General features: G+C 42.6%; 1 protein-coding gene and 1 non-coding gene across 2 annotated transcripts; both read left to right on the top strand.

Moving 5' to 3' along the window:
* The first annotated feature begins 28,999 nt into the window (after positions 1–28,999).
* LOC145395603 (uncharacterized) lies at positions 29,000–30,946 on the top strand. The gene is made up of 2 exons (XM_080269173.1): positions 29,000–30,331; positions 30,743–30,946. The coding sequence occupies exons 1-2, from the start codon at positions 29,000–29,002 to the stop codon at positions 30,944–30,946; spliced, it is 1,536 nt and encodes a 511-aa protein (XP_080125299.1).
* A 12,127-nt stretch (positions 30,947–43,073) lies between these two features.
* On the top strand, positions 43,074–43,192 carry LOC145395695 (5S ribosomal RNA). Its single transcript, XR_013896660.1, has one exon. It is a non-coding gene; the product is annotated as a 5S ribosomal RNA (ribosomal RNA).
* The last annotated feature ends 28,897 nt before the right edge of the window (positions 43,193–72,089 follow it).

The following is a 72,089-nucleotide window of genomic DNA, read 5'->3' as shown; positions in this document are numbered from 1 at the left end:
GCTTGGAGAGCTTGCGGCCAGGTACATGCTTCTCCGTCTCCTCAGCTAGAGTGTTCGTGGACAAAGAGCGATAGAATAAACCAGTTTCGTCAGCGTTGTAGACTTGACCGAGAGTGAGGCCCTCCCTGTCGATCGAGCCCTTCACTTTGTGCCGAAACTCCTCTACTCCACCCTCGTTAGCGTCCAAAGCTTCGCCATGAGACTTACGGTCGGTAAGGCCATGTCGTAACTTGAACGCGAAGAGCCAACCCTTGGATGCCTTGAAGTCTAGGGCGTTGTGAAGCCTTGCGAACTTCTCAGCAGCAGCCTTCAACTCCATACCACGCACCATCACACCAGCAGCACGTTGCCGTCAGTACCAAATCAACGTGGAGCGGTTGACTTCAACATACTTGGGAGTAAACATCATCTTCCTCTCCACGTTGCGTTTGCTTTTCGAAGAGAAGTCAGCCGTGTACTGCATGAGTTTGTCTCGGGATCTCTCGATATCAAACAAAGTAGATTGGGCCAGGTTGAACTCACGAGGGATGCGTGACGAAGACCGTCCCGCATCCACTTTCTCCAATATCTCCCTCTTCTTCTCCAGAGTCAAAACCACTCTCTTCCTCTTCTCAGGCAGTGGGGCCATCATCACACACACTAATAAGAGGAAGGAGAGCCTGCAGGAGGTAAGGCACCACCACAAAAGCGAGCACATGGGCAGCCATGACAACGAGCGTGCACTCACGACGAGAGACTGGCGGTAAGTGGGGAGGATGCAGGGGCACTCTAGCGGACGTCGGAGGAATGATGCACCAAAACAAAGCTGTTCCGTGCTGCGCGTGCCAAGTTCAAATTACTGGCGGGAAAAAGTCGGATTTTTTTCGAATTTTTTGTGGTTTTTGGACCATTTTGGGAATATTGGATCCCGGGACGAAAATATCCGGTAAGTGGGGATGTCCGGAAAGTGGGCGTCTGGAAAGTACAGGGATTACTGTATTTCGCTCTCTTAGGCTTGAGATCAGAGGCACTAGAGTTTGCAGGCCACTTGGAAGACATCACAGAACTTGTACTTGAGGTTAGGTGAGAAATAATAGTGAAAATCACGTCGCTAATGCACTGGAATACAAAGCTAGTGAATCAAACGAGCGCGGGAAAGACTAGTCTGAGCCAGGGTTGCCAGATTTTTGTGACCAAGAGTAGCGGTAACAGGCCTCAAAAGTAGTGAATTTCGGTACTGTATAAAGTAGCCCAACATAATTATGTACAGTATATATACATATTTATCAATATATCTATCTACAGTATACAGCTCTATCAATATATCTATCTACAGTATCTCTCTCTCTCTCTCTCCACGAGTATATACATACAGACACAAATAATTTAACTGTGCACAACTTACCAGTTGAATGTTGCTCCGTTAATGCTCCTGTAAGGTTGTTCGAAGTGATGTAAGCCAAAAGTTAATTAACACAGAACTCCTTACTTACTGCATTAACTAAATTTACTTCTGTTTTCTTTAAGTTATGTCATTTCCTTTACATTCACGGAACTAAGCTGTGTTCTTCTTCACAAAACATAACTCTTACTGTTGGACTTAGTCATTTTTTCAACTTAACGAAAGTATTTTAGGAAATAAAGGAAAGTGTTTCCTTGCACCTCATTATAAGTACATACCAGTATTTAAATAATTATTCAGTAAGTCTCCACGACCATGTCATCGCAGCTGAAGATTATCAAGGTCTGCTTCTGCATCCGCGAGTCATGGATGAAGAAAACACGACTGACTGGGGTGGTAATCTCACACGTTCAGTTCGAATTAAATAGCCAATCCGGGATTAATGCAAGAGTGCGAGAAATTTAAAGAGGGATGATATGATAAATTATAACACACTATCTTTTTGTGTCTTCAAAAGGTAATTATATTAGGCTATATTTTAAATGATACGTAATCAATAATCAACTTTTGACTTTCGTCTCATTAGTAGCCCAGGTTAGCCCAACTTACTTTTAAAGTAGCCCAGAAAGTCGCAAGTATCTAAATCCAATATTTAGAAGTGCAAGGCTTCCAGAAGTAGCCCAATTCGCTACTTGCAGCCCAAACTGGCTTTGATGGGTGACCGCACCATCATCTTTGGTGCGGCGATCGCAATTCCAAACAAATGCCTATTGACTTGCGCTGGACCAACCGCGCGCGTGCGATGGTAAGTGTGAGCCACAGAAATCGTATATAGAGTCAAGAGTACTAAAGAAGATCGATCGTATACGCGAAATATTGTATACAGAGTGCATCAGATACCGAGGGATTACTGTACTTGTTAAGCAACGTTGCGTCTGGTTAGTACTTGGATGGGTGACCGCATGGGAACACCAGATGCTGTTGGCATCCCTACGTGTCAAGTGGGGTTGGTGGAGGATTAGTGCCCCTCCCTGTAAAACAATTAACTCTAAGCCGTTGGCCACCCCGTTTGGGATACATGGCGTCTGGCAATGAATGAATGAATGAATGTGTTTTGTTTCTGCCAGATTAATCGCGATTTCAGACTATTCAGGCACCTCTTCACACCATATAGTCTGGATAATTGGGCTGTCTCTGTATTTCCTTTCGTATCGATTTTCGTATAATTGAGACGGATATTTTCATATTGTGGAATTTGTCCTATATTCTACGCTTTTGTACCATCGAAAATTTGTACTTCGGGTTTTCATATTTCGAAGGCTCACTGTATTATGTTCTGTGAGTAGCTGTAGTTCGATATGTTGGTGAGTGCTTGTATGCCTTGTGGTTCAAGGTGTTTAAGGTGTATGTTGCTTATGTTGTCTGGTCCACAGGCAGACGAGTGCTTAAGGTTGCTAATGATGTTCTTCGTCTGGTTGTAAGTGAAAGGTGCGAAGTCTGAGTCTGTGGGAAACTGTCTCTTGCGTCAGATGACATGTCAGTCGTCGCGATGGGGGTTTAGATGACTGACTTGTGAAAAGTGATTGATGAGAGTGTGTGCTTGTTGCCTATTTGAAGGTATGGTGTCTGTTGTTGTGATGGCAGCGTGTGATTGTGTAGTGTTGCTGTTGGAGAGTGTGATGCTGTTTAGTGTTTTGTAGAGTTTGCTGGTGTTTGTTTTGTGATCAAGTGTTTGGAGATGATTATTCCAGTTTAGTGTTTGCTGCTCTGATATTTTATTGTTTGTCTGAGTGTAAGAGAGAAGTGGAGGAATGATTGGGCAAATATGAATTGGTGCAGATGGGGGACGTGGAAGGTGTGTGCAGGAAATTCACAGAAGAAATATGTGCAGCATGTGATGTGGTGTGTGGGATGAAGAGAAGACAGAGGGGGGTGCAAGGAACAGCGTGGTGGAATGAAGAGGTGAGACAGGCTGTGGCACAAAAGAAGAAAGCATACAATGAATGGATGAGAAATACGAGCATGGAAGAAGTTGAGAGGCGGAAGAGAGAGTTATATGTAGAAAGAAAGAGAGAAGTGAAAAGATTAGTAAGAGAGAGTGAGAAGAGAGTGGATGAGGAATTTGGAAGGAATTTGAGTGTAAAGTGGAGGGACTGTAAGAAAATGTTCTGGAAAGAGGTGAAAAGAGTAAGACAGGGTGGAAGTGAAGTTAACAGGGGAGTGAAAGATAAAAATGGTAGATTACTAGTGGAGAAGGGAGAAAAAGTGAGCAGATGGAGAGAACACTTTAACCCCTTAACCGCGGGGCGTCACTTTCATGACGCTTGGGAGCAAGGGATCATACTGCGGGGCGTCACTTTTGTAATTCTGTGTTATTTTGAATTCGCCCGGACTTTCAAGTGGTGGCATGTATCATCTATCAGTACTGCCAATGTCCGACACTAGTCAGCACTCCTAATCTCATCTGTACTCCCATCCATTGTTGACAATTTAGCCATTTCTCCCCATTCTTGACTCCCCTCCCTACCTCTCCTCCATTACCCTATCCTCTCGCCTGCCCGGCCGTGCTATGCTAAGTAAATCTTCCCTGGAATTTTTCACTGATTTCATCCATTGAAATAAGCCCTATGCCCTATTCTTATACCAAGTAATATATACCAGAAAGAAATAAGGTAAGTGAGAGTGCCATACACCTAGAATTGGCTAATTATCACCTGACAACACCTCACGTGCACTCGTTCACTAATTTTTGCTGTTTATTTCCCCTTGAAATATGCCTTATAATCTATTTTGTCATAAAAATATATATAAGAAAGGAAGGGAGAAGCCTAAGTGATATTTACATTCACCTGGAACTACCTAATTTAGTATGTATTGTTTTGGTTTCCTGCCAATCATTTCATTGCTATATATTAGCAGGTCTCACAAGGCTGAAGTTGGCAGTATTGCACTCACCCTAGCCAGGTGGCAGGAGGCCACCACTATCAGTTCACTGTCGTCTTTCAAGGTGAAAGTACGTCGGATTCGCTCCTGCTAACTTCCGTCGCTTTTTAGCCCCGTGCAAAGGGCCCTGTGAACTTTACCCCCTACTAAACATCGTGTGGATAGAGGTAAAGGCCTGACAATTGAAAGAGAGTGACTACGATCTTTCTGTTGAGTAAAACAGTGCAAGTGGAATTGTAAATAATGTGTAAATAATGTGTAAACAGCAAGTGAAAGCAGTGAATGTAAATATACGTGAACAATGGAAAATAGTTTTATAAGTTACTTCAAGTGACAGTGCATAACACAGTGTAAATAAAATAGAAATGGAAGTAACGTAAATAAAATAGAGAACGTAAATAGAAATGTAAATGAGTAGTATTATAAGAATACAAGTATATACCCTAGGAGTAATGAAAGTAAAAGTTTCACTCTAGCATGTATGAATACTATGAGTTATGAGAGTGAAGGTGAAAGTTACATTCACTCTCAATTCTAGTATACAGGACGAGAAAGTGAATGCTACGTATTTTACTGAAAGAAATTGAATCCCTACAGTGACAATAAACTACTATTACTGAAGGAAACTTATGGATAAAGACTGTAGATATATATAAGTGTTATATATTAATAGAAATATAAACTGTGAGTGTTTTTATGAATACTGTAATAAATGACACCACCAGCGGCAAACGATCAGAAGTGGGATGGTCATATGCCCTCGTAATTTTCATTGCTTTCACAGTGTTTTTTTTTTTTTTTTTGGAGTATGGATTCCAAACTATTTGAGAATCATAGAATAGTGTTTCTAGTGATAATATCAGCCTGTGGTAATCATATTACGGGTTGTCGGGAAGTGTAAAGTGAAGACTTCATTACCCAACTTCAGAGGTCTCCACAAGTCCTACGGTACTCGACGAAGGCTCAACAAACACCCCGGGAGAAAGCTGAAGGTATGTGCCATAAGCATATGTGATTTTAATATTCTAGGACTAGTAACTGATTTTTGGCAAATATTTTTAGAGAGTCTGTCGGAGCACGAATATGCCCGCGGGAGCCGCAAGTCAAAGCAAAACAAACCTGCGGTTTAAGGGTTAAGGAATTGTTGAACATAGAGGACGGAAGTAATGCGAGTATAAGTGGCTGGGGAATGGCTAGGAGAAGGAGGGAGGTGAGAAGACAGGAAGAAATCAGTAGGATAGAAGTTGTGGAAGCAATGAAGAAAGTTAAATTGGGGAAAGCCCCAGGAATTGATGGAGTGTGTGGTGAAATGCTGAAGCGTGGGGGAGAGATAGTAGTAGAATGGATGTGGAAAATGTGCAGATTGGCCTGGGAGGAAGGTAGAGTCCCGGAGGATTGGAAGTCAGATATAATTATTCCCTTGTACAGAGGAAAAAGGGAAAAAGAAATGTGTGGTAATCATAGGGGCATTTGTCTTCTTAGTGTAATAGGAAAAGTGTATGGTAGGATACTTATTGACAGAGTTACAGAAAGAACAGAGGAATTAGTTGAAGAAGAACAGGGAGGCTTTAGGAAGGGAAGAGGTTGTATAGATCAGATATTCATTCTTAGATCTTTAGTGGAAAAGTTTCTAGAGAAGGGAAAGAAGTTGTATGCGGCTTTCATGGATTTGGGGAAAGCGTATGACAGGATGGATAGACAAGGATTGTGGAAAGTATTAAGAATATATGGAGTAGATGGGAAGTTGTTGAATGCTGTGAAGAGTATGTATGATGGTGCTAAGGCTGCAGTGCATGTGGAAGGTGAACTGAGTGAATTTTTCTCTTTGAAGGTTGGGTTGAAATAGGGATGTGTCATGTCTCCGTGGTTGTTCAATCTGTACATGGATTGGGTAATAAAAGAGGTACAAGGTAGGGTAGTGGATGTTGGAGTGGCCCTGGTGAGAGAGGGTAGTGTTTGGAAACTCCCTGTACTGTTGTTTGCAGATGATACTGTGTTGTTGAGTGAAGACGAAGGGGATCTGCAAGGCTTGGTGGATGAGTTTGGGAGAGTGTGTAAGAAACGGAATCTAAAGGTGAATGTAGGGAAGAGTAAAGTGATGGTCTTTGAGAGAGGTGAAGTCAGTGAATGTACAGCGAGGTTGGATGGTGAGGAATTGGAAAATGTGAGTACGTTTAAGTACTTGAGTAGTGTGATGAGTAAGGATGGAGGTTTGGAGGATGAAGTGCTTGAAAGGGTGCATTGGGAAGAAAGGTTTTGGTTCTTTGAAAGCAGTGATAAGAAGCAGGGAAGTGAGCATGGAAGTGAAAAAGTTACTACATGACAGTATTGTGATACCAACTCTAACATATGGAAGTGAAGCTTGGACGTTGCTGGAAGGACACAAGTCAAGAGTGAGAGCAGTGGAAATGAGTTATTTAAGAGGAGCCTGAGGAGTCACATGGAGAGACAGGCTGACAAATGAGGATATAAAGGAGCGTTGTGATGTGGATGTGGATGTGATTGGAAGCGTTTGGAGGAATATACTGAGGTGGTTTGGCCATGTGGAGAGGATGGAGGGTGAAAGACTGACGAAGAGAGTGTATGTGAGTGAGGTGGAGGGGGGAAGAGGGATGGGGAGGCCGAGGATGAGATGGAGGGATGGGGTGGAGAGGTATATGAGAGAGGGGTGTGTGAGTTGGGAGCAGGGCAATGAAATGGCGAGAGACAGGGCGACATGGAGGCGATTTGTTTGTGGCCACCCCAAACGGGATCGAGGCATCTGTCAATAGATAGATAGATAGCTCTGAGTGTTGAGTTCTTGTATTTGTTGTATGGTATCTTGTGTATGGGGTGTTGGGGAGTGTTGTAGTAGAGTCCCGTTGACTGATAAGGCCTTGAATTTCTGGTGTGAAGTTGGGGTTGTGTCTAATTCTGTTACTTCTAGGGATGTGTCTTTTGTCAGCATTTTGAATAATTGTATTGAAAGTGTGCACAGCAGTGTTGATATTTGTGATGTGTGTTGTTGGAAATGTACACTATTAGAATCCAGTCCACCGAGAATCCCTCACCTTCAGTACGTAGGGCATGAAGAATTTTCTGAATAATATCAAACATTAATATCCTTGTGAGAATATAATTTCTAAAACCGAATAGACAGTTACTTGTTTAGTAGATTTAGATTTTGGTAATATTATTGACATCGATATTATAGGATTGGACTGTTCCTGGTTGCTGCATTTGGCGAATCACGGACTAATCCCATTTCTGTAATTTAAATAAAGCTTTGTATGATATATGTAAATTCACAATATAATGTTAATACTGTATGTGAATATATCATTATATATTATAGATCAACCCGCCCCGTACCGACCACATTATAACCCAACCCACCCCCAAACCTGACAACTTTTCAATTTTTTTGGGGGGGTTGGGCTCAAACCTCCGCTTTTGGTGAGAAACAATGGAACATCACCAAGAAAGTGGTTTCCTAGGCATTTAAATGGTCAGGACAGGTAAGCCTCTGTGCACCTGGGGCTCGTACTCTATGGAGGCGTGGTGCAGCTGCCACGTTTTCTGTGGTGGGGTAACTATTCCAAACCACCCATGGTACAAAGTAATACATTTATTTAGTCAAAATTTACAGGTACTACAAGAATATTTTGGTTTTCAAAGAAAAATATAGGCGATATAAGCATAGGTTCATTATTGTAACACCTGAGAATTGTCGTTTTTTGGCACAGTTGACTCCCTGTGGAGTCACATGGAGAGACAGGCTGACGAATGAGGATATAAAGGAGCGTTGTGGTGTGGATGTGGATGTGATAGGAAGCGTTATGAGGAACACACTGAGGTGGTTTGGCCATGTGGAGAGGATGGAGGGTGAAAGACTGACGAAGAGAGTGTATGTGAGTGAGGTGGAGGGGGGAAGAGGGAGGGGGAGGCCGAGTATGAGATGGAGGGATGGGGTGGAGAGGTATATGAGAGAGGGGGGTGTGAGTTGGGAGCAGGGCAGTGAAATGGTGGGGGACAGGGCGACTTGGAGGCAATTTGTTTGTGGCCACCCCAAACGGGATTGAGGCGTCTGGCAATAGATAGATAGACTCCCTGAGACTATTGTTTCAACTCACATTCTATTTCCCAACTTACATTATACTTTTCAACAATCATTATACCATGTTTAACTTACTGTAACACTTTATGAAATACTGACAGGCCGTACTATTATATTGAGCGTAATATTATCACATATTGACATGCCTTACTATTATATTGACCATGATATTGTCGCAAGCACACAATATCACATGTTTATTTTCAACTTCAAGTATAGTTTTCCACAGAAATTATACCAATTTTCAACTTCTAAAACTGTTTTCACATATATACCTGACTTAGTAGTATACTGTGCGTGATAGTCTCACAAACACACGGTATTGCATTATGTTTTCCAACTTTCATTATACTTTTCCACCAAGAGTATTATAATTTTCCAACCTTCTGTATTTGTTTTCACTTATGTACATGACTTAGTATCATAGTGAGCATGATAGTCTCGCAAGCACACAGTATCACATATATAATGCCTTACCTAGAGTATATACACACAATATCAGTAATGTAGTAGTGTGTGGAACTCCTTGAAACACGGCTCAAGGCACAAGCCGACATTGCTATCGACACACTCGTATCTTGTGTCTCGTCTGCCTATGCTTGCTCTGATTTTGGACCTGCTGCACACATGACAGCGGCACTGTGGTCTGGGGCGGTTTTGTGAAGGGGGGATGGTGCTGAGGAAGTGGCGTCCTATGAGGCATAGGGGCGTCTGGGTGGCAGTGGCGATGCGGGTGTGGGGATGGGGCCTTTCCTCCGCGTATTTCCCGATGATCTCTCGGGACAGCTCCCTCACAAACCCCTTGAAGGTCTCGGAGGTTCCTATAGTCAAGGCGTGGAGGTAGTGGCAGTTGAGGACCGTGATGTCGAGCAGGTGGAAGAAGAGTTTCTTGTACCACTTCATCGTGGTCCAGGCATACTCCACACTGGAATCATGGAATCAGACTGGTCCACCTGCCTTCTTCATGTTGTACTCCACTACTGACTCCGGTTTCCAGACGTGAGCCCTCCTCTGGCCGGTGTACTCCATGGAGGCTGTGCGGTGCATCAGGGGGCGGTGTACCGTCAACAGGAGGGAAACTTCTCTCTTGTGGTTCCATACAGTGGCGAGGATGTGGTTTGTCTTGAAGAAAACCACCTCATTCCTGTCGAGTTTCCTCCCGATTCTAACCATATGACGGCAGTTTCTTTTCATAGTGCCACAGACTCCGGTGTCATGTTGGTGGAGGTACCGAGTGAGAAGAGGACTTGTGTACCAGTTGTCCAGGTACAAGACGTGACCACGATGAAGGTACCGTACTCCTCTATCATGGTCTTCACCATGACCCCAGAGAGTCTTATACTCTGATCTTCTGTTATGTCTGTCTGTGCAGCTGTGTACAAGACTATGTCTTGCACGTAACCAGTTTTACAGTCACACATAACAAAGATCTTGAATCCAGAACGGTGTCTTTTGCTGGGTATGTACTGGCGAAAGGAAATATTGCCTCTCCACAACACAAGACTCTCGTCTATGATGAGGGCTCTGTAAGGATAAAATGACGAGTGTAACGTTTCCCGTAGGCGATCGAAAACAGTTCTAATTCTCCTCATTTTATCTATGTTATTTGCATTTGCAGGGTCATCTGCATCATAAAAGTGGAGGTGGCTCAGAATGTATTGAAACCTATTCCAACTCATAACTTTGCCAAAGAAAGGTGTGTAAGTAATCTGGTCAGTAGACCAGTAAGCCGGAATTTGTCCTTTCCATACAATACCCATCAACAGAACCAAGGCCAAAAATAGGAATATCTCACCTACTGTTACTGGGTAATCATAGCGCTGTGAGTGCCTGCTTGTCGTCCCTTCACGCTCACTTTCACTGCGCATCCTCCTGGCGAAGGTGTTTGTCTGCTCCACTATACGCTTCACAAACGGCACAGAGAAGTAAAGGTGGAAGAAATCCACCCTGGTGGAGCCTTGATGGATGTGTGGAGCAGTGCAGCCCTTCACTCCTCTGTGAAGGGGTGAATCGTGGGTTCAAAATCACTGCCATCCTCCCAGAACCACAACACATGACCATCTCCAGCCTCGTCACCGTCATCGTCTTCGTTGGGGTGTGGAGGAGAGAGTGGTGAGGGTGGTTGGGGAGGTGGAGAGCGGCACCCTTCCCCACTCATGCTCCTTTTACCTTTCCCATTTCCTTTCCCCTTCCCCTTCCTTTTCGTCCCATTCCCCACATCATGGGGCTGTGGGGAGGGAGCGTGGGAATATTACGGGGCGAAAGATGTGCTTGAGACCGGCTCTACCTCACCTCCCCACCGCCCAGGTGCACCACGTGGGAGCGTGGGAGCTCCTCCCTTCCTACCCACACCACTTTCACTTTCCCTACCACTTCTCACTCCCGCCCCTACACTGCCGTCTTCCCCAGACAGAACAATCGGCCTATACCTCACACGCCTCCTCACTCCTGTTCCATGTGGCGAGATCCGCTCTGATCCCAGCTACGTGAGAACGCCATGTTCATCTGCTCTGTCCTCGTCCTCGTCCGTCCCTTCTTGCACAGGATGGAGAGAGGTGCGTGCACGTCCACTGGTCTTGCCTGGCCTTCCTTTGCCTTACAATAAGTCACACATCGCCGCTTCCTAGGTGACGGTATCTCCTCATCACTACTCCTGGTCTCCTCCTCAGGTAAAACGTAATCTTTATCGAGGACATTATCGTCGAGTGGTGAATAACTGTCCCCAGTGAATGCATCAGCTGGGTAGGTGTCCAGGATGGCGTGAATTTCCTCGTCAGAGAGACCTCGTCTGTCCTGGGTCACTGCTACAAGGTGAGTGGACAAGTCACAGGTGAGCGTGGGTCATGTGGGGTCGGGGAATGTCCCCATCTGGTAGTGGCTAGAGGAAGGTGTCACGCGTCTATGTACCAAAAATCACGTACGAAATATGAAAAATGTGCAAACGGTAGGCCTTGCAATTGCAAAACGTACACCGTACATCAGGGGGACTGAGTGTGAAAAAACTCCCAACATGCATCGTACATCGGTGGGACGGGGCGGGTTAATATAAAGTTTAAGGTATTTATCTTTGTCTATTGGATATTATGCAGCTTAATGATACAACATTATTAATAGTGTTTACATTGTACTGACCACCTAGATTTCTCTCCCTTAACCCAAACTTAACCCTCAATTGGCCAGTCGAGAAGAAAAGAATGAAGTTATGCTTTACTGAGAGATTCCGTTAATTTATATACGGTGGTTAAATCACTAGGGTGTGGCGATGTGTACCTTTAACCCTGTCTAGTTCGGTACTGACTCTATGCCGTGCATTTCTTACTTCTCGTCGAGTTTGACTCTTCAGTATGAAACGGTTGTTGTGTCAAACTCTTATTTGAAACAGTTATAATTCTTAGTTCTGAGTTCTACATGGTTATATTAAAGTGTTGAATTGAGTATTCAAAGCTTCAGCAGCTCGATCATAGGAGTTATATTTTTACAAGTTATGGTTCATATTAATTTATATCTCCACTAAAAGGGAAATTATTTCCTTTCCTTTTATTAGGAGTAGCATTTGAAAACTTCAAACCTAATAACCCTAAATATGTACAAGTTTACCTTTGAAATAAACAAATAGGAGGAATTTGACTTAAAGCAACCCTTACTGAACTGTCGCTATAATTCAACAGGTGTACTGTTTAATGTTTCAAAGTGTTGTTCTGTTTCACTTGTTAAGGCCTCCCAGTTGGCTCTCTTATAATTAGTGCATGTATGTCTGTGTCCAGCTGGGGTGATTCTGGTTTTGGTAGTGATGATGATCAGGAGGTGGTCAGAGCCAGGGGTTTTGACCACTCTCCAGGATGCTGTGGGGGTGAAGTTTGGGGAGCAAAAGGTGATATCTGGAGATGATGGGAGGAAGAGGGTTTGGTGTGGGATGTGGATATGTTGATGGAGATTATTGAGTATGAAAAGATTATCTGTTTGGGATTGTAGTACCAGCTCTTTGACAGTGTCAGGGTTGTTGACATGCTAGGCTGACGCCTTGGCGTTGAAATCGCCACCCAGAATGATGTTGGGTATGTTAGTGATGTGGTGTATTTGTGGAGAGTAATTGTATGGTACTGTGGAGGACAGTTGGGGGGGAATGTATGTATTGGCGATTGTTATGTGTGATTTGTTACCAGTGCATATTTTAATTGATTGTATTTCTGTTGTGGTGTTATGTAGGGGGAGAAGTGACTTTGTGTGTGCGCTAGTATCTGAAAAGTTGATGGATTTGTGTACCAGGATGATGAGTCCACTGCTACCACCGTCAGCCCGGTCTTGTCTAATGGTGGGGAAATTATGAAATGTAGGTGTTTTTTGTGTTCTGTGTAGTTTTGTTTCTTGTAAGATGGCAATGTGTATGTTTTGTTGTTTGATGAATTGTGTGAGTTCTTGTTTTTTGGTGTTTATGCCATCTATATTTATTTGAAGAATGTTTATGTTGTGTGTACAGTGTGTGTTGGGTGCTGCAGCATGGGGGGGAGGTGGGGGTGTGCGTGGAGGGGAAGGGGTAGAAAATGGTTGTGATGGAGGCAAGGGTTGGGGTGAATTAGATTGGGTTGGAATGGGAGGGGTTGGGGGATTGGATGGTGTGGGAAGGTTCAGTGGGTTAGGCCAAGGAGGTTTGGAGGAAGTAGGAGTGGGGTTGGTGGGGGGGTTAGTGGATGGTGGGAAGGAGCATAAGGAGCAGGTCCAGGTGTTTGTGTAACTATTATTTTCTGGATGCAAGTGTTGTGCAGGTGTAATGGGTCCAGTTCCACTGAACTGAACCCTTTATCTGTTGGCTTGAAGTGATAGGTTTTGAGCATGTTGGACATATGTATTTGTTGGCAGGTTCTGGATTGCTCTCAATGTCCCCGGCTAGAAGAAGTCTTCGAGAAATTACCACCGGGGAGTCATTTCTCGGTGTAGAAAAAATGTTGTTGTGTGTGTTGTGTTGAGAGATGTGGTACTTTTTCCGGGAGACCGAAGCCACTCCCAGGTTCTTGGGCCCCATGAGGGGCCAGGGAGGTTTACGGCGGTTTGGCCCCCATGCTGTCCTCCTCCTCTGCTTTGACAGCTTTTTGGGGGTAGACCCACAGATAAGATGCCACTGCTCCAGGTCCAGTTCAGTGGGGTTAGGGAGGGTGTCCTCAACTGAAAAGCCTAAAATGCCCCCAGAGCCTCTGTCACAAACCTGTAGTGGTAATCTATTTGGGAGTATCTCTGCACTGAGTGGCAAGCCAAATGATTTCTTGTAAACCAGGAAATCATCTGATACGCTGGATTGTAACCTTATAACCAGCCAACACATGTGTCTTACTTGCCAGCAAGTGGGTTGGCAGAGGGTTAGTTTCCCTCCCCAGAAAACAACTACCTAAAAATACAAAGAAGAAGCATCGGACCAGGTCTGACCAACAGGTGACGACGAACTACCGAGCAAAGGACGTGGTACGGATTACGACTTTTAATGTAAGGGATGTGTTTGGTGGGGTGAGATAGAGATTGTCCAGGTGCTTGATGGTGCAAAAGTAGACATATGTGGTTTAACTGAGACTAAATGGAGGGTTGAGAGAGTGGGAATATGGATGGGGTATATGCGCGGGAATAGGTGAGAATGAGGGAACAAAAGATAGAGTATGTATTGTTGAGTGCAACAGATGGAAGGAGAATACAAGAGAGCATTGTTCAGTTGGTTCAAGGATTGTATGGATAAGTTTGAAAGTAGGATTCCAAATGTGGGCGATTGTGTGTGTGTGTGTGCACCAAAGCAAGATTGTGCAAGCAGAGTGAAAGAAGAGTTTTGGGCATATGTGGAAGCGTGAATGGAAAAGTCTGGGAGGTATGAGACAGTGTTTGTGATTGGCGATATGAGTGGAAAAGTAGGGAATGTGAAGATGTGTTGGGGTGCAGTTTGACTATACACCTTGTCCTAGTTCCCTTCTCAAACAAAGTTCCCAAAAATGCTACGTGTTTGACTGAGGAACTCTCGGCCTAGGTTAACCCCCATTTTAAATTCAGAAGCTCTGCTCCAGAGTAACCACCTGGGTAAAGTGCTGTTCATAAACAAGCTGAGTGGGTAATATGAAATAAAACTCAACGTGGGTTTTCTTTTCTTATTAGCTCTAACTTGGAGACATTAAAAAATACAAAGGGTTTTGAGTTAAGTATGAGGTTGCACCATAAATCACTAAGTTAGGTATCACTTATCCATTCTTTTCAGGTTGTCTCCATCAGTCCTCTGGCCTGATCTCCCCTGGCAGTCTGCACCTGGGGCCTGTCAGGTAGGTCTGAGTCCAAGCCTTCAAAGTCCATTCCAGACTTGAAACTCAAAACCCATTCCCATAAATCCAACATACTTCTTATACTAATTATGGTCTAATTACAACTAACTGTGCTTTGGATATCTGTCTATCTATTGCCAGACACCTCAGTCCCACAAGGGGTGGCCACAAACAAATCGCCTCCATGTTGCTCTGTCCTCCGCCATGATGCTCCCCTGCTCCCAGCTCATGTCCCCTTCTCTCATATACCTCTCCACTCCATCCCTCAGTCTCATCCATGGCCTACCCCTCCACCTCATGCACATACACTCCCCTCATTAGTCTATCACTCTCCATCCTCTCCACATGGCCAAACCACCTCAATGTATTTCTCCTAATGCTTTCTGTCACATCCACATCCACACCACAATATGCCTTCACTTCCTCATTTGGCAGTCTCTTTCTTCATGTAGCTCCACTTGCTTCTCTCAGATAACTCATTTCCACTGCTCTCACTCTTGACTTGCGTCCCTCCAGTAAGGTCCAAGCTTCACTTCCATACATTAAAGTTGGTATCACAATACTGTCATGAAGTAACTTTTTCACTTCCATGCTCACATCCTAGTTTCTTATCACTGCTTTCAGAGAACCAGCAACCTTTTTTCCTTGCTGCACCCTTTCAAGCACTTCACCCTCTAAATTTCCATGCTTACTCATCACACTACCCAAGTACCTAAATGCACTCACATTTTCCATTTCCTCTTCACCCAGCCTCACTGTACATTCAGTGACTTCATTTCTCTCGAAGACCATAACTTTACTCTTCCCAACATTCACCTTTAGATTCCGTATCTTACACACTCTCCCAGACTCATTCACCAAGCCTTGCAGTTCCCCTTCGTCTTCACTTCTGCAAACAACAATACAGGAAGTTTCCAAATGATTCTCTTTCTCATTAGGGTTGCTCCAACATCCACTGCCCTGCCTTGTAACTCTTTTATAACCACATCCGTGTACAGATTGAACAACCATGGAGACATGAGACATTCCAGTTTCAATCCAACATTCATACAGAAAAATTCACTCAGTTCGCTATCCACATGCACTGCAGCCTTAGCATCCTCATACATACTCTTCACGACATTCAGCAACTTCCCATGTACTCCATATATTCTTAATATTTTCCATATTGCTTGTCTGTCCACTCCATGAAGGCATGCAACATTCTCTGCTCTAGGAACTTTTCTATGAGAGACCTAAGGATGAATATCTGATCTACACAGCCCCTTCCCTTCCTAGAACCTCCCTGTTCTTCTCCAGCTATACTCGATTTTTTTCCTGCTGATGATCCACTTTCGTGAATGTGGCACCTGCGCATTCCTTCCGCATTGGTTCATTTCAGTTTCATACCTGAAGTATCATATGTACAAAAAACATTTGTACCTTATATTCCAATTCTCATAAATGCTGTTTTGCATTGTCATTGTACTATACAAACAGACATGAAATGAGTATGTGTGCTACACCCAAACGGACAATGAATTTGAGGAAGTTGAATTTGAATTTAAATTTTTATTGTTGTAAATGGTACAGAGTTGTTGCAGCTCCCTATATTAAAAAAAAAATGACTTTATTATGGATCACACCTACTCCATTGCTTCGATACCTTCGCCCATATTATCCGTAAGTATATATATTTATTTATTTATTAGAGATGCAACAACTCTGTACCCTTTACAACACTAAATAGTTCATTTCAAATTCAACTTCCTCAAATTCATTGTCAGTTTGGGGAAGCACTGATACATACTCATTTCATGTCTGTTTGTATAGTACAGTGACAAAAACAATTTGTTTCGTCTAGCAAGATGTCAGACTTTATTATGGATCACACTTACTCCATTGCTTCGATACCTTCGCCCATATTAGCCATAAGTATATATATCCATAAGTATATATATTTATTTATTAGAGATGCAACAACTCTGTGCCTTTTACAACAATAAATATTTCAATTCAGATTCAACTTCCTCAAATTCATTGTCCTTTTGGGTGAAACACAGATACATACTCGTTTCATGTCTGTTTGTATAGTACAGTGACAATGCAAAACACCATTTATGAGAATTGGAATATTAGGTACAACTGTGTTTTGTAAATATGATACTTCATGTATGAAACTTAAACCAACCAATCATGCAGCAGGAGTGCACAGGTGCCACATTCACGAAAGTGGATCATGAGCTGAAAAAAATCGAGTATAATTCCTCTGTTATTTCCCTATCTCTCTCAATAAGTATCCTACCATATATTTTTCCTATTACACTCAGAAAAAAATTGCCCCTGTGATTACCACACACATCTATTTCCCTTTTTCCTTTGTACACATACATGTCTGTTATATACACCTGCAGAAGATACTGAAAACCCACTCATAAAAATGTTTCAGACAGTGGAAAGAATGCTGGACTATATGTGTCAAGTTAGAAGGGGCCTACTTGAGGGAGATAGTGTCCTAGCTAAATGGCTTAGCTGTTTATTTTTAAGAGCCTACAGTCTGGTACTTCCTGAACAGACCTTGTATAACCAACCCACCCGTTCCCTACCTGTCAACAAGTAGGTTGGTGGACGGTTATTGCCCCTCCCTGTATAGTCCAGCGGCTAAGGCCAAATTATCAGGTCAATCGTTCACTTTGCCAGGAAAGCACCAAATTTTGCACAGGTGTAGAGTGGACCCATACGATCATTTTTCGAGATGGATCCCCAAATTTGGCCCTCCTGGTGGCTGCCATCTTGGATTTCAAAATGGTTACCTAGCAACCCGTATTATCTTCAATAACTCCAATAATATGGTAAATAGAACCAAAATTACAATGGCTACCCCTATGTTTTCAGGGTCTGGCAATCCAGTGGGATCATTGTTGGACCTCTCAGGGGTCGTCCATCTCAAGTCCAGTATGGCTGCCGGCTGAAATTAGTCTTTCGTTATAATGCAAGGCTGTAAAAGATAGACGGAAAATTTCAAAGGCAAACCCTACGTTTTCATTGGAATCATTTTCGTGTTCATCTGGTGTCGGCCGTCTTGAAGTCCAAGATGGTGGCCCAATTCTGTGAGTTTTATACTCAAACACACCACCTGTATTTTCTAGGGTTAGAGATCTATCATGTAGCACAACAATTGCCAGGACTGTTTCAGATCTGTTCTTACTGGATTTTCAAATACCCTAAATATACATTTTTAGTAAGTTGATTTATGTCAGCTGCTGCCTCCCATATTGAAAAGAAGGTACTGCCATGAAGCTGTATCACATTTTCAGTTATCTTAGTTAACTTCATTATAATTCTAATCAGGCTTAATGTTCTGAATAATCTGACTGGAAAATGATTTCAGAGCCAGCTGTTGGTAGGTATAAACATAATGAATGTAAAAAGTGAATATTGAAAACTGAAATATAAAAGCCCAACTTGCTTGGTCCAAAACTGAAATATAAAAGCCCAACTTGCTTGGCCCAAAACTGAAATATAAAAGCCCAACTTGCTTGGCCCAAAACTGAAATATAAAAGCCCAACTTGCTTGGCCCAAAACTGAAATATAAAAGCCCAACTTGCTTGGCCCAAAACTGAAATATAAAAGCCCAACTTGCTTGGCCCAAAACTGAAATATAAAAGCCTAACTTGTTTTGTCCTTTTCCACATACCGGTATGTGAGAGGCCATTTCTGCAAAATTGAGTATGAAGTACATTTATACCATTTTCTTTCAGTTCAGAGACTACAAGTTCATTCTCAAGTCCACCTTACAAGACACACTAGAGTTATGTCAGTTGGTATGTGTTAAAGCTCTGTCGATGGCCCCCTTTACGTCACTTGCAGGTAAAGGCAAAGTCTTGTAGTAGTTTTCTGACAATATATTAAACACCGTCGTGAATCAATATACAGCGATGGTGGACAATTGCACGTCCAACCCCAGACCCGTTTGGACAGCTACTGATTGCCGGTTACCACCGGCTAGAGAGAGAGAGAGAGAGAGAGAGAGAGAGGCGGTGCGACTACAGAAGTCGTGACTCATACCTCATAGACATAACACTGAGCGAGCGTTGATGCCCTACTTGGATCCTACTTACAACTGCTTACATGCTACAGTATATTTACATACTATATAATATCTACAAAAAGGTTACAAACAATTTTCCCCCTCATCAAAAAGTGTGTCTCCTGACACAGTGGTGGGGCATCAAGTCATAATATGGCAAGAATCCAAGTGGTCTGAGTATACAGTGAACCGGGACTACATGGGAGTACAATAATAAATGAGATATTGCTATATAATTCACAAAGGTGGATGTAAGAAAGGATTAATATATTTACAGTACATGGCCACGTTGGGAAAATAGCATAAACATATAGGTTTGGTCAATTTACAAATATATATATAATCACAAAATGAGTTTTACTCAGAACTACCATTTTCCAGGTCTTTTGGTTGTCGCACTAACCTTGTTGCTACACGGATCTCATGCAACCTTTTGTCCATTTGCTTAAGACAACAATACAGGATACAAACAATTGCAATAAAACCTAGAAAACATAAGACAACCGGAGGAAATACAAAGACTGGATGTGACCAGGAGTGGTTAAAAGCTGAAGAGAACTGGTTCATAATGAAATTAGAATTGTTTAGATAGTTCAACATACGTAGGTTTTCTGATGTGATAGAAAGATTGTCTGTTGGTAGATGACAGGTAGTATTAATAGGTTTGAAGATGTCATACTTGTGGGAGCGGAGTGCGAAGTGATAATGTGTGGCATGGGCTATTATAGACTCAGACACTACTGTACAGGTACAGTAATCAGGGGCCTAATATAAACCAATTGCGGATAGTGAACAGACAGGGGTCCCTGGACAAATAAGACTGACTGGAGTTGAGACACTAAAGAAGAAGTAGCGGATGTGATTTAGATGAGCATGGTGTACCTGGCTTTGGGAGCCGGAACAAAGGTACAGACAGGTTGTACTGAGAAGTTACGGACTAAGGCAGATTCGCAAGGAGCAATGCTGCCAGGAAAAATTGTTAGGAGGTACGCAGCACAAACACGAGAGTTGGGTGTGAAAAGGGCACATCTACCGAGGTCACTTGAGGAGAGGAAGGCAATATAGAGATGATCATGAGCGAGAAGAAAGTACTCTGAAGAGACAGAGGCTTGTACTAGGGAGTTATCGTACCAGAAGGGAAAAGGAATGATGTGAAAGAGATCGAGTATGATGGAGGAACGAAGAGGAATATGAACAATTATAGTAAGGAATGTGGCTTGTAGTATTGGGTAGTAGTGTTCTAAAGAGGAAAACGGAATCATAGGAGACAAGCCGAATGTTGAGTGAGCCCATTCCAAGGTAGAACGAAGGTCAGAGAGAGATACTAAATCTAGGGTCACACGACCATCAACAGCATTGACTAAAATACGAATTACGCTAGTAACTTGGGAGACAAGAGAGTCCAGAGAACCCTGCAAATTATCAACATGTAATTGAACATACATCAACTCTGAAATAATATTAGTCTGTGATACTTCACGCTTAAGAACAATCGTAAAATTATTTAAACTATTAGTAACATCATGTAGATGGTGACTCATCTGTTGCATCATAAAATGTTCAATACGTAACACTTTGTTTTGGGACTCGATTGCATTGAATAATTGGATTAAGTCCTTTTTATAACCAGAAAGTTCACGGTTAGTCGCTACACCAAATAATCCACTGAGGATTTCTCCTCCAAGGTCAAAAAGTCCACGTTTCACTCGTGAGCAAACCACAGGTGTTTGGTGAGGGAAGGAATCTTGAAGATGGTTGAACTGATAACGAATATAATCTAATTTCCAGCAGATGGGTAGGTAGAGTGGGTACAGAAATGTGTCATTGGGATGTCGATTTCTAATTTCTGACAAGGGTCCCTGCAGGTTGTCTAGCTGACGTGCAAGGTCAGGCAGGGCGATGGCCACGGCGGCCAGCGGCTCCAGGTCGTAGCGCAAAGAGACTATGTCTCTGACGACCATTACCTCACCTCCTGCGCCAACCAAGGCCCTGGGCCGGACGGCACCATCGTCCTCACCCGATCCAGACCCAACCAGGGTCAGCACAGTCAGCACGTAGACCCACAGCATCTATCCTATAAAATGAGGTGATATTAGAGGTGATGTTGATGCAGATGTTAACGACAGTATGAGATGATAACGTTATGCAAGAGACTTAGTGGCAGAACGCAACTTGGCACGATAGTCATTAACAGTAGGAGAAGGCTGAATAGTAATGTCAGAAGGAAGACTTAGAGAAGAGGAAGAAGGCTGAGTAGGAATTTGTTGTGGGGATGTGGTCTCTCTTAGTGGTTCCTCCAAGACTATGCGTTTTGGTGCACGTTTGAGATTATCTGCATACACCCATGTCGTCTCTGCCTTGTGCGGATCTTTTAATTCGAATTTATTACCTTTACAAGATATGACACAGAAGGGACCCAAGAATTTACTGTTTAGTTTTGATTCTCTGTCATGATCTAGGGCAAAAACTAAGTCACCTACATGGATGGCAACATCTGTGGCAGCGGCATGTTGGTTACGTACCATCTCCTCATTTGTAAGGGCCTGATTATCCTGAACATATTTATGAATTTTCTGGAAGTTGGATAGGTTTACTCGCACATAGTTATCGTAGTCGTAGATCGGATCAGGTTTGGATTGCGACAGTGAATAAGGTAGTCTTTTGTCAAAGCCATATATGATGAAGAATGGTGTTTCTCCAATTGACTTATTGATGGATGAATTAATTGAAGCAGCTACCTGGTAATAAAAGAGGTACAAGGTAGGGTAGTGGATGTTGGAGTGGCCCTGGTGAGAAAGGATAGTGTTTGGAAACTCCCTGTACTGTTGTTTGCAGATGATATTGTGTTGTTGAGTGAAGACGAAGGGGAGCTGCAAGGCTTGGTGAATGAGTTTGGGGGAGTGTGTAAGAAACGGAATCTAAAGGTGAATGTAGGGAAGAGTAAAGTGATGGTCTTTGAGAGAGGTGAAGTCAGTGAATGTACAGCAAGGTTGGATGGTGAGGAATTGGAAAATGTGAGTACGTCTAAGTACTTGGGTAGTGTGATGAGTAAGAATGGAGGTTTGGAAGGTGAAGTGCTTGAAAGGGTACAGCAGGGAAGAAAGGTTGCTGGTTCTTTGAAAGCAGTGATAAGAAACAGGGAAGTGAGCATGGAAGTGAAAAAGTTACTACATGACAGTATTGTGATACCAACTCTAATGTATGGAGGTGAAGCTTGGACGTTGTTGGAAGGACACAAATCAAGAGTGAGAGCAGTGGAAATGAGTTATTTAAGAGGAGCCTGTGGAGTCACATGGAGAGACAGGCTGACGAATGAGGATATAAAGGAGCGTTGTGGTGTGGATGTGATAGGAAGCGTTATGAGGAACACACTGAGGTGGTTTGGGCATGTGGAGAGGATGGAGGGTGAAAGACTGACAAAGAGAGTGTATGTGAGTGAGGTGGAGGGGAGAAGAGGGAGGGGGAGGCCGAGGATGAGATGGAGGGATGGGGTGGAGAGGTATATGAGAGAGGGGGGTGTGAGTTGGGAGCAGGGCAGTGAAATGGCGGGAGACAGGGCGACTTGGAGGCGATTTGTTTGTGGCCACCCCAAACGGGATTGAGGCGTCTGGCAATAGATAGATAGATAGATAGATAGCTACCTGATGAAGTGATGCTGGTGTGTAGTACTCTCGCAGTACCACTTGCAGAGGGAGAGGGTGAACTGTAAGAATCGACCCGGCGAGTGAAGTCTGTTCCTGACCTCTCTACAATTGTTTTACTGACATCCATTATTTTGTCTCCTGGTTTAAACCCAACTTGTAGTGCAATTTGTTTTGGGGAGTCCGAAAGCCAATTGAGAAATCTAAAGTAACCGAACAAGTCTGCAAAATTATTTAATGTAATCATGATCTCCCCGTTGTGTTCTGTTACCCATTGAGTACCACGGAATAATTGATGCAACTCTGAACTCGTCGCCCTCAAAGTAGCGGCTGCCTCAATTACTTTTGCATGTTGGGGATGTACCTTCATGTCTTCCTGCATTTGCTTGAGGAGATTAGTTAATCCTATAAGTGATGCAGAATTGGAATGTTGGCAACAGTATTGAATAAGCCGTTGGCTAAACGTGTCAAACGTTTGCCAATCTTCGAAGTGCCCTGCATGAATAGCGGCTCCTATTAATGATCTGCCATGATGGAGTCGACTGAGAAGATATGAAATTTTCAAGGGTTCCTTTACAATCTGGTGATTATGAAGGTCGTTTTCAACCTCTTTGAGGAAATCTTAAATCGAAACAGTACTATCTTCTGTAAATCTGGGTCTATTCACATCATCTAAATATATGGATTGTGGAGGTGGAGGGTTCTGAGTCGCCATCGTAAGAAGAGGGTGAGACCACGAAGGTGAGGAAGTAGGCACGGTAGTGAACTGAGACGGTGTGTGGGAAGGAAGTCTCGTGGCGGTAGTGGTGTGTGTATATGTAGTAGTAGGGAGGGATAAAGACTGTGGAGAAGACTGAGTGGTTTCAGGAGAATCGGTTGGAGAAGATGATAGAGTATCTGGAGTTAATATATCTGGATTTAGGGTAGGAGTAACAGGTTTAGTAGAAACAGGTAGGGAACTTACTGTTGGTTTGGTATAAGATCTGCCACTGCGAAGTTTTACATTATCACTTACAGCGTTATCTGTGTTACCGTCAGTTTCAATAGGTGAGAGATCTACCTTTTTAAAAAAGGACATTAACAGAGTAGGAAGTAAGCAAATAAAACTAAATGAACAAATGGATGAATAAATGAGAATAAATAAATAAAAATATTTGTCTTCTTAGTATAATAGGAAAAGTGTATGGTAGGATACTTATAGACAGAGTTAGAGAAAGAACAGAGAAATTAGTTGGAGAAGAACAGGGAGGCTTTAGGAAGGGAAGAGGTTGTGTAGATCAGATATTCATTCTTAGATCTTTAGTGGATAAGTTTCTAGAGAAGGGAAAGAAGTTGTATGCGGCTTTCATGGATTTGGAGAAAACATATGACAGGGTGGATAGACAAGGATTGTGGAAAGTGTTAAGAATATATGGAGTAGATGGGAAGTTGTTGAATGCTGTGAAGAGTATGTACGATGGTGCGAAGGCTGCAGTGCGTGTGGATGGTGAACTAAGTGAATTTTTCTCTTTGAAAGTTGGGTTGAAACAGGGATGTGTCATGTCTCCATGGTTGTTCAATCTGTACATGGATGGGGTAATAAAAGAGGTACAAGGTAGGGTAGTGGATGTTGGAGTGGCCCTGGTGAGAGAGGATAGTGTTTGGAAACTCCCTGTACTGTTGTTTGCAGATGATACTGTGTTGTTGAGTGAAGACGAAGGGGAGCTGCAAGGCTTGGTGGATGAGTTTGAGAGAGTGTGTAAGAAACAGAACCTAAAGGTGAATGTAGGGAAGAGTAAAGTGATGGTCTTTGAGAGAGGTGAAGTTAGTGAATGTACAGCGAGGTTGGATGGTGAGGAATTGGAAAATGTGAGTACGTTTAAGTATTTGGGTAGTGTGACGAGTAAGGATGGAGATTTGGAGGGTGAAGTGCTTGAAAGGGTACAGCAGGGAAGAAAGGTTGCTGGTTCCTTGAAAGCAGTGATAAGAAACAGGGAAGTGAGCATGGAAGTGAAAAAGTTACTACATGACAGTATTGTGATACCAACTCTACCGTACGGAAGTGAAGCTTGGACATTGTTGGAAGGACACAAGTCAAGAGTGAGAGCAGTGGAAATGAGTTATTTAAGAGGAGCCTGTGGAGTCACGTGGAGAGACAGGCTGACGAATGAGGATATAAAGGAGCGTTGTGGTGTGGATGTGGATGTGATAGGAAGCGTTATGAGGAACACACTGAGGTGGTTTGGGCATGTGGAGAGGATGGAGGGTGAAAGACTGACGAAGAGAGTTTATGTGAGTGAGGTGGAGGGGGGAAGAGGGATGGGGAGGCCGAGGATGAGATGGAGGGATGGGGTGGAGAGGTATATGAGAGAGGGGGGTGTGAGTTGGGAGCAGGGCAGTGAAATGGCGGGTGACAGGGCGACTTGGAGGCGATTTGTTTGTGGCCACCCCAAACGGGATTGAGGCGTCTGGTAATAGATAGATAGATAGATTTGTAATCTGTGAAGAAATGATTTATATACAATGAATATGAGCGAATATGAATGCGTTATTTACAGCTGAGTATGAGTGGGAGAAAATGGGATGAAGTAGGAGTGAGTGAACGAAAAATTCTGACTGAATGAAAAATGAGGGACAAAAATGCAATGAATGGATGAGAGTAAATGGTGAAAATATCACAATCAATAGAGACAGCTTGGCTTCTCTGTAGAAAGGGATTAATCAATGTGATGGAATGGGGAATTGCATGAAAATGCAGGTAGGAAATACTTTGTAGTGAGATGTGGTCTGTCCGAAGGCTGGAGAAAAATGAGGCTCTCGTCTCTTCGTGATTGGGTGGAAGTGTCCGTGACGTCACTGGGTGCAGCTCTTCATTGGGCAGAACGAGAAGCTGATAGGAGCAGGAGACTGTGATGTAGCTCGGTGTGACTGGCCACGCTCCCTGGGTGACGTCGGTGTGTGTGGTGGGTGGGGAAAACGATGGCGTAATGGCGTCGGGCGGCGGTTGGGGGCTGCTTCCTGGAGTGGGGTCTGGGGTGGAGTTTGTGGGGGCTGAAACTAACCGTTACAGCAGGCTGGACAGGAACACAGGCAGGCAGGCAAAGGCAGGTTGTAGGTTGATAGGAGCAGGAGCTTTGCGTGGTTCACTGGTTGTGGTGGCGTGGTGATAGGTGGGATGTTGATGTGGAGGATATTCCCAAAATTACATTAAAACTGCCAGAACGATTCCACACCAAGACTGCAAACAGGGCTGGAGGCTAGGGCGGAGATAGGCTGTGTGTCGTCGTGGGAAGAACAGCAGACAGTAGCATGGGAAGAACTGGCCCACAGAAGACGTAATTCACTATTATCCCACTCGCCTTCCACCAAATGTTAAAGCTCTGTCGATGGCCCCCTTTACGTCACTTGCAGGTAAAGGCAAAGTCTTGTAGTAGTTTTCTGACAATATATTAAACACCGTCTTGAATCAATATACAGCGATGGTGGACAATTGCACGTCCAACCCCAGACCCGTTTGGACAGCTACTGATCGCCGGTTACCACCGGCTAGAGAGAGAGAGAGGCGGTGCGGCTACGGAAGTCGTGACTCATACCTTGTATACATAATACTGAGCGAGCATTGACGCCCTACTTGGATCGTACTTACAACTACTTACGTACTATATTTACATACTATATAATATCTACAAAAAGGTTACAAACATATGTTCATGTATGTGTACAGTGATTTATGGTGCTAAAGTACTCTAGTTGGATCTGCGGGTGTTGGGGTCTTTGCCCAGGAGAGTTGAGTGGGATCGCTGGGTGGATTGGAAGCAGAAAGAGGTCTTTGGGCAGGAGAGTTGAGTGAGATGGCTGGGTGGATTGGAAGCGGAAAGAGGTAGCGGTTGCAGCGTACCGGCTTTATCAGCTCTTGGGTGCAGGAAAGCAGAGGCATTGGCCTTTTTTCTTGCCTTCACGGGTTGTGATACCGTGTCATTCTTTGCCAACAAAGGTAAGATGACAGCCTGGAAGGCATGGGAGGTCTTTCCTGACATCACAGCCAGCTTTCATTCTCTGTCCACCAAACCTGCATCTGTCTACAGTGAATTCCACAAACTAGAATGGTTCATGGCAGTGGTGTATGACAAGACAATGGACTTGAAGTCTGTGAATGACGTGCACAGGTTCTTATTCCCGAAGAGGGCAAGGACAATTGAACACATTCCTCCCACAGCTGATGCTCTTGAGGAACATACCGTAAGAGCATAGTACCAGGCTGGACATGTTTGGGGCCAAGCTTTAGTTTCCTAACCAGAGCTCCCATCACCATCTGTCTGGGGTTGGCAGAAACTCAACAGTACTTTGCACCCTGTATGGACAAAGTTGCCTGTTGTCCAGAACACCTGCTCAGAATTAATCAGTTGCCACTGTAAAACTGTTTGCAAAGGGAACTGCAAGTACTACAAGGCTAACTTGCCATGTACGTCATTATCTGACTGCGATGGACATTGTTTTAATATCTGAATTTCATCAAAAAGACATGCAATAGATATTTGCCATTGTATCAGAGTTATAACGGAAATGGGCTTCAGCAGGTAGCCACCTTGAATTCCAAGATGGCCGACCTTCCACATCGGACAGTGATTCCATTGGATTGCCAGACCCTGAAAACATAGGGTTAGTCATTGGAGTTATGTTGCTGTCTATCATAGTATTGGAGTTATTGAAGAAAATAGGAGTTCAAAGGCGACCATCTTGAAATCCAAGATGGCCGACCTTTGCCGGGTCAGAAAAATCATTCCATTCAAGTTCCAGACCCTAAAAACCTGGGGTTAGCCATTGGAATTATGTTTCTGTCTATGATATTATTGGAGTAATTGAAGAAAATATGGGTTGAAAGGCAGCCATTTTGAAATCCAAGATGGTGACCATCAGGGGCCCAAGATTTTGGAGGTCCATCTCAGAAAATGATTGTCTGGGTCCCTTCTACAACTGTGCAAAATTTGGTGTTTTCCTTTCCTGAAAAAGTGAACGATTGCCTTATCCGCTGGACTAGTAAAACCACTAACTCAGAGACAAACGGCCACCCCTTATGGGTTTATGGTTTGGCTCTAGATAGATATAGGGGGTAGGGTGGCTCAGTGGTAGAGTGCCAAACTTGGGACCAGGGGTCGTTAGTTCGAACCACGCCCGGTAGCTGCCATGTCGGGAGGGGTAGCACCCTCTTTTTACCTAGCAAGGCTATATGATCTAGTGAGGTCTAGCTCGGGAGAACATTTTCCCTTTTCTAGATCGATAGATAGACACACTCCTGTCATTGTTTCTTAATTTTGCTTCATCCCTTAACTACCTGGAAGTCATCACTATCATCATAGCTTGGTCTCATCCTTGACCACCCTTGTTTCTAAATTACCTGCCATGCCTAACACTTCTGCTGCCACTTACTCTGCCATACCAGCCTCTCTTTCCCACTCATATAACCAGTCCTTTACATTAATGACTTCGCTCTTTCTTCAAATTTCTCTACTAAGCATACCTGCTGAAATGCAAATTATTATTATTATTTTTTTTTTTTATTATTTTTTTTTTTTGACTAGATGCATGCAAAATGAGGGCTCACTGGGCAGTGTTTTTAAATTCATATAGATTCTTGTCTAATGGCAGCTCTTGTTGCAGGTCCACAGCTGAAATTGACTCTGCAAAGCACAGCTAAGCAGTGTGGTCATCAGAGAGCCACCTGAGTAATATATACATGGTAAAGTGTTGACATTATATAGGCACATGTTGTGTTGTCTCAGTACAGTACTGTACATCCTACATGAGGTGCCTCTTCCAAATATATGTGGCTTATACTCTCTCTTGATAATATCTTTCATTGTAAGAAGTGTGAATCACTGGATGAGTGGTAGGAGTTGATCCAGGATCATTTAGCTGTTGTGATATCCTTTGCATTTACTGCTGTACAACCGCTGCATAGACACTGGATAAGGACTAGTAAAATAAGGAACCCAGTGGTATTTTAGACTGCATTAATAGCTTAAAACTCAGCAGTGAACTATTTATTTGAAAATATGGTTCCATAGTACTTGCAAGTGCAGAAGCAGTTATTGTTCAGTAATAATGACCTTTGTATCAGCAGTATTGTTCAGTGGAGACTAGTTTATGGCAGGAATTAAGAGAGTTTGGGGGAATCTTATGACAGGATGATAAAGGAAGAACCAGATGTAAAGATATATAGAGTCTGAGGTAGGTGACAAAATAGTGTAGGTGGCAAAAGATGAACCAGATGTAAATTTGAGTATGAGGTGGATGACAGAATAATGGAAGTGGTAAAGGAAGAACCAGGTCTAAAGTTACAGTGTGAAGTGCGTAACAGAATAATGGAGGTGGTAAAGGAAGAACCAGGTCTAAAGTTACAGTGTGAAGTGAGTAACAGAATAATGGAGGTGGTAAAGGAAGAACCAGGTCTAAAGTTACAGTGTGAAGTGAGTAACAGAATAATGGAGGTGGTAAAGGAAGAAACAGATGTAAAGTTAGAGTGTGAGGTGCATGACAAAATAATGGAGGTGGTAAAGGAAGAACTAGATGTAAAGTCAGAGTGTGAGGTGGATGACAAAATAATGGAAGTTGTAAGCGAAGAAACACATGTAAAGTTAGAATGTGAGATGAGTGACAAAATGTTCCTCAGTGACAATGAGACTGTCCTGGATGCAGTGTCTTCAGCTGAAGTTAAACAGTTCAGATGTTTGGAGCGTGATAAAACCTTTCCTTTTAAGAAAAGTCTTAAACAACATGCAGTTGTTCATTCAGGAGTGAAGAATTTTGAGTGTGATGAATGTGGTAAACGATTTGCACAGAAGGGTGGTCTTACTCAGCACCTATTAATTCATTCAGGAGTGAAGAATTTCAAATGTGATGAATGTGGTAAACTATTTGCACATAAGGGTGATCTCACCAAACACCTATTACTTCATTCAGGAGTGAAGAATTTCAAGTGTGATGAGTGTGGTAAACGATTTGCATGGAAGGTTGATCTCACCCGCCACATATTAATTCATTCAGGAGTGAAGAAGTTCAAGTGTGATGAATGTGGTAAACTATTTGCACATAAGGTTGCTCTCACCCGTCACATATTAATTCATTCAGAAGTGAAGAAGTTCAAGTGTGATGAATGTGGTAAACTATTTGCACATAAGAATATTCTCACCAGACACCTATTAATTCATTCAGGAGTGAAGAATTTCAAGTGTGATGAATGTGGTAAACTATTTGCACAAAAGGTTGATCTCACCCGTCACATATTAATTCATTCAGGAGTGAAGAAGTTCAAGTGTGATGAATGTGGTAAACTATTTGCACATAAGAATATTCTCAACAGACACCTATTAGTTCATTCAGGAGTGAAGAATTTCAAGTGTGATGAATGTGGTAAACGATTTACACTGAAGGAAAATCTCATCAAACACCTATTAATTCATTCAGAAGTGAAGAATTTCAAGTGTGATGAATGTGGTAAACTATTTGCACAGAAGGATGGTCTCACCCGTCACATATTAATTCATTCAGAAGTGAAGAATTTCAAGTGTGATGAATGTTGTAAACTATTTGCATATAAGAGTAGACTCACCAAACACCTATTAATTCATTCAGGAGTGAAGAATTTCAAGTGTGATGAATGTGGTAAACTATTTGCATATAAAAGTGATCTCACCAAACACCTATTAATTCATTCAGGAGTGAAGAATTTCAAGTGTGATGAATGTGGTAAACGATTTGCACAGAAGGTTGCTCTTACTCATCACATACTAATTCATTCAGGAGTGAAGAATTTCAAGTGTGATGAATGTGGTAAACGATTTGCACAGAAGGCTGCTCTCACCCGTCACATATTAATTCATTCAGGAGAGAAGAATTTCAAGTGTGATGAATGTGGTAAACTATTTGCACATAAGGTTGCTCTTACTCATCACATATTAATTCATTCAGGAGTGAAGAAGTTCAAATGTGATGAATGTGGTAAACTATTTGCACAGAAGGGTGATCTCACCCGTCACATATTAATTCATTCAGGAGTGAATTTCAAGTGTGATGAATGTGGCAAACAATTTCCACATAAGGTTGCTCTCACCCATCACATATTAATTCATTCAGGAATGAAGAAGTTCAAGTGTGATGAATGTGGTAAACTATTTGCACAGAAGGTTGATCTCACCCGTCACATATTAATTCATTCAGGAGTGAAGTTCAAGTGTGATGAATGTGGTAAACTATTTGCACGTAAGAGTAATCTCACCGAGCATATATTAATTCATTCAGGAGTGAAGTTCAAGTGTGATGAATGTGGTAAACTATTTGCACGTAAGAGTATTCTCACCAAACATCTATTAATTCATTCAGGAGTGAAGAATTTCAAGTGTGATGAATGTGGTAAACTATTTCCATATAAGAGTAGTCTCACCAATCACCTATTAATTCATTCAGGAGTGAAGAATTTCAAGTGTGATGAATGTGGTAAACGATTTGCACGTAAGGGTGATCTCACCAGACACCTATCAATTCATTCATAAGGGAAGAATTTCAAGTGTGATAAATGTGGTAAACAGTTTGGTCACAGAGGCAGTCTCACCACTATCTATCTATCTATCTGTCAATAGCCTGACGCCCTAATCCCGCAAAAGGTGGCCGCAGACAAAACGCTTCCAAGTCGCTCTGTCACCCACCATTTGACTACCCTCCCCCCAACTCACCCCCCGCCTCCCTCATATACCTCTCAACTCCATCCCTCCACCTCATCCTCGGTCTACTCCTCCCTCTCCCTCCCTCCACCTCACCTACATACACCCTCTTAGTCAGTCTTTCATTCACCATTCTCTTCACATGTCCAAACCACCTCAATGTATTTCTCCTAATCTTCTCAACCACATCCACATCCACACCACAACGTTCCTTCACTTCTTCATTTGTCAACCTGTCCCTCCATGTCACTCCACATGCTCCTCTCAAGTAACTCATTTCCACTGCTCTCACTCTTGACTTGTTCCCCTCTTGCAAGGTCCATGCCTCGCTTCCATACGTCAGGGTAGGAATCACAGTACTATCATGCAGTGACATCTTAACTTCCATACTCACCTCCCTATTTCTCATCACTGCCTTCAGTGTACCAACAACCTTCCTTCCCTGCTGTACCCTTTCATGCACTTTATCCCCCAAAGTTCCATCCTTACTCATCACACTACCCAAATACTTGAATGCACTCACATTCTCCATATCCTCACCATCCAACCTCACTGCACACTCTGTGACTTCATTCCTCTCAAACACCATAACTTTACTTTTGTTTACATTAACTTTCAGCTTCCTCCTCCTACACACTGTCCCAAATTCATTCACCAAACCTTGCAACTCCCATTCATCTTCACTCAACAATACTGTATCATCAGCAAACAGCAACACCGGAATCTTCCAAATCTCACCCTCATTCATTAGAACCACCGTCACATCCATTGCCCTTCCCTGCACCTCCTTTACAACCCCATCCATGTATATATTAAACAGTCATGGAGACATTACACAACCCTGTTTCAGTCCCACATTGAGATCAAAGAACTCACTCAGCTCACCATCCACTCGCACCGCAGCCCTAGCTCCCTTGTACATACTCTTCACAGCACTCAACAATTTCCCCTCCACTCCATATATTCTTAATACCTTCCACATACCTTGCCTATCTATTCTGTCATAAGCTTTCTCGAAGTCCATGAAGGCAGCATACACTTTCCTTCCCTTCTCTAGATACTTCTCCACTAAACATCTTAGAACAAATATCTGATCTACACACCCTTTTCCCTTCCTAAATCCCCCTTGTTCTTCTCCAACTAACTCCTCTGTCATATGCCTAACCCTATCAATGGGTATTCTGCCATATATTTTACCAGTCACACTAAGAAGGCAAATACCCCTATGGTTACCACATACTTCTCTCTCCCTTTTTCCTTTCTATAAAGGAACAATTATACCTGATTTCCAGTCGTGGAACCCTTCCCTCTTCCCAAACCAATCTACGCAACTTCCATATCCACTCCACAACAATCTCACCCCCATAACTAAGCATTTCACCACACACTCCATCAATTCCTGGGGCCTTTCCCAACTTGATCTTCTTCATCGCTTCCACTACTTCCGCCCTACTGATCTCTTCCTTCCTCCTCTCATCCCTTCATCTCCCAGCCATTCCCCAACCACTTATACTCACACTGCTGTCACTCTCTACATTCAACAAATCCTCAAAGTGCTCCTTCCATCTCCTCAATTTCTCTCTCTTCTCCACCAACAATCTATTATTCCTATCTTTCACTCCCCTACTATTTCCCCTTTCACACTGCCGTTCTTTACCTCCTTCCAAAACAATTTCTTACTCTCCCTCCATTTCACACTCAGATTCCTCCCAAACTCTTCATCCACTTTCTTCTTACTCTCCTTCACCAGTCTCTTAACCTCCCTTCTCCTGCTCACATATACCTCTCTCTTCTCTCTCTCATCTTCTCCCCTACCTCTACTCGCCAACCATTCACCATATGCCTTCTTCTTTTGTTCCACAGCTCGTTTCACCTCATCATTCCACCATGCTGTCCCTTGCACACCCTTGCATCTCCTCCTCACTCCACAAACCGCCTCACACGCTGCACCTATCTCTTCCGTGAATATCTTACATACGTCTTCCACCCCTTCCATCTGCTCTAGCTCATACCTTCCCAATCTTTCTTCCACTATGCTCTTATACTCTGTCATTTTCTCACTATCTTGCAATTTCTCCACTCTTCTCACAGGAGCTGCTTCCTCCTGTCTTCCCCTTCGCCTCCTCAACCACTTTCTTTGCAACTTTACCTTGGCCATCACTAAGTGATGGTCCGAGACTCCATTTCCCCACCCTCTCCACACTCTTGCATCCAACACTTGTCTTCTCATTCGCACATCCACACACACGTAGTCTATCATTGCCTTTCGTTCAACAAGTTCACCATCCATCCTCCTCATCACTCTCCATGTATACCGGTGGATCATCTTATGACGAAAGTAGGTGTTGGCTATTGCCAACCCTTTACAAGCACAGATGTCCACCAAAGCACTACCATTCCCATCTACTTCAGCTGGCACACCCCACTGACCAACCACTCCATCCACTCGTACATTCCCAACTTTGCCATTCGTGTCTCCAATCAACAGCACTCTCTCGCTCCTCTCAAACTTGTCCATACATGCTTCTACTCTCGCCCAAAACTCATCTTTTACTCTTGCCACTCGATCCTCTGTTGGAGCATACTCGCATACAATCGCCCATGCTTGTATACCTACTTTCATCCTTACCCATACAATCCTTGCACCCACTGTTCCATACTCTCTTATATTTTCCTTCCACTTCTTGCTTATCATCAGACATACTCCCTCTCTTGCCCTCTCATTCTCACTGACTCCCACACATATACCTAAACCATATTCCCATTCTCTCACCCTTTCACCTTACCATTTAGTTTCAGTCAGTCCACATATATCCACTTTTGCATCCTCAAGCACCTGAACAATCTCTCTCTCTTTCACTTCATCATTCACTCCTCTCACATTCCATGTTCCCACCCTAAGAATGTCCTCTGTCCGTTTCTTAGTCGTCAACGTATGGTACGTCCGGGTCCGAGGCGCTTTGTTTGCTTTTTTAGTTCTTTTTACGGGGTGGGGCACTAACCCACCACCAACCCTTTTAGTCGCCTCGTACGACAAGCAGGGATACTGGGGGAGTATTCTGAAAACCCCCCTACCCCCAGGGCTACAAGATACACAATCTGTTAATTAAAATTTACGAAAAAAATGTTTGTGCACATTGTTAATTTTATACTGTATTAAATTTAATTTAAATTTTATCGGTTCTCCGGTATCCTTTTGTGAGGCGCGCACATGTGAATGGGGGGGGGGAGGAATGCGGTCTTGAGGGGACAATGAGCTGAGGCAGTTGACCGAGTGTGAGTCACGGGAACACATTGACTGAGTGAAAGCACAGTTTTCTTTCTTTACTCTTCCACCATGGCTCCAAAGCACAAACATACGGTGCTAACCATAGGTGAAAAACTTGAATTACTAGAAAAATTAGAAAAAGGTGTTCCAATGTCTCGATTAAGTGAGGAATATGGTTTTGCAAAACAAACAATCAGCGATATAAAGAGAAACAAAGCCAAACTTCGTGGTTTTGCTGCCAAGGCAGGTGGAAGTGGAACTGGAAGTGCAGGTCCCAGTTCCCAGGTGAAGCGTAAGATCGTTATTTATATAATTTCTGGAAGATCCGGATTTTTCGAGATCCGGACAGGGTTATAGCCCCAATTAGTCCGGATCTTTGAGGGTTTACTGTATAGTTATGATAAATGTGGCCATGTGGAGGGGATGGAGAGTGAGAGACTGATGAGGAGAGTGTATGTGAGTGAGGGGGAGGGGGAGAGAGGGAGGGGGAGGCCGAGGATGAGGTGGAGGGACGGAGTGGAGAAGTATTTGAGGGAGGGAGGTGTGAGCTGGGAGCAGGGCAGTGAAATGGCGGGGGACAGGGTGACATGGAGGCAATTTGTTTGTGGCCACCCTGTATGGGATTAAGGTGTCTGGCAATAGATAGATAGATAAATATGACTAAGCTTGAAGAAGAAATCAGGCTTTAACCAGGCATCCCCTGTTTCCTTGCTCGCTGTTGTTGTGGGGGGGCTTCAGAGACGTCGATTGGGTCTTGACGAGTGGCGGAGCTATGGTGGGGTCTCTACTCTGCCCTCTCCCCTCTCCTTGGGTCCTTGTCACTGCCTCATCTTATTTTGCAATGCTCTTTTTCCTATTGCTTCTTCCTTCCTTTTCCCCTATCATCACCAAATAGTGGAGGCCTTTAGTGTTGATACTAGTCTCCGCCCCTTTGTCATTTCGGGTGAGACTGCTTCCTCCCCACGTGTTTGCCGTGCGTGGCGACCTATATATTGCTTGCGCCCCACTATCTGGGAGCTGAGTCCACCATGGGGCAGGGTGCAGTTCCCTGCCGTGGGCAACACGCTCCTTTAGTAGGTGGGTTGGCATAAGACGGGCAGCCCAGTGTGGACCCGCCGGGCAAATCAGCTGGCCATGTGTTGGCTCAGTCAACCTTGGCTAGGGTCAAGCAGGCCCTGTTTGGTGGGCACCGCATTGGCCCATAGTGTAGTGCCCAGAAGTGATAATGAGTTGTATCTAGTTTATTTTATATGACCAAAAGTTCGGTTAAGTGAGAGAGAGTGGCCGAGGCATGGCTGTTACCATGCGGACGTGTCCAGAACATAGATTAATTACCTAGTTGCTAAGTCATTTTTTTTTTCCCTACTGTAATTTACTAGTATTAAGTCTCTTTATAATATAACACTCGAGTGAGATGGGAACATGTGCTTTTGTTCACATAATCCAGCATAATGTACGCATGCGCAAGGTGATGTAAAGCACGATAATTTTCATTATTTTTCGATGTAAGGGTATAAAGAAAGAAGTGTTGCTGAGTAATTATTGTAACTAGAGAATGTTATTTTTTTTTGAGTAATCGATTGTAAGGGGAAAGACATCACGCTGAGTCTGTCTCGAGTCTGTAATAATTAAAATCTTAATTATGTATGCTGTCATCCCCCCCCCCCCCTCTTGCACCACGCAATTTTGGCGCATCTCACTCGCTCACCGGCCGTGATAGATGGCAGTTGGTCGGTACGGTCGTCATCCTCACTCCCTCCCCCCCTCCAAGGAATTCTGAAATGTAACGGTGACGCCATTAGCCTTTGGACAAGCGAGTCCTGTGTTCCCACTCACCCCCCCTACATTTTTGAGCTGGATAGTGAATGGGTCCCAGTGTGGAGGTCGAAGTACCTGAGTGAGTCGAAGTTCAAGTGTGGAGGTTGAAATACCAGTGAGAATCCAAGTCCAGGCGTGGATGTCGAAATCCCAGTGAATCAAGGTCCCAGTTGTGGAAGTTAAGGTCAGGAGTGGCAAAGGACTGGACCAGTGAAATTTGTGCTCAGAGGGACAATTATGAAGAAACACATTGGACTGGGACAGAGGAGCTAAGTTTTGTGCATTTGATATTAGGACTATATAGAGATATATTTTTCGAACAATGTGCCAACTGATTCATGTTTAATCTGTAAAGCAAGTAGCTGGGGAAGATTTCTACTTTTTGGTCTTGTTAATACACATTCCCTCCCACTCGAACTTTATTGTTTGTTTAACCCTTGAGAACTGGTGGTACAGAGCTTACTTAGTAGTATTAATGTACAACTTAGAAGCATTCTGGGAAACTGCGAAGGTTGGGCTTGGGTTGGCCTAGTTGGAGACTGGCCTAGTCATTTTGGCATGCTACCACTCTTAACTTAGCCACTTGAAATGTAATAAACGCAACCGAAGAGGCCGCTAATGGGAGAGAGTCTCCATCAATCTGAGTTCCTGACCGTTCCAGTACACAGTGGTCATAAATAGTGACTTGTTTTCTGCCCCTTTTGACCATGTAAAAGTCTTGATCGCAGAGGTGACACTACAATAGCTGCCACTCCACACCAAACCGTGTCCGCGTGTACCACTCCCGCTGTCCCTGGGGCTGTTGGGTGAGTTGGATACAACATCAGCCTCCCCTTGTTGGGCTCCATGGTGGGTGGGGGGTGGGGTGGTGAAGTCTACCAATACACATTATATGGATACAATTACATCTTCTCACCCGATTATGTTGATGACCCAGGACTCCCCTTTGACTGTGGCCTGAACTTCTTCCCCTTCCTCTACACGTTCAGTTACATTAAACACCTCATCCTCCCCACCCACTGTGTCTTCCACTCTTCCAGCTTCTGCTCTGTCTACTTCAGTCAGTCCTTCTACTATTGTCACACTTCATCCTTACCTTCCTCCTTCACCTCCTGTCTCTAATCCTTCTATGTTCTCTGTCTCCCTCTCCTGACCTCATCCTTCTTCCTATGTACCTGCCTCGTCCCTCACCTTCTCAATTTTCGGTTCACAGACACGGTCAAAATTTTTCAGTGTCCATGATAGGACCAACGACCTCTCACTCTACCTCTCTCTACTTTGACAAGTAGGCAGGGATGTCACCTTCTCGGCCGGTCCGAATGGTTCCCGCCTCCTTGTCGTTCACAGTGCTGCCCAAGCCGAGAAAGTGACATCCCTGGTCGGCAATGCAGGACAACCCATCTTCGTGTCCTTAGGCATCCAGCTCAATTCTGCCACTGGCACCGTCCGTTTACCATCTTCGATGTCCTTCGGCCAGAGGGCTTTCACAGATTGCTCTAATGACATTGAGCTAATCCTTTCAGAACAGCTTCATCCAATACATTCAGTCCATTGTTATACAATTCCTCCTCGTGGACGATGCCGAGAGCCTGCTAATATCATAAAAATAGTTTTTGCTTTTAGCGATCTGCCCCCCACAGTCATCATTGGAAGCACTGTTCTCCAAGTATGTGAGTATATTCCATCTCCTCGCCAGTGCACATCTTGTTGGCGCTTTGGCCATCCAGCCAAATACGGCCATTCATCTGCAATCTGTGCCAGCTGTGCGCTGGCCAGTCATACCACCTCAGAATGCATTTCCATCATCCGATGCTGCCCTAACTGTCAGAGTAGCTATTCTGCCACCTACCAACAATGTCCCGTCTACCTCTTCGAAGTAGAAGTGTCCAGCATCGGCTGGAAAACTGGCCTCTCCCTTCGTGAGGCTCGTTGCAGAGTTCGCGGCCTCGGTCACCATCCGAACGTTACCTATGCACATGTAGCTCGTTCTCCTCCCATAGTAACTTCTAGTACCAGAACTGGTTCTTCCCCTTCTGCACCTATCTCTGTATCTGCCACCCCTTCTTCCTCTCCTCCCACCTCTCGTCTTCCCACCTCTCGCTCTGTCCCTACCCCTGTGACTGTTGGCTCCTCTTCCCTTCCTCCTAGTACTCCTATTTCCACCTCTCCCTCCTCTCTACCTAACCCCCCCTCTACCTGAGTCCTCCCCTTACAGACTGCTCTTGATCCTGTCTCTATTTCTTTCTCTGTTTTAGATTTCTTTACCCCTACCTCCTCTCCATCCCCTTCCTTACCTGTTCCCTCTCCTTGTCCATTCCCCCATTCCCAACCTCATCTCTCCTCTCGCTCCTCCAGTTCTGTTTCTCATACTGGCCGTTTGGTGCCTCTGGCCCAACGTCCTGTCCGACCCCCATCCTCCTCTAGTGGTTAGCGCAGACTACCCATCGCATTGGACTGTAAATCTCTCTTGCCCATCCTCCTACTTCTCCGGCTCGTAAAGTTCGCGCAACGAATACCCACCCCTCTCGTTCGATACACTCTACCGCGTCGAAGTCCACATTTCAGCAGTCTCCTCAGTCATGTCCCTGGACTGCCCCACCACCGGCTGATTGTAACACAAAACCCTCTGTTGATGACAGTGAAACCATCCCCAAGATTATGGATTACATTTTAACTTCTACACCATATTCAGTAGACAATGCCGTACCCTCTCTGTTGAAGTTCATCCTGTACCGCCTGATCTCCCTCCTACTCCTTTCCCTCCTTCACCTTCTGTCCCCTCCTCCTCTCTGCCCCCCTCCTTTTCCACTTCTTCCAATACTCCTTCCCCTCTATCTCTCCTTATGCCTCCAGGCTATGGTGGCCGTCCTGCTTGTCCACCACTTCCACCTCTGCCCCTCTTCGTACTATCGTAATGACTCGGTAATATATGTTACTATTCTGTATTATATTTTACTTAAGGATGGAAGTTTGGAGGGTGAGGTGCTTGAAAGGGTACAGCAGGGAAGAAAGGTTGCTGGTTCCATGAAAGTGGTGATAAGAAACAGGGAAGTGAGCACGGAAGTGAAAAAGTTATTACATGACAGTATTGTGATACCAACTCTAACGTATGGAAGTGAAGCTTGGACCTTGTTGGAGGGGCACAAGTCAAGAGTGAGAGCAGTGGAAATGAGTTATTTGAGAGAATCATGTGGAGTTACATGGAGAGACAGGCTGACAAATGAGGAAATGAAGGAGCGTTGTGGTGTGGATGTGGATGTGATAGGACGTGTTAGGAGAAACACACTGAGGTGGTTTGGCCATGTGGAGAGGATGGAGAGTGAGAGACTAATGAGGAGAGTGTATGTAAGTGAGGTGGAGGGTGAGAGAGGGAGGGGAAGGCCAAGGATGAGATGGAGGGATGGAGTTGAGAGATATATGAGAGAGGTGGGTGTGAATTGGGAGCAGGGCAGTGGAATGGTGGGGGACAGGGCAACATGGAGGCGATTTGTTTGTGGCCACCCCCTTAGGGATTAAGGCGTCTGGCAATAGATAGGTAGATAGATAGTAATATATTTTACTTCCTGTGTATTTATATTTTACTTTTGTGTATTATATTTTATCTTTAGTATTAATTTCCTTTTATCTTTCCTAGACTCAATTTTTCTATTATGTTTTACTTTTATTTGGTGTTTAAAGGTTTTAGTATGTCAATTTTACAATGGAGCATACGCAGTTTTACGGCCCATCACAATGACTTTCTCTGTCTTTCAGTTCACTGTCCGTCCTTAGCCTGTTTACAAGAACCCCGATTGTCTTCCCCTTTGGTACCTATACCTGGCTATTGTTTCTTGTTCTCTCCTGCTTCTCTTTCTGTTTCAGCTATCCTAGTCCACCATACAGTTCCTCTTGAATGTCGGTCCATTAACACCACTGTTTCATGTCATTTTATTTGTGTTTTTCTCAGACGTTGGATTACAGTGGTTTCTATTACAGTGGAAGCTCGATTATCCTGGCTCGGATTATCCAGCTTTCGGTATATCCGGGCCGTGACCCAATGGTTCCGTGGTACAGTAATTCATAGAATTATCCGTACGAATGCTCAGGTTTAAACAGGAAGCATCCAGTTGCTGGGGAGAGAGGCATGGATAAACCAGAGAGGGTCTTGCTCACCCTGCCCCCACCCACACCTCCTGCTCACAACTTGATCACAAGGGTGGTAGGGTGGAGTTTGGTGAGGCAACTGATACTCCTGACGTGGGTTAACCTTGCTTAACTACTTAATAATTTAACCTAATTTAACCTAACTTGACCTAACCTGGGCTCCAGTTGGGAAATTGGGAAACTAAATCCACTTTTGTGTACGATGAGTTTCTTCCTTTATGCCCGAAGCAGTCGTAGGTACAGCTTAAAGAACGTGATAAAAGACAAAATCTTTCAGCAAGAGAAGGTAATTTACTACCCTCAAAATAGAAAAACACAGAAAACAAACTGGAGGAATATGAAGTGAATTGGTGAAGTCTTTAGGCTGTACGCTTAGATGAAAAGTAATGGGTTTCCTTGTTTTAGGGGACGAAATGAAACAAGAATGTCTGCTAATAAGAAAAAAAAAAAAAATTACTCATCTCATGTGTTCTTGTAAGTTAGCATTCAGTTCTGCGTTCTCCGTTAGGTATCGCGCCTCCCAACACATTTCGGACCGACAGAGCATTATTTCTTCCTCTTACATTTACTGTTCACTCTTTTGTTCGTTCTTAAGTGTACTGTATGTATGAAAGAGACTATTAATACAAACAATAATGCATTCCATTAACCCCATCATAGCTGTCAGCCTCGAACAATGGTTTACTGTACCGGTGTCAGGGATGTTGGGTTAGGGAGAGCTATAAAAAACTACGAACAATTATGGGAAGGGAACGAAGGTCACTGGTATGTTTTCACGACCCTCCTCTACCATCTCAAACAGTCAGGCGGCCTGCCACTTCATCTCAAGATGTTTTCGCCGATATTTTTAAATGCTAATGTAACATGCACCCTAATTATGAGTAAGTTTCTTCCATTATGCCGGAAACAATCGTAGGTAAGGCTTAAGGAACGTTATGATAATAAGAAAACAAACTAGAAAAATACAGAAAACAAACTAGAGAATATGAATTGAATTGGTAAGGTTATTAGGCTGTATGCTTGGACGAAAATTTACGAGTTTCACAATTATAGGGGACGAAATGGAACAATTATGTTTACTAATAAGAAAAAATACTTTCATCTCAAGTGTTCTCATAAGGTGGTATTCAGTTCCACATTCTTTGTTCGATGTCGCTTCCCAACACATTTCGGACCGACAGAGCATACAGTTATTTCTGCTCCTTACAGTTAAGTGTACATTTATTGCACATTCTTTTGTTCGTTCGTGTATGTGTGAAAGAGACAGTATTGATACAAACAATAATGTATTCCATTAACCCCTTATGGCTGCTAGCCTTGAACAATGCTTTACTGTACCGGTGTCAGTAACGTTAAGTTAGGGAGAGCCATAAAAACTGCGAACAATTATGGGAAGGGAACGGTCACTGGTATGTTTACACGACCCTACTCTACCATCCCAAACAGCTCGGCAGTCCTTTCATCCCAGATGTTTTTGCCAATATGTTTAAATGCTAAAGTAACATGCACCCTAACTTTATGTTTAAATTCTAATGTAACATGCCCCCTAATTTTCTTTCACGAATCATAGCAAATCACAAGATGGGTTTAGGGAGGAGGGGAAAAAGCCAGGTGTACCAGACGAGTCTTTTCAAATCTGTAAGAAAAAGAAACTGACTTTATAACTTTGAAAAAATGGTTTCAAGGTCTGCCACAGGAGCACACAAATTTCTGAACTCACGAACATTGAGGATTTGAGGGGGGTAAACATACGCTTTGCTGTAAGCAGTAAAAGCACCTTACCAAATCAGTTCATCCTGATAGTCTGTTATATTTTTCTGATTATTTCTGGGTTGGTAAATAAACATTTCTTGTTAAATCTGTTTCACCGCTGTTTTTAGCTGTTCTGGTGTGACGACTCTTTGATTCGTTAACGTAACGGCAGAAGACACTGTTCTAATCTAAGTGTTTAAACCTGGCCTAACCTAGCTTAACTGCACCTAATAATGTAACCTAACCTAATCTTCAGTTGGGAAGTTGGGAAACGAAGTCCAAATTTGAGTACGATGAGTTTTGTCCTTTGTGCTGGACACAATCATAGGTACAGCTTTAGAACGAGACGATAATTACAGGAAGGAAATCTTTCAGTAAGAAAACATGATTTACCGAACTGAATATAGTTTGAAAAATACTGAAACAAGCTGGAGGAATATACATTGAACTGGAAAGGTCTTTCTGGTACTTAAAGTGTACATTTACCGGTAAATAAATCAGTCTAACAGTACAGTACTTGTGTTTTGTTTCCGCCGGATTAATCGTGCTTTCGGACTAATCGGGCACCCCTTAACACCATATAGCCCGGATAATCGGGCTATCTCTGTATTTCTTTCCCTCCCAGCCTATTGATTTTTGCCTTATCTCTTTTATTATCCCAGTTACCCATCCCAATTTTATTGGGAGATTTTAACAGTCCTCATGCATTATGGGGCGATGCCATTACTAATTCGCATGGCCTCCACCTTGAGTCTTTTATTTTTAATAATGGTATATCCTTGTTGAATACAGGAACTTCGATGCATTTTGATGCTAAAACTCGTACTTTCTCCTGTCTGGATCTCTCCTTGTGCTCACCTCTTTAGATTTCCATTGGTCTGTTCTTTCTGACGTTGTATGTAGTGATCACTTTCCTATCAAACTTTTACTACACATTGTCCGGTAATTAGACCCCCTCGATGGAGTTTTCCGAAAGCTGCCAACGGCCATACCATGTTGAGTACACCGCTTCCCGTCCGATCAGCGAGGTTAAGCAACGTTGGGTCTGGTTAGTACTTGGATGGGTGACCGTCTGGGAACACCAGATGCTGTTGGCATAACGTTCTCCCTACGTGTCAAGTGGGGTTGGTGGAGGATTAGTGCCCCTCCCTGTAAAACAATTAACTCCAAGCCTTTGGCCACCCCGTTTGGGATACATGGCGTCTGGCAATGAATGAATGACTGGCCGTCATTTACTTCTTTAACTGTTCCTGCTATAACCCCTTCTTCCTTCTCTACTGTTTTAGATATGCTCATTTATTTTACTGTGTAAGTTCTGAGTGCAGCTTTGACTGCGATTCCTAGGTCGTCCTGTCCTTTTACTTTGAAGTGTGTGCCTTGGTGGGATTCGGATTGTACTGTGCCTTTCCATGTTAAACGTGCACGTTGGAAGAGTTACCTACGCAAACGCAACACCTCGGATGAACAGAGTGCATTTCTACTGTTTAAAAAGGTCCATGCTCTTCTTTGTAAGATTGTTAAATGGGCTAAACGCCGTAGCTGGAGATTATACGTTTCCACCATTACTGCCAATACACCCATTGCTTCTGTTTAGAAATGTATATGCAAAATAGCTGGTAAACATCTTCCCATGCCTTCCCCTGTCCTCCACTTGGATGGGGAGTCAGTTGCAGATGTTCATCTAGTTGCGAATGGCTTAGGTCTTCATTTTAGTAATGTTAGTAGCGGCTCTCATCTCTTACCTGAATTCCATGCCATTGATGCTGCTACTGAATGTACGCCTGTTGTCTTTAAGCTGTCGTCTAGTCAGTCATATAACGCTCCATTCACGCTCCGTGGATTGTCCTCTGCCCTTCGTCGTTGTAAGAACACTTAGGAGGGTCCTGATGGCATACACCATAATATGCTCTGTCACCTTTCCCCCCAGGCCCTGGCCTTATTATTAGCTATTTATAATCATATCTGGACAAAGTTGTTTTTCCTCCCTCTTTTTGTAATGCTGTCATTCTCCCATTTCTTAAACTGGGAAAGCAAGGCCATGCCCCTCAAGATTATCGCCCCATTGCTCTTACTAGCTGTCTTTGCAAATTGTTTGAGCGTATGATAAATCATCGTCTTATGTGGCTCCTAGAATCCAAGCAGCTTTTTTCCTCTTCACAGTTTGGTTTTCAAAAAGCTCACGGCACCTTAACTTCCCTCCTAAATCTAGAGACTTATATCCGTTCAGCCTTTGCCACTCGGCAATCTGTTGTTGCAGTGTTCTTTGACCTTGAGAAGGCTTATGACACAGCCTGGTGCTACCATATTTTACACATAGTTCGTTCTTGTGGTATTGATGGTAACCTTGGTGATTTCTTAAAGAATTTTCTATCAGCTCGTTTTTTTAGGGTTTGTGTTCAGCATACTTATTCAGATCCATTCCCACAATATGAAGGTGTTCCCCAAGGCAGTGTTCTTAGCACTACTCTTTTTTTAATGGCAATTAATGAGCTCTTTTCTTGTCTCCCAGTTGGTGTTCGCTCTCTTTATATGTTGATGATTTTGCAATATATGCCCTTGGCGATCTTATGCAAAGTGCAGTTTCTGCTGCCTCAGAATGGGCTACTTCTCATGGCTTTTAGTTCTCTTCTGTTAAGTCTCATGCTATTACTTTTACTCATTCTCATCTTATTTCTCAACTACCTCTTTTTCTCTATGGCTCTCCTCTTCCATACAAAACCTCCACTTCCTTTTGTGGCCTTCTTTCTGACTCCTGTCTTACTTGGATGGATCATATTGTCTCCTTGAAAATCTCAGCCTTGCAACGCCTCCGTCTCTTATAAACGTTGTCTCACGTGTCGTGGGTGCTGATCGGACTACTCTCCTTCGTCTCTATATTGTTCTCGTTCTCTCCAAACTTGACTATGCTTGCCAAGTTTATTCTTCCGCTTCAGACACCGTCCTCCAACACCTTGATTCTGTGCTCATCACGGTTTGCTTCTGGCTCTTGGAGCTTTTAAGCCCTCCCCAGTTGAGAGTCTGTATGCTGAATCAAGAGTTCCATCACTCTTTTGCTGTCATGCTCTACTTTCTCTTTGTGCCTATGCTAAGTTGCACTGTTTTCCTCATACCCCTTCTCTACTTCCTCCTAGTCCTGACTTCGACATGTTTTCCACTCCTAGGACCAAGCCACCTTTTGCAGTTCAAACTTGTACTCTCTTCTCACACTCCTTCCTTACTGTTAGTAATGTTTTCTCTTTCCGCACGTCTTTTCCCTATGTGGCTACCTCCACGACTCCATGTTTGACCTTCCATTTTCCCTTATTCCAGGTCCAATTCTTCTTCATTCATTCTCCGTTCCCAGTTTTCAGACTATCTCTCCCACCTTTCCTCTGCCTATGTACACTATTGGTTCAAAAACCCCTGCAGGCTTTGGATTTGCATTTCTCTTTTCTAACACCTTTTATCATTTTAGCCTTCCTACTTATGCAAGTGTTCTAACAGTGGAGTTATATGCCCTCTTGTTTGCATTGTGGTATATTTGTTGTGCCTCCTCACCTTCATTTGTGATATTCTCTGATACATATAGTGCTCTGTCCCTTCTTCAGTCACCCTCTACTTCTTACCTTGTAGTCCTTTGTATCTTGGAATGGTTGTTGCGTATCTCCTCTCGTCGTAAAACAGTCCAGTTTTGTTGGGTTCCAGGACATGTTGGCATCATGGACAATGAACGTTCTGATCAGTTGGCTTGCATGGCTGTTACCAGGGATGTCTCCCCTTCCTTTCTCATTCCAGTCTCTGACTTTCTTCCTGCCCTATCTTCACCCCTTCAACACTGGTGGCAGTCTTCTTGGGACTCTGTCACTAATAATAAACTACGTGCTGTTAAACCCTTTATTTCCCCCTGGTTGACCTCTTGCCACTGTAATAGGAGGTGGGAGACTGCTTTAGTTCGTCTTAGAATTGGTCATACTAGACTTACCCACTCGTATTTGATGTCTGGTGGTCGCCCTTCCCTTTGTACTCGTTGCAATACCATTCTTTCTGTATGGCATATATTTCTTGATTGTCCTCTTTACACACTACAGTGACGTATTTCATTTCCTTTTTGTCTCACCTCCAACTTCCCCCCCTTCTTGCAGACTCTCCCCGAGAATCACCGTATTTTCCCTTCCATAATATCATGTCCTGCCTTACCTCTGTTGGTCTTTTCGGCACGTAATTCCGTTCCTTACTTCAGTAGCCCCATCTGTGATATGATACACTTCTCCCATTGACCCGTTGCTTTCACGATGCCATGTCTGTGCTCCCGGCCCACCCAGCGTACACGCCTTCTTGCCGATGATCTGGCTTTGCGCTGGATTTTGGCACTAGGTTCTTCTTCTTCGTCTTCTTTAACCAGGCATGGTGCCTTTCACTAACAAGTGAGGGAGAAGACATGTTTTATCTCTTAGGCTGGTTTGAGAGTGTAATGGAAAATTTTAAAAAGTGGGTTGCAGGAAAACAAAAAAAATTGAGTGCTTTGGTCTGTAGTGCCCCTTTAACTACTGTTGGTACTTGTGGCAGGCCACCCCTCATGCATCATGTCATATGATCTACTGAGCCAAGACATTATTAACCATGAGTGATATAATAATGTGAAACTCTAGATACAGTAACCCCTCAATATACCGAACCCTTTCCATGAATTTCAGTTTTAACGACCACCTTGAGTTGCCCGAACATTATGTTCTTTTAATAATCTTTGTTTGGTAAAAGAATGGATGTGCAGGAAATACTCACCAGGGTTGGGTTCCCCCCCCCCCCACACACACACTGTGTGTGTATTAAAAACATTTAATGTCTATGCAGCTGTTCTGTACTATTTGCATTGCTATACTTTATTATGTAATACAATAATTACTGTAATGTAACAGTTAATATACAGTGAATTTACCCACGCTTTCGCTGTAAATACTGATCAACCAGTGTACAGTAGTGTAAAGGCAGTGTACAGTATAGTGCAGGATTGTGATGGTTATCAGTGACTATCTGTGCCAGTGTGGAATGCAATTTATGTTTAATGTACATGCAGGTGTGTTGTACTGTTTGCTTTGCTATTCTCTGGTATGTAGTATTTACTGTAATGTAACAAGTAATGTACTGTGTAAGTTTCTTTTACCTACACTTTCCATGTAAATACTGAGTGACAAATGAACATAGATTTATCCAAGGCCTACTTCCAGTCTTTATTTGCAGTGCAATTACTTCCTGAAAGGTAAGAGTAAATATGTCAATTAGTAAATAGAGCATTTATTGAGAAAAAGAGCCATTTAGACCTACCTGTATCTTATTGTGTACGAGTATATGGCCGAACAATGCTGTACAATTACCGCAACAATCTTTGTTCGGTAAAAGCCACAACACTTGGGAAATACTGAACAGCATGGTGTTCGGTTTTAATGTCAAGGGTTTAGTACCAGTTAGTTCATTATATCGAGAGTGCACTGTATTAGGAGAGGGTTGTTCACTGTGATAGTTGTACAGCAGTACAGGGGATTCATTTGGTATGAAATAAACTGGGCAACAAGGTGCACTGTATCCTGCACAACATGTGTACACAAAAATATTGTAAATGTACTGTATGTATTTTTTTTTTTTTGTGTCTGACTCTGGGCATAGACTTCACAGCCTGCTCCCAAGACCCAGTAGTCCTCCTTCATTTCATACACCTCTACATGTCACCACTTTGGCGCTAACACCCACCGTCCATATTGAATGCATGCTAGGGCTGTCTCATACAGGACTGGTGTATTGGTATTAGCGGGGGTATTTTTACAACATGTCGGCGGGTCTTCCGGTAGATCAGTAAAGTCTGATATTTATGAAATTCAAATCCTTAACACGTTACCCGCATGCTGAGCCACTGGGGTACCATTTGATGTCTTCTTTCCTAGCATGTTGATACACTGATGGTGCAATAATGAGTAATAATTTGTTTTCACTTTTTCATGTATTTCACCTTCACGAATATTGGCTGGGCAGATTTTTTGTTGCTGCTTCTACAGTAGAAGACATGTTGAGTAGGATAATGATATAAGATTAGAGAAATGCCTATGTAGTTAGAGAATGTATATCAGACTTCCAGTAGTGACTATTACATTCATTTAGATGTCAAACAATACTATTAATTACACAAAAACATTGAAAAAACAACTCCGTGTTGCAGAACTAGGGCCATGAGATGCAAATACACTTTTCTTGAAAAAAACAAACAAACAAAGAGTAATTTTACAAATGATAAATATTTGTGATTTTTTACTGGAAGAAAAAATGGAGTAACCACTCTTGTTTTGAACAGTTCTACATTTACTTTGTTAGGAAACAACAAAAAAAGATAAGTGCTGGATGTTTCTGGTTATTAAATGTTTTTTAATAATTATAAATGATTAATTATAACCAATACTTGTAATTATCCCAGGCTGGCTACTGATGATTACTATTACGACATTCAACGTACCCAGCTATCATTATGCTTGGTTGCAAGAAACACTGTCATCAGTGATGCAAAAAAAAACTTTAGAAGGCTGGTGAAGAGATTAGAAATAGGAAAAATGAACAAGAAACAAGATAATAATAAAAAAGGTAGTGTTGGACCTTTGCTTGGACTTCCTTCAATTACCTAAATAGCCAAGTGCCACCTGGAACTTCACGACAGAGAATGAGATGGTAACAAACCAAAGAAAATGGAAGCACCAGATAAGGGTGGGTGGAGACTGCGCTACCCGGGCCAAATTAGTACACTACCTCAGTGATCCACCAGTGATGCATCATGCAACATGAGAAGAAAATGTCAGGACCACGTGTTGGGCCACCAGTGACGCACTACTTTTATGAAGGCATATCCCTCAAGAATACTCCCCCAGTATCCCTGCTTGTCGTACGAGGCGACTAAAAGGGTTGGTGGTGGGTTAGTGCCCCACCCCGTAAAAAGAACTAACTAAAAAAGCGAATAAAGCGCCTCGGACCCGGACGGACCATACGTTGACGACTAAGGAACGGACAAAGGACATTCTTAGGGTGGGAACGTGGAATGTGAGAGGAGTGAATGATGAAGTGAAAGAGAGAGAGATTGTTCAGGTGCTTGAGGATGCAAAAGTGGATATATGTGGATTGACTGAAACTAAATGGTAAGGTGAAAGGGTGAGAGAATGGGAATATGGTTTAGGTATATGTGCGGGAGTCAATGAAAATGAGAGGGCAAGAGAGGGAGTATGTCTGATGATAAGCAAGAAGTGGAAGGAGAATATAAGAGAGTATGGAACAGTGGATGCAAGGATTGTATGGGTGAGGATGAAAGTAGGTATACAAGCGTGGGCGATTGTATGTGTGTATGCCCCGACAGAGGATCGAGTGGCAAGAGTGAAAGATGAGTTTTGGGCGAGTGTAGAAGCGTGTTTGGACAAGTTTGAGAGGAGCGAGAGAGTGCTGTTGATTGGAGACATGAATGGCAAAGTTGGGAATGTACGAGTGGATGGAGTGGTTCGTCAGTGGGGTGTGCCAGCTGACATAGATGGGAATGGAAGTGCTTTGGTGGACATCTGTGCTGGAAAGGGGTTGGGAATAGCCAGCACCTACTTTTGGCATAAGATGATCCACCGGTACACATGGAGAGTAATGAGGAGGATGGATGGTGAACTTGTTGAACGAAAGGCAATGATAGACTACGTTTGTGTGGATGAGCGAATGAGAAGACAAGTGCTGGATGCAAGAGTGTGGAGAGGGCGGGGGAATGGAGTCTCAGACCATCACTTAGTGATGGCCAAGGTAGAGCTGCAAAGAAAGTGGTTGAGGAGACGAAGGGGAAGACAGGAGGAAGCAACTCCTGTGAGAAGAGTGGAGAAATTGCAAGATAGTGAGAAAATGACAGAGTATAAGAGCATAGTGGAAGAAAGATTGGGAGGGTATGAGCTAGAGCAGATGGAAGGGGTGGAAGAAGTATGTAAGATATTCACGGAAGAGATAGGCGCTGCGTGTGAGGCAGTTTGTGGAATGAGGAGGAGATGCAAGGGTGTGCAAGGGACAGCATGGTGGAATGATGAGGTGAAACGAACTGTGGAACAAAAGAAGAAGGCATATAGTGAGTGGTTAGCGAGTAGAGGTAGGGGAGAAGATGAGAGAGAGAAGAAAGAGGTATATGTGAGCAGGAGAAGGGAGGTTAAGAGACTGGTGAAGGAGAGTAAAAAGAAAGTGGATGAAGAGTTTGAGAGGAATCTGAGTGTGAAATGGAGGAAGAGTAAGAAATTGTTTTGGAAGGAGGTAAAGAAAGTAAGGCAGTGTGAAAGGGGAAATAGTAGGGGCGTGAAAGATAGGAATAATAGATTGTTGGTGGAGAAGAGAGAGAAATTGAGGAGATGGAAGGAGCACTTTGAGGATTTGTTGAATGTAGAGAGTGAGAGCAGTGTGAGTATAAGTGGTTGGGGAATGGCTGGGAGAAGAAGAGATGAGAGGAGGGAGGAAGAGATCAAGTAGGGCGGAAGTAGTGGAAGCAATGAAGAAGATTAAGTTGGGAAAGGCCCCAGGAATTGATGGAGTGTGTGGTGAAATGCATAGGTATGGGGGTGAGATTGTTGTGGAGTGGATATGGAAGTTGTGTAGATTGGCTTGGGAAGAGGGAAGGGTTCCAGAGGACTGGAAATCAGGTATAATTATTCCTTTATACAAATGAAAAGGGGAGAGAGAAGTATGTGGTAACCATAGGGGTATTTGCCTGCTTAGTGTGACTGGTAAAATATATGGTAGAATATTCACTGATAGGGTTAGGCACATGACAGAGGAGCTAGTTGGAGAAAAACAAGGGGGATTTAGGAAGGGAAAAGGGTGTGTAGATCGGATATTTGATCTCAGATGTTTAGTGGAGAAGTATCTAGAAAAGGGAAGGAAAGTGTATGCTGCCTTCATGGACTTGGAGAAAGCTTATGACAGAATAGATAGGCAAGGTATGTGGAAGGTATTAAGAATATATGGAGTGGAGGGGAAATTGTTGAGTGCTGTGAAGAGTATGTACGAGGGAGCTAGGGCTGCGGTGCGAGTGGATGGTGAGCTGAGTGAGTTCTTTGATCTCAATGTGGGACTGAAACAGGGGTGTGTGATGTCTCCATGGCTGTTTAATATATACATGGATGGAGTTGTAAAGGAGGTGCAGGGTAGGGCAGTGGATGTGGGGCTGGCTCTAATGAATGAGGGTGAGATTTGGAAGCTTCCGGTGTTGCTGTTTGCTGATGATACAGTACTGTTGAGTGAAGATGAATGGGAGTTGCAAGGTTTGGTGAATGAATTTGGGACAGTGTGTGGGAGGAGGAATCTGAAAATTAATGTAAACAAAAGTAAAGTTATGGTGTTTGAGAGGAATGAAGTCACAGAGTGTGCAGTGAGGTTGGATGGTAAGGATATGGAGAATGTGAGTGCATTCAAGTACTTGGGTAGTGTGATGAGTAGGGATGGAACTTTGGTGGATGAGGTGCGTGAAAGGGTACAGCAGGGAAGGAAGGTTGTTGGCACACTGAAAGCAGTGATGAGAAATACGGAGGTGAGTATGGAAGTTGAGAAGTCACTGCATGATAGTATTGTGATCCCTACCCTGACGTATGGAAGCGAGGCGTGGACCTTGCAAGAGGGGAACAAGTCAAGAGTGAGAGCAGTGGAAATGAGTTACTTGAGAGGAGCATGTGGAGTGACGTGGAGGGACAGATTGACGAATGAAGAAGTGAAGGAATGTTGTGGGGTGGATGTGGATGTGGTTGAGAAGATTTGGAGAAATACACTGAGGTGGTTTGGACATGTGAAGAGAATGGAGAATGAAAGACTGACTAAGAGGGTGTATGTAGGTGAGGTGGAGGGAGGGAGAGGGAGAGGTAGACCGAGGATGAGGTGGAGGGATGGAGTTGAGAGGTATATGAGGGAGCGGGGGGTGAGTTGGGGGAAGGGTAGTCAAATGGTGGGTGACAGAGCGACTTGGAGGCGTTTTGTCTGCAGCCACCCTTTTGCGGGATTAGGGCGTCGGGCTATAGATAGATAGATATCCCTCATTGGTACTCAGTAAAGCAACATAAATCCTTTCGCTGTGATAACTCCTTTGCAGACTGGTGGGAGAGAGCTCTGAAGTGAAACGCGGCCTGGGAGAGAACTCATATTGCCGAAACGCGGGTAACGTGTTAAACTGTTCCCTGTCCCAGCGGGGATTTGAACCTGGATCCATTAGGACTGCAGGCCACCTCTCTACCGATTGAGCCACTGCCTCCACCAATTGCTCTTTATGGGCAGCAACTTATCTTATTGTGTGACATTTTATAATGGGATAATGATGTCTAAACACATGGCAAGTGCTCCACCTTGTAGTGAGAGTAATCTGAGTTTTCACTTTACTGGAGCAGGTCTAATGGAACACAATTTTTACAGTACTTTTGCCTCAAGTTTTCTTTTATTTTTGTCATGGGGGGGGGGGTACTTTAATTGCAAGGTAGAGCACTAGCTGGGTGCTTAGATCACTAATGTCAAGTATCCCATGAAAAATGTTGGACAAAAATCATGTAAATGTCGCCCTTACTAGCATTAGTAACGTTATATGTTTGCGGTATGCATTTTTCACTGGCATGGTGTATTTTCTCACCCAAATCATCATGCACTAGGAGATGTGCGGTTTAATAGGAACAGCTTACATCCATATAAATACATCATAATATGAAGGCATATAATCAGAGGGTATGATGGATCTAGGCAGAAAGGTAAGATATCCTAAGGTTTTAGTGGCTGTGAAAGAAAAAGACCCGAGAATCTATTGAAAGTATATTTATTCATTCATTCATCTAATCCTGTGTTGCCCCATGAGGAGTGTAGGAGTCCACGGCTAAGCAAGTTGGTCCTGACATTTAAGATGAGTGACCAACCTCACTCATCCCTGAGTGGCATTGCATGAGCAGTAAACTCCAACCATCCCATGAAAATAAACCTGCACTGGCTCAGTCCAATTGGAGTGCCTTAACTCCTCCCGTCCGGCAGATGTTAACTCCTCCCGTCCGGCAGATGTCGCGAGTGCTCCACCTAGCTGGGCTTTCCTGAAACAGATCGGGAAAATCGTCTATATTTTAAACCTTCATATCTCAGTTAATACTTAACCAAATAAAACAAACAAGGTGTCATATTACTCATCAGTCCTTCGACTTCACGCTGATTGCATCAGATGGTCCGTGAAGTGCATGTAGGGAGAGTGACTGAGTGGGGAATGAGGGCAATTTTTGTTGTTTTTTTGCCAGTGTCCATATGCATGGTGGAGGTTCGGTGACACAACTAAGGCTTACACTAGCCCACCACAATAATAACACTTCGATAGCACTTCCAGAAGACCAAAATCCACTACAAACACTATTTACGTGAATAATTTTCCATAATCAGTCATACTTAATGCCTGTAGGCTGGTAACCATAGCAGCGACCTTGAAGGCAAGCTGTCTGCTCGCCTCCATCACCGCCACCCCTCCTTACAGACAGACACTCTCATGCTCTCTCTCTCTCTCTCTCTCTCTCTCTCTCTCTCTCTCTCTCTCTCACACACACACACACACACACACACACACACACACACACACACACACACACACACACACCGTTCGCTGGCTCAGTGGTAGCGTTCTCGCTTGCCATCTGGTAGACGGGAGTTCGAGCCTTGCTCAGGCTGTGAAAAGTTTCACTGGCGAAGTAGGTGGTTACTGTCTCCCTTGAGCAAGGGGATGGGGGTGTGCATGTGTGAAGGTCACAGCCTTGCCCTTAGATTGGACTATATGAGCTCTCAGCTCCCTTCCGGGAGGGTAAAAACTGACGATCATGACCATCAAGTGATCCTGACCAACCCGGTGAATTACACATGCACAGACAGAGATGTATGTCTTGCATTGTCGCTCGATTCTGGCACCGCTGACCGAGTAGAAGTCTGGGTGTTACAACTACTAGAAATAATACTGTTATTACAACTACTACAACTACCACTACTACAACTACCATGTTCTGGTGTCAATATTGTTTCCCATGACTAGTTATAGTTTCACACTATTGTTACATATTACATAAAGTTGTTTATTCATAATTAACAATCTGCAACGTAGTATGAATGATAAATAACCAAACACCATTTCACTGTAAAGTGTGGCTTGGGATGGGATGCGCATCAGACATCTTCTTTTAATCAAAACCTAGAGTAAAGGGAAGGCGATAGAGAAATATGAATTTTATATATGTTTAAGTTTTGAGGGAAATAATTACCTTGTTGGTATACTTTAATGTAATCAATACTACTTTATTGAGGTGTATAATGTACATGGTACAGATATGATGCTTTTATTCATGTATAAATCCCAGTTGTCTGTGGAGGTTTAGCACCTCTGATTTTGCTGACCTCGGCGCCACACCCAGTGTGGGGAAGGCAGCTAACAGCAGAAAGCACGTATCACTAGAACGAGAGGGACGTATAACTCTAAGCTCTCTCAGTGTCGCAGTTGTATCTTTCTGTGGCCAATAAAGAGAGATTTAATCTGCTCAGTTTTGCTTCACCTGCACACGCTACCTTATAAGTTCCTTCAACAGGATTCTTCACCGATTCCCACCATCTCCAGTGTGTGAGAAGACGTTTTGGTGGAGTGTGTCAGCCAGAAGTGACTTCGACCAAGAGCAGCGTTACCTTGCTTGGAACTGTGAGGTCACGACTCAGCTGATATATATAAATTGGTGATCAGCTGTGGGGTTCCAAGCTGCTATATTAGTGACTAGTTGAGGAATTCCATACAGCCGAAACGGTTACAGTGGCAGGATTCCTGCCTGCTGTTACAACCACCACTACTACTACTACTATTACTATAACTACCACAACTACTACTAGTACTGCCAGACATACTACCACCTACCCCTACAACTACCACTACAAAAAAAATAAAAAAAAATTGAACAAAGTACCGGTAGTTATTTACATACTGCCCATAATCGGAAATACTTCCCACTATGATTTTTGCTTTCCTGTGACTTGTACTTTTTCATTATAACAAATATGTATAAATTAATATTTTCCATATAAAATACAAATAACTCAGAGTCAAATGGCCACCCCGTATGGGATTATGGCGTCAGGCAATAGATAGATAGATATAAAATAAGGCAACGATTTTATCATGAAACAAACTTTCTGCTTCCATTATTCAAATAAATATGCACAGAGCAGTAAAATAATTTTTCTAATTATACAAATAAACAACATACTGGTATGTACAAAACTAACACTAACTTATGCATAATACCCAGATGCCTTACACACACACACACACACGGAGCTTTTCTTGGGTCATGGGGAAATAACTGCTGAATCAGCGACGAAAAGAAGTCCAGCCAATTTGTGATCATGTTAATGAGTGCGTGTGGTGGTTCCGTCGGAAAGTAGTAAAAAAAAAAAAAAAAAAAAAAAACGGTTACTGTCATAAAGAGAACAAGATATAGTGAAAATAGAAAGTCTCCATATGGTTGATTCATGGCGGAAAGGGACGGTGAATTATTTACAATCGGCGAGAGAGTTTGAGGGCTTCTCTGAAGAGGATATGGGAAATGGAAGTATTAAGTTGAACCAAACAAGAATAGCAGGTGTGGAGAAAACAGCGGAGAGGAATGTCCAGGAGATAAAAAAGGTATGAGCAGTAATTAAAGAGTTACAGGAACGGACCATAGAGAGGAAAACGAGATCAAAAGTCTGCGAAATAAACTGGAAAAAATTTGTACACAATGACGAACAAGAAAGAGAAGTTACTGAATTAAAAGTAAGCAATGAATCAGCCTCAAATGAAATAAAACAGCTTAAGAGGGAGAATAAGAGGTTGGAAGAAGAGACAGGATAAAAAGCAAACTAGATGAGTTTAAAGTCCAAATCAAGAATACAGGACGAGCACAATAAAGAAATAAACGAGCAACATAGGGGGTGGAAGAAAATTCAGGAAGAGGGAAATGTAAATTTGGAAAAGCTTATAGCACAACAAAGCAAGGAAAAGGTGGAGAGGGAAGTGGTTAGGGTGCTGAGAAGTAGAGAATCTTTAGTTAGGGATGTAGCAGATAAGAAAAAAATGTGTAATAATTTCAAGAGTTAAAGGAAAACGTATGACAATAAGATCAGAAAGAGAAGAACTGAGTATGGTTAAAGAAATAATATCAATAGTCATGAAGGAAAACAACGAAGCTCAAGAAGAGATTGAAGAGGTGTTTAGGTTAGGAAAGTCTGAGGAAGGAGGTTGGCCATTGAAGGTAAAGTTTAAGTCTCAGGCAACAGTAAACGAAATTATCAGTAGAACATGGAAATTATCAGACAAGGAAGGGTTCAAAAATGTTTGGATAAGAAGAGATGCAAATGAGGAAGAAAGAGCTAAAATAAAGGAGTTAGTAAAGGAAGCAAAGGTAAAAAATGAACAGAGAATGGAGGAAGAGAAGACTGTTTTATTGGAGAGTCATGGATCAGAAATTAAGGAAGCGGTACCAGTGGAGAGAAGGAGAAAAGAGGGTATAGGAAACATCAAAAATAATTGGAAGGTGGCATGTACTAATGTTGATGGTTTAATATCGGCAAGGCTAGTAATCAACGATTTTTTGAGGGTACATGAACCTGATGTTATGTGCTTTGTAGAGACCAAATTAAGAGAAGATATTGATGTTCGTATGGGAGATGGTAAATACAAACTATGGAGAAGAGACAGAAAAGAAAAAACGGGAGGAGTGATGATAGCAGTGAAGAACAACATAAATGTAGATACCGTGGAAGTGGGAGAAGGCAGGGCCGAAGTGATAAACATGAAATTAGAAACTACAGAGAATAGCAAGAGAGATATGGCAGTAATGTATGTTCCCCCTAAGACAAAAGCATGGAGTGATGATGAATACCAGGAAATGTTGTCAGACATGACTAGTTATTTACAGAAAATGATTGAGAAAAGCAATAATATAATTTTAATGGGTTACTTCAGTTGTAAAGAGGTTAACTGGGACTCAGGAGGCAGCGAAGATTCGTGGGGCACTACATTATTAAATATAACAATGAACAATGTGATGACGCAGTGGGTCAAAGAAGAGACACGGTTCCGAGGTGAAGACACACCAGCAAGACTAGACTTACTGTTTACCAAAGAACCCGATGTAATAGAATCCTTGGAATACCTGTGTCCTATTGGAAAAAGTGATCATGTGGTCACTGAGTTCCAGATGATAACAGAGAACGTGAAGCCAAGAGACGAGCTTTATAGGCAGGGAAGATACAACTTTGGGAAAGCAAACTTTACAGGATTGAGAAAAATTTTTGAAAATGCAGATTGGAGAAAATTCAGAGAAACAAGAGAGATACAGAGGAAGTGGGATATTTTTCTAGGCTTCTATAATTCGGGAGTGGAAAAATTTGTGCCAAGAGTAAGGGGGAAAGAAAACAGGAAAAAGGAGTGGTTCAATAGAAGGTGTATGACAGCAAAAAAAGAGACACGGCGTGGAACAATTGGAGAAAGAGAGGTAACAACAGAACAAAGGAAGAATATAAAAGAACCAGAAATGAATACACAAGAATACATAGAGAGGAAGAAAGGAATTTTGAAAAAGGTATAATAGACAAACGTAAGGATGAACCCAAACTGTTTTATAGATTTGTCAATGGCAAACTGAAACAAAAGGAAGGAATCACCAAACTGAAAGTAGAAGGAGAGGTCTATAAAGATGCAGCAATGCAAGCAGAAATAATGAACAAATGTTTCCAATCAGTTTTCACTAATGAAAAGGAGTTTGTGGAAGGGGAGGAAGTGACTAGAAATGTAGTGATAAAAGATATAAAGGTGGAAGTACAGGAAGTGTATAAATTATTGGAAACTTAAGATGTAAGGAAAACGCCAGGACCAGATGGAATCTCTAATTGGGTACTGAAGGAATGCAGAAAACAACTGGCGGATAAGATTCACAGTTTAATTGTGTGTTCTCTGGAAAAAGGGGAAAGTGCCTCAAGAATGGAAGAGGGCAAATGTGGTACCAATTTATATGGGAGAAAACAGGGAAGAACCCCCGAATTATAGACCAGTGTCTCTAACCAGCATGGTCGCAAAATTGTGTGAAAGAATTCTGAAAGATGGATGGATAAAATATCTGGAAGGAAGGAATGTTTTGGCTGATAGTCAGTTTGGATTTAGAAGTGGAAGGTCTTGTGTTTCCAACTTGTTGAGTTTTTATTCAAGAGCAATTGACGTTCTTCAGGAGAGAGATGGTTGGGTGGATTGTGTGTATTTAGATTTGGAGAATGCCTTCGACAAGGTACCTCATAAGAGGCTAATGAGGAAACTAGAGCATGTAGGAGGACTGAAGGGGAAACTCCTGGAATGGATGAGAGACTTTTTGAGAGACAGACAAATGAGGACAGTAATAAAAGATAGGATGTCTGGATGGAGGGAAGTAACAAGTGGAGTCCCACGGGGCTCAGTGTTGGCGCCAGTAATGTTCCTGATTTATGTAAACGATAAGGTAGATGGAGTGAACAGTTACGCAGGTCTGTTTGCTGATGATGCAAAGATCTTGAGGAAGGTAGAAGAGGAGGATCTGGATAGGATACACGACTGGAGCCGGATGTGGGAAATGAGATTTAATGCAAAGAAATATAAAATATTGGAAATGGGTAAAATTACCAAGAGGCCATCATTGAATTATTTGATGGGTAATGAACCAATCACAAAAGCGAGAGAAGAGAAAGATTTGGGTGTGCTGGTCCAGGACAGTTTGTCATCTGAAAAACACATTAACAAAGGCAGTTAGAGAGACGTATAAACTCCTGACTAATATAAGAGTAGCTTTTCATTACATGGATGAGGACATGATGAAAAAATTGATAGTGGCCATGATTCCCCCCAGGTTAGAATATGCAGCAGTAGTGTGGTCCCCACACAAAAAGAAAGATATAAACAAGATTGAGAGAACACAAAGAACAGCAACCAAAATGATCCCCAGTCTGGCAGATCTGTCGTACAGAGAGGCTGGAAAGCCTGGATTTGCCTTCCTTAGAAGAAAGGAGAAAGAGAGGCGACATGATTGCAGTGTTCAGGACCATGGTGGGAGAAGATAAAATTGACAGATCTGTTTTTATGGGATAAGAGAGTAACAAGAGGACACGGAATGAAACTGAAGAAACCAAGCTGCTTGAAGGATATCAAGAAATATAGTTTTCCTTATAGATGTATAGACCTGTGGAATAGCCTGGACAAAGAGATCGTCCAGTCTAAAACTTAAATGAGTTTAAAGCTAAATTTGACTTATTGAGAAACAGTGACGGGACCCCACGAGCGTAGCTCATTTCCTGTATATAACAGTTAGGTAAATACACACATGGAGATGTGTTTGGCTTGCGTTGTCGCTCGATTCTGGCACCACTATGCGACGAAGTCTGGGTATTACAGGTACTGCAGATAATACTATAATTACTATTACTACTTTAACTACCACTGTTACAAGTACTACTAATACTGTCTACTATAACTACTACTATTACTACATAAAACCCAAAAAAAAAAATTGTGAACAAAATAGTTATACATGTAGTCCATAATCAAAAATAATGTATTTTCCACTATAACAGAATTTTTTCCTATGATATAGACTTTTTCATCATAATAAATGCAGGCGGGTCCCGATCTTACGAGCTAATTGGGAGCAAGGATTTTGCTCGTTAGCCGAATTCTCGTTAAACGAAGTGAAGCACTTAAGGGAAAAAATAGGGTTAGGGAGCAAGGCCTCCGAGCAACCTCCTCCCAAACCACCAAAACTGACTTTCTGGTCATTTTAAGCTGGAATAAGGGGTTAATACAGGAGGGTAATACACCTGAAATATAAAAACAGCATTAATATAAACAGAATATCATAAATTATAGGTAAAATAGGGATGGGGTGAACAACCAGCCAAGTAACCTCCACCAACCACCAACACCTGTGACAGACAACTTTAAGCAGGAATAAAGGGTTAATACACAAGAAATACAAATACCCTCTTCTCGATTCTCGTAAGTTGGGATTTTGGGGTGTTTTGCCTGCTCGTTAAACAGGCGATGGTGCAAATTCCAAGACCTCGTATTAGCGAATTCTTGTAAGCAACTGCTTGTTAACTGAGACTTGCTTGTAAACTTACACGAAAATTTTCAATAAAAAAAATAAGGCATTGATTTCATCATGAAAAACTTTCTGCTTCCAATACTCACGTAAATAGAGCAGTGCACGTATACGTGCACATTGGACGGCCCCTGGAGGACATGTAAACTTGACACCTGGACAGGATGGATTAATTACTCACTAAACCACCAGGTGCCATAATTTACTTATGTTATGCAGGAAACCATTTGGCTTGTCACTCAGTGTAGAGTCACCTGTGGACAGAAGGAATAGGAATTGAAAGTATAATTATGTTTTTGAGATAGGATGTGATGGCTTGATGCCACCAATTGATGGTGGGTGGGAGCACTCACCATCCACTCACTCAGTGTAGTGCTGCTTTGGGTGTCTGCCATACCTCTCTTCCTTCCATTCTCTTCCGTCTTTCTTTCCTTTATTCTTTCCTCTTCCTTTTGCCAATGGGTGATTCTACTCGTACACTGAGTTACAAGCCAAATGATTTCCTGTACACCAGGAAACCAGTCACTATGCTGGGTGGTAACCATATAACCGAATTATGGCGCCTGGTGGTTTAGTGGGTAATTAAGGCGCTCCAATGGGGAACTTACAGGTGTTGTCTGCTATCTAGCTTGTGAACCCTAACTCGGTCCTAGACCTGAAAAAATAACGTAACTACTGTAAATATTCTATAAGTCTGGATAAACTTACGATAGCTAGCAAAACTATAGACCAGTAAAGTCACTAAAGTAATCATTGATAATTAAATATCACACCCATCAGTGAATACTTTTGAATGGTTATTTTGCATTTGCGAACACTGGGCTTCCATCCGTCAATCCCTTACACACACTCATTTCAATATATTACTAATGAGTTTAGTGGAATTGGCTTTCATATCTACAGTTGTATCATCTTTTTGAGTAAGAATAGTGCAGCCTTGAAGCTTGTCATTACCTTAGTTTTCTGAAATTTAGTATTTGTCAAATACCGCCACTTAACATTTGTTTTCATACATCATAGGCGACCGTCCCTATGGCAGGATAAAACATGGCAAGCTTTCGCCAGCTTCCGGTGCAGGCAGATGTGAATACTGTTCATTTAGTGTGTACACTTGCCAACCACGTGAGATATTGCTCTGTGTAAGTTTTTTACATACACACACACACACACACACACACACACACACACACACACACACACACACGCTAAGAAGGATAATAACATCATTCATTAGACCAACCCTGGAATATGCATCAGTAGTCTGGAGTCCTCATCTCAAAAAGCACATAGACAAGATTGAAAAAATTCAAAGGGCCGCTACAAGATGGATACCAAGCTTAAGGGACCTAAGCTACGAAGAAAGACTAAATAAACTGAATCTACCAACACTACAGGAGCGAAGGAAAAGAGGTGACATGATAATGCTATATAAGTGCATATCAGGGAAGGAGAAAATAGACATAAATGATTACTTAACATATAGAGAAGCATCAGCAAGAGGACACTGCAAAAAACTGCATAAGAAGAGAGGTGATAAAGACGTAAGGAAATTCAGTTTCCCAAACAGAGCAATTGATCAATGGAATGCACTACCGAATGAAATAGTGTGTGCCAAAACAATTCACAAATTTAAGGATATGTACGATAAATATGGTTTAAGACACAGGACAGTACGAGCTTGACTCATTCCTGTAAAGATACAATTAGGTAAGGTAAGAACACACACACACACACACACACACACATACTGTACTGGCACATACATACATATACATATACAGTATAGTGGCACATATATATATATATATATATATATATATATATATATATATATATATACTGGTACACACACACACACACACTCTGGTACATACATACTGTACATTCGTACATACTGGTACAGTAAACACACACACACACACACACACACACACACACACACACACACACACACATAAATACATAAACACATAAATACAGTACTGTACATACATACTATCTATCTATAAACAGACAGCTTAATCCCGGAAGGAGTGGCCACAAACTAGTTGCCTCCATGTCGCCCTACCCCTGCCATTGCACTTCCCTCTCCCCAACTCACACCCCTCTCTCTCATATACCTCTCTACTCCATGTCTCCATCTCATCATACATCATCATCATCATCATCATCATCAACATCCGGACCTCCTTTCCCACCCTAGGGCAGGGTGAGGAGTAGCAACGTCCAGACAGCCCAAGTTTGCCCAATCCAATGGGCCACGCTTCCATTCACTCACCATTGAAGCCCCCGGAATCCTGGCTCTATGTGACTTTCATTACAAAGAGTGACTACCGACTGCCGTCCGCTGGTCAATCGTTTATTAATATAAGTGGCTTAGTTGCCATACAGGTTATATTGGCGGCACCATACCAGCCTTCAAGCTAAGGGTTGACGAGCACAGAGGTCAGTGGAGCAGGTCAGGTCTGCCTGTGAGCGACCCTCCTCACTCAGCGGTAAGGGAACATACATAGCACTGTAATACTTTTGTTGATCCCAAGAATTTCTGTATAATAGACACATGTTTGGATACCTGCCCTGACGTCATGCCGGGATTCGACTGTGCTGAGACAGTGAAATCACTTACCCAGACCCAAATCAGTAAGCTAACAAATCCACAGTTGAAAGAAGCTCTGGCAACCCTTATTAATGACATCAAAAGAACATCAAATTCGTTACTTCTACAGTAGATGAAATCAGGAGCCTGAAGAAAGAGATTGCTGAAATAAGGAAAATTAAGGATGATGTGGAACGATTGTCTACAAAGTTAAATGAAGTATACAAAATCATTCACCAGCAGCAGAAGTTCTTAGAGGTACTTGATGCTCGCGAACGACGGAAAAATTTAATTATAATGGGATTAGAAGAAGATAATGACATTGGGGTGGGAGACGCTGCAAAGGTGCGCTCAATGCTGGAGGCGGCTGGGCTACGGGAAAACGTCCAACCATCAACCTGGGGATAACGAGACTGGGGCAGCCGGATCAGCGACGGAAGAGACCAGTACGTATAACAGTGAACGATCAGAAAATGAAGGATAGAATTTTTGATGTTGCTAAGAACTTCAAGGAGGCGGATGCACCATTTACATCTGTATATATTAAGAAGGATGTACATCCAGCTGTGAGAAAGGAGCTAGCACTGTTACGAGAACGAGAAAAAGAGGAGAAAGAAAAGCCTGAAAATGCCGGAGTAAATATCAAATATGACTTCAGGAACCGTGTTCTGCTCCGGGATGGTGAGATTATAGACAGGTATGCTCCATCTTTTTTCTAAGCAACATTAACAGCAATAACTTCAGTGAACTCAATATGTGTGCATGGAACATGGCTGGTGTCAGAGACAAGCTACAAAACCCTGAAATTCTACATTGTTTGTTAAATTTTCACATTGTATGGTTACTGGAAACAAAAACCAGTTCTTATATTAATGTTCCAGGATTTTGTGTGTATTCTAACCCTTCTAGAGATAATCAGAATCGTGGCAGTGTTATCATGCTGCTTATATGTTCATTAGTGAAGCTCATAACACAGGTTGATATAAGTTGTGAGGGCCAAGTTTGGCTTGAACTATCTTGTTATCCAGAGGTGTTATTTGGAGGAGTTTATGTACCCCCTGAGGATAGTATATTATATTTCAGTGTGTGTTACTTGGGTAAATTGTCAAACTAATAAACAGAAAACGGGTTATAGTTATGGGAGACTTTAACGCCCGGGTGAGTGAGCCAAGCACATTAGACATGTATGGTAACCCATGTATTTACAGTGGGATAAAAGACCTTACTGTAAACAGTCATGGCCGAACACTGATGAATTTATGCAGAAATGAGTCAATGGTAGTAGCAAATCACTTAGTGTGCGGAGAGAAGATACTTGGTGGTAACCTAGTCATACAAGAAGAAGGATAGATGGATATCTGAGATAGATTTGTGTTTAGTAAAAGATGAATTTGTTAATGTAATAGAAGAGTTGGAGATAAATCAGAGTGTAAAAGGTTCAGATCATGCATCAATCTGTGTGAAACTTAATTTTTCTAGTTATAATGTGGTATCAGCTCATTTATTACTTGAAAGAGCTTTAAATTTAGGACAGTCTTATGCCAGGCCATCTGCCTGTCACTTGATCAAGAAGAGTGTTTCACACAGACAGGTGGATATTGACAGATTTATATCCTTAATGGAAGAATACCCACCCCCAAATATAGGGGAAACAGAGCGTGCGAGTATAGCAGATGTTGTGTCGGAAGGATGTAATACGACAGAGAGGGTAGCAGAAAGATGCATGAGACCAATGGATGATGATAGCAATGTTTGGGACGCTTCACACCCTTGCTGGAAACGACTGTTAGAGACTGATGACGCAAAAACAATATGGAAAGTAGTAAGCTGGAAAGGGGAAGTTTCGAAAGTAGATACAGACCAACCTGATGATGCACAGTTGAAAGTTCAATTTGAAAAGTTATTGAACCCTGATACTAGAGAAGAAACAGGGGTAGAAAATGTGTTAGAAGATGCCCCCTATATTCCGGTGTTAGTCGACCCATTTACTCCTGTTGAAATAGACGACGTGATGAAGATTATTTGTAAAAATAAGAGCTTTAGTGGAGTGTGTCCAGGATTGATATCTAGGCTACCAGGCACATGGCTGTTGTTTCTCTTGCATTTATTCAATGCGGTATTTTTGGGTATGTGTTACCCCATAACTTGGTGTTACAATAGGCTAGTGACAATATTCAAGTCTGGTAATAAGTTTGATTGTGGAAATTATAGAGGAATTAGTATTATGGACACAATGGCCAAAATTTATGACACCCTATTACTCAATAGACTCAGGTTATGGTGTTCGATAGATAAATGTCAGGCAGGTGGGCAGAAGGGTAGAGGATGTACAGAGCAGATAATGACATTAAGATTGCTAATTGACTTTGCTATATGTACAAGAAAGAAACTATATATTATGTTTGTGGATTGTAGTAAAGCATATAACAGGGTACCTAGAGGAAAACTGGTAAGTCACTTGAAATCACTAGGTTGTGGGAGAAGGATGCTTGGTGCAATAAAGTCTATGTATAAGTGTATACAGAATGTTCTGAAATCAGCTATAATTTCTGCCACTATAGGGGTACGACAGGGTACCCCGACCAGTTGCATGTTGTTTGTAATTTACTTAGACAAGTTGGTGAAGATGCTAAAAGAAACTATTCAAGCTGATGGATATTTAGGTAATTTACATTGTTTACTGATAATGGACGACACCGTCTTTCTTGCCACCTCTAGAGAGATGTGTCAGAGAAAACTTGATATACTAGTAAATTACTGTAATGAATATGGAATGTATCTGAATGAAGGGAAATCTAAGTTTTTTTTGTGATTAATAATGACTACAGGGATAAGGCTTCTTTTTATGCCGATACTTCAGAAATAAAATATAGCTCAAAATACTTGTACCTTGGAGCCTGGTTCACAGACGATGGAAAGACTAATATTGTACTTTCATGTCATGAGTCAGGCAATTCAGCTCTTGTTAATAAGTTTTCCTTTTTTTGTGGAATGAATACTGACATGCCATTTATATACAAACGTAAAGTATTTGATGCAGCAGTAACTTCGGCACTTATATATAGCGCAGAGACTTGGTTGACAGATAACCCAAAAGGAATAATCCGACAGTACAATCAGCTCGTAAAATGCCTATTGGGAGTAAGAATTAATACAAGTACAGACCTAACTTTGGCTGAGTCGGGAATTTTTCCAATAAAGTTTGTTATTGCAAAGAAGAGGAAGACGTTTTATGAAGAAAGAATCATGTCCGGTGATACAGATGCGCCAGTTTGTTACGTATATGACTTATGCAGACAATACAATACAGTAGGATATAGATTCATAATAAAGTCGCTTAATTGTGATACTACCTCTAACCCAATGGAATATATTTTGGGGATAATTGGTGATAAAGCAGATTCAGCAACAAAATATGTGACATATAGATCAATAATGAACCCTGGTCTAACAGTTCATCCTATATACAAAAGTCAACTCTATATACCTGACCATACACGTAGGTCATTTACAAGGTTGCGACTTAGGTCACATAATTTGAGGATTGAGACCGGAAGGTGGAGTAGAACACCTCGTGAGTCGGGGTTGTGTGAGTGTCAAGAGGGTAAAGTCCAAGATGAAACTCATGTTTTGTTAGAATGTCCTTTGTCTGCTGATTTTCGCCGTAGGTTTACAGTGTTAAATGTCTCGTCACTTACTGATTTACTTAATGAAGCAGAAAACTGTAAAGAGCTATGTGAGTACATTGATGATGTATTGAGAGTATACGATTAAATAATGTTCTGGGTAATATTGTGATAATGTGTACATAGTGGAGGTTAATCTAGATGCATAAATGACTGGTATACACTGTACTATTGTAGTTTAAGGAGCTAATTGGAAACTATGTTTTTCAAAGGAATGGAATACCAGACAAATGTTTGTTGGTACCTCTCTACTTATAATGTAAATATGTTCTTTGTCTGGACAAAAATTGTATTCTTAGCGATAGTTATCAGCTTACGAAATGTAACCATGTGAAGAATTTTTGTCAATAAACTATAACTAACTAACTAACTACCTGTAAGAACCTCACAGTACTAGAATCCATTCATATTTATCAACGAAAATTTGCCCTAAACAATTGTCTGTCTGCTGTCCCTCTGAATATATTGTGCAGCTAAGTCCACCCTGTAATTAACGCTTCTTTTTTCTTTTTCTTTTTTATATAAGCACGATGAGCTCAAGTTCAAATAGTTCTTCTAGGCATTGAATTACCTTACAGGTCATTTGTATTTTTTTAGATCCACTGAAGATGACATAGATGAATATGTGGAAACGTCTGGGGATAATAGACTTGTTACAAATGTTTGGAAAAGTCCAGATTTTGTGGTTGTAGGAAATTGTAAAGAAAAGAGAAATTTGTACATATACTCTGTTCACTTGAAGTAGGTGCACAAATCCCATCTCCAACTTAAATATATATACTGAGCTTAACACTGGAATATGGTGCTAGTCACAAAGAAGTGCTGTGAAAGGCATGTTGTCTTGGTATTGTATTATTCTGCCATTGAGCTACAGGAAATAAGCTATATAAGGACAAAAATCACGGCCAAGTTCAAATGAATTACAAGTGTGGCTTAGTTTGTGAAGGAGGGAATTTTGTTCGGCAAACTCAAAATATCCCGTAAGGAGGTAGTATTCATGCAAATAATGTAGCATATAAACATATTTCACACAGTTAACTCGATCATAAGTGCAGCGATACTAGCATATACAGTAAACAAGCGAATTGATCAGAACTATAATACCAATTTGAACCTAGCGGGCATCACATCAGAAGCAAAGCCCAGGTTCCAAAATTACAAATGTTTTGAGCGTCTGGCGCACGTGTATAAAATTGCTTGTTTATTTTTTAGTTTTCACGCAACCAAACCAAAAAAAAAAAAAAAAAAAAAAAACGAAATAACCAACCAAACAAAATTATTTCTAATGCTCTTAAAATGCTATAAAGACTTTTTAAATCTCGGAAATTGGTTAAAGATCTTTATGAATACTGCCGAGGTTGGCGTTGGAATGGGAGTGTAAGAGTAACCGACGCCATGTTTCAAGAGAACGTTTAGGAGTGATGAGGTGAGTATCCTGCCTTGATTCCACGTTTTCAAGCGGTTACAGTTAATTTACTTGTATTATTGTGCCTGTGAAAATTAGATATGGCATTGGAGACAAATTAGAGGTGAGCATTTCTAGTGAGTATTCGTGTTTCGTGATTATAAAGGGCGACAAAGTCCAAGCAGATGGTGAAGAAGGTCGGCTTCGTGAGTATCCTGGTCCACTTCCATGATTTTACCTCTAGCATCTGATTTACGTGCATAATTCTGCTCGTTAATATTAAATAAGTTAATGGAGCGTACTAGGGAGTAAGTATGTGAAGGAAATATTCGTATTTTGAGGTGGTTGAAGGAATGGTGGTGTAAATGGAAGAACAGACGCCAGGAAGGCCAGTTTAGGTATCCTGTTCTGATTCGTTTTTCGGCAGCTTCCGTCTAATTTACTGACATAATTCTACTCACTAATGTTAGATAAGCAACAGAGATTATTTGGGTGTATGCGTGTGAGGGAAAGTGGCTGTATTGAGATGATACTTGGCATTCTTGTAAGATTTGACGTCGAAGATGGCTGGCGTAAGTATGCTGCTCTACCACCAGATTTTCTTTACTAACAACTAGTTTCCCCACTTAATTCTACTTACTGTTGTTATGCAGGGTAATGGAGATATGTGTGAGTTTGGTGGGAGAATATTGTTGTTTGGAGATATTTAAAGGGTGTCGGGTTTTTTCGTGGCCTTGCCGAAATTTTGTAAACATTCTGCCCCCGACATTTTTAGAATGTTCGTATGTTATGTATTTCCGTCGAATTATTGTTTATTATTTAATATTTTATTGGTTAATGGTTATTATTTATTGGTGGTTGGTAGTGGCGACCATCATCCACTCACTTGATGCAGTGCTGCCTACTTCTTCCTTAGCCGTATCATTCTTTTTCTGTGCCTGCCCTCCTCTCTTCCTATTTCCATCATCCACTCACTTGATGTAGTGCTGCCTACTTCTTCCTTAGCCGTATCATTCTTTTTCTGTGCTTGCCCTCCTGTCTTCCCATTTCTCCCATCTTTCCTGTCACTTCTTATTGCTTTTCTTTCCTTTACAGGTGGCTTTACATTGAGTGACAAGCCAAATGGTTTCCTGTAAGCCAAGAAACCATTTACAACGCTGGGTGGTAACCATATAACCAACCCATACGTGCTGCCTACGTGTCAACAAGTGGGTTGGTGGAGGGTTATTGCCCCTCCCCCTAAAACAAATAACTCAAAGTCAAATGGCCACCCCTTACGGGATTATGGCGTCTGGCAATAGATAGATAGATAGATAGAGTTATTGGTTATTGTCTTTTTTATTATTATGTTGTGGGTTTGGGGTATTTTTTTGAATAGGGTACCACGTAACTAGTACCTTCAAGCCGATGACGTGTTGGAGGGATGCCTGCGGGTGGTGGCACTGATATAACCACGCCAGTACCACTATTGATATATACGTTGCTCAGTCCCTATCCCATGACAGCAGGATGTGGCACTTCAGAGAGGTAACTTCATCCTGCAGTCCACCGGGTTCACGTTTAGGTGAGCAGGGAGCCACAGTAACACTTTTACTGCCCCTGTCTGTTGACGATTTTATCTGTACGTTTAGGTCAACATGGATAGGTCATAAAGGGAACTGTGGGATTAGAGTTGGATGAGGTTAATACTTACTGGTATTCACAAAAAATCTTGTACAGTAATTAGACAAATTGCTTTCAGCACTGTTCGGCTGGGACAGAAATTGCAAAGTCTGGGCAACGTGACTGTGTACTCTAATATTTCACTGAAGGTGTGTGGCCTGTGTGAAAATAGTGTGGTGCATTTATAACGCTGCTCTGCTACTCCACCTGGCTGTTTCTTGTGTGTTGCAACGACGGCTCAGTGTTGTCAGTGTCTGTTGTGTATCATGTACTGTGTATTCATTTCCTGTTCCCGCTGCTACACACACACACACACACACACACACACACACACACACACACACACACACACCGATATATCATGTACTGTGTATTCATTTCCTACTGCCACTGCTACACACACACACACACACACACACCAATATATCATGTGCCAGGTATTCTCTTCCTACTGCCACTGCTACACCCACACACACACACCAACACACTGAGCTGTGCCCACAACACATCAGACATTGCAGGTGAGTGTCTTGTGAAGCTCTGTTTACATACTGCCTTGTACAACAATTTTGGCCCCTCTTGGACTCTTCATGGGGTACAGGCTCAACATGTGGTGTATTTTCTTTGATGATAACAAGAGTAATATTGGTCACTTTCTCCCCCCACCTGCAACTAATTGTTCCTTTCACTTGCAGGTACGATGTTACTTGTTACTAGTGCGTTACTTGGGTTACTTGCAAGATGGCAACATGAATACAGAGTCAGGCAGCGGTATGTGGCAGCCTAAGTTACAGAGAACCAGTGGCCCCAGTGTAGTGGCTTTCGAATTAAGGTGAGTCTTTTAGCCTTCTTAGTGCACTGACACCTTAATTTAGTCTGGCAGGCTCCAAGTGATTTTAGTCAGTAGGTCAACTCTGGGACTGTCTCCCTCTGTCTGTATTTCCTCCACGAAAGGAGCGTTATGGTGAGGATGTGATAGAAAGCATTAGGAGGAATACATTGAGGTGGTTTGGCCATATGGAGAGGTTAGAAAGTGAGAGACTGATGAGGAGAGTGTATGTGAGTGTGGAGGAGGGGGGGAGGGGGAGGCCGAGGTTGAGATGGAGGGATGGAGTGGAGAGGTATATGAGAGAGGGGGGTGTGAGCTGGGAGCAGGGCAGTGAAATGGCGGGGGACAGGGCTACATGGAGGCGATTTTCTTGTGGTCCCCCCTTGCTGGATTAAGGCGTCTGGCAATAGATAGATAGATTGATAGACCTACATGAAAAATAGTGTCTTTGAATGTGGTGTGTTCTCAGTCCAGGTCAACGTCTTTCCTTGCCACTTCACTCCGATGATGTCTCAGTTTATTCTTGCTATTTCCAAGTGATTTTATTCAACTTAGACCAGAAATTGACGTGGCTACGTGTTGTGTCTTGGTGTGTTAAGCTGAGGTCTTTCTGAACCCTGTTGAGAATGGCAAGCACAGGACATAATTATAATCTATTCACCTCTCTCTTCCTGTCTACATACAACTCTCCCATCCGTCTCTCAACTTTCTCCATGCCTCTGCTGCCCATCCACTCTCTATATGCTTTCTTTTGCATCACAGCCTGTCTCACCTCTTCATTCCACCATCTTGTTCCTTGTACCCCGTTTCGTCTTCTCTTCATCCCGCACACCACCTCACATATTATTCATTTTGTCACTTCCATTAGCATCAGAGAGAGGATTATCACCCCTGGTGCTGGGGATTTCAAAGTTGGTGTAGATGCGCATGAGGCTACTGGGGGCAAAACAGGTCTTTCATGAAACACTTATGTTCTTACAAAATAGTCAAACAAAATGCCTCTCCATGTTTGTATCAGTTTAAGTCCATCCACCCTTGTTAGACTACACCTGGCCATCACCAAGCTGAAAAGGGTTGGGAATCTTCGCAAGTTAGGACAAATGTTGTTAAGTCACACGGATGTCAGGCGAGAAGAATACACTAATTCCTTGTTATATGTTGCCCTTTTTCCAGTCTTTTTTGCTGTTAACTTCTTGAATCCAGTGCCATTGTCAGTGTTATTCTTGCCATGTGTACACCACATTGTACTTTAAGACAACTGTAGCGCCTTCAGTCCATTGATATATTTAAGATTATGTTCTTGGTATCTCTAGACCATTATACTTAGTATAAAGACTACTCGTGAGCAGTTGTTGAGTAACCCTGGTCTGTCTGGTTGAGCAGACCTATCAATCGCAAACAAGCAGCTACCCCTGCAGGGCCGTGCCATTCAGTGAACCAGTGTTTCCTTGCAGTGGACAGCACCTTGCCACTGCCAGGTGCGGGCAAGAGTATGGAGGTTGAGTTGCCAGACGGAATTTGCATCTGCATCCAGTAACAGGGACGCCATGGTAGGCTGCACATCATGCTGTTATATGGTTACCACCCAGCGTTGTACAGTAAAGGGTTGCCATGGTTACATCGTTGTAGGCTGCGCATCATCCTGCTGTTTGGTGTTATGG

This window comes from Coenobita brevimanus, chromosome 32, assembly GCF_032717465.1.
Source record: "Coenobita brevimanus isolate Jiangsu-jjx chromosome 32, ASM3271746v2, whole genome shotgun sequence".
Classification (NCBI taxonomy): domain Eukaryota; kingdom Metazoa; phylum Arthropoda; class Malacostraca; order Decapoda; family Coenobitidae; genus Coenobita; species Coenobita brevimanus.
Note: the sequence above shows the minus strand (reverse complement) of the source record. Positions and strands in the feature narration are given on the sequence as shown.

Coding starts and splice junctions, on each gene's coding strand:
- LOC145395603 (XM_080269173.1), top strand. CDS start 29,000: ATGGAAGTTGTAAGCGAAGAAACACATGTAAAGTTAGAATGTGAGATG. Junction 30,332..30,742: donor GTAAACTATTTGCACATAAG/GTTGCTCTTACT, acceptor TTTGCACGTAAG/AGTATTCTCACCAAACATCT.